The following is a 72,089-nucleotide window of genomic DNA, read 5'->3' on the forward strand; positions in this document are numbered from 1 at the left end:
CTTCTAAAGAACGATAGAGTTCTTGGACCTACATTACCTGACTGTTCGATTGTTATCTACAAAGGAGCTCCGTCCATACGCTATATGATTGCTCCAAGTGTTATCGACCCCCCCAAGACTATATTTTTTCCAGACTATGAATGCTTTCTACCTTTGCAGAAAACGTGAGGTCTATGGAATCAAGGGGCGGAGGTGTGAGAATTTTCAGTCTACCCAGACTAATAAAACCCATAATATAGGGTCCTTTATCACATGTACGTCCCAATTTGTTGTTTACATGATACAGTGCCCATGCTCTAAGCAATATATAGGTCGCACTAAAAGAGCTTTGCATGTGCGTCTCTCTGAGAATATAAGTAATATTAGGCGTGGATTTAGTAAACATAATCTATTGAAGCATTATGCCAAATATCATGACAAAAAATTGAAAGGGACTCTGTTTATGGCTTTGGAAAAATCACAACCTCATTGGAGGGGTACTAATAGGGTCAGAGCTATCTCTAGGCTTGAGACTAGATGGATATTTGAGATGCAGTCTTTTGTGCCCCATTGGCTCAATGTTGAATGAAACATTAATTCTTTTATTAATAAGTCTTCATTTTTTTATTTTATAATTTTTAGCCGTAATAATCGTTTTTGATTTTATATAATTATTTATAATTTTTAGCTGTAATAATTGTTTTTGATTTTATGTGTTCATGTAAGCGGTGGTCCACTATGCCTCCTTAGCGGTTTACCTTTTATCATTAGGGGGCGCTGTATTGGTTTTGTTAAACAAACCTCTCTGCGTTCTGCTTCTCCCTATTTTTTCCTGTCTTGCCCATTATTTGTATTAGCCACTATCTGTGTGTTTATTCGGTTTTCCAACACCTAAGATGGCGGTGACTAGCTTTGTTTATGGGGCGGCCAGCACTTAAGATGGTGGCGCCTATCTGTGGGGCGGCCATCACTTAAGATGGTGGCGCCTATTTGCTTATCCTAAGTGGTCAGCTTTTAACCACTTGGGATCCGCGCTATTGCCAAATGACGGCATTAGCGCGGATCTACTTTTCCGGGACTACGTCTATTGACGTCGTCCCGGGCACGAGCAGCCTGCGCGCGCGCGGCGCGCTCTGTGATCGGCGAGTCCATGAGACTCGCCTGATCACCGATCCGTGCAAGGGGTCGATCCCGACCCCTTATCACGTGATCAGCTGTCAGCCAATGACAGCTGATCATGTGATAGAACGGAGCCGGTAATCGGCTATTATTCCTCCTCGCGCTGACAGCGCGAGGAGAGAAAAAAAAAGCCGATCACGGCCAGCAATACAGCTGACCACCTGCCCCCTGCCAGTGCCCACCGCAGTGCCATCCTGAATAAAAGTAAGTGCCCCCCAGCAGTGCCCATAGTGCCCACAGTGCCACCCACAGTGCCATCCAGCAGTGCCACCAACAGTGCCCACAATCTGCCTCAAAGGTGCTGCACCCCAGTGCCGTCCATCAGTGCCGCCCATCAGTGCCCAGCAGTGCCACCTATCAGTGCCCATCCGTGCCACCCATCCGTGCCACTTATCCGTGCCACCCATCCATGCCATCTTATCTGTGCCCATCAGTGCCGCCTTATCTGTGCCCATCGGTGCCGCCTTATCTGTGCCTATTAGTGCCGCCTTAACTATGCCTATCAGTGCCCACCAATGCAGCCTATCAGTGCCCACCAATGCAGTCATCAGTGCCGCCTAATCAGCGCACTTCAATGAAGGAGAAAAATGACCCGTTTGCAAAATTTTATAACAAACTATTAAAACATGATTTATTTATTTTATTTTTTTGCATCTTTTTTTGTTTGTTTAGCAAAAAATAAAACTCCGAGCTGTAACTAAATACCACCAAAAGAAAGTTCTATTTGTGGGAAAAAAAATGATAAAAAATTCATTTGGGTACAGTGTTGTATGCCCGCGCAATTGTCATTCAAAGTGCATCAGCGCTGAAAGCTGGTCTGGGACTGAGGGGGGTTTAAGTGCCCAGTAAGCAAGTGGTTAAGATGATGCCGCGCGGATATATAAGCATCCAGCGAGCTGACGACGTCCCTTTGTGTCGTAACGCGTAGGGTAGGGCCAGTTACGCTGACGTAATCACACTGCACTTGAGATTGTTGCGCTACATGACTACAGCGGGAAGTGAGTGGAGACGCTGTGAGTTTCACCTTTGATACTATATGCTAATCTGAAATTTGTGTCTGTAAGTGCAATTTTATTTATTTTTATTAAAACCATTTGGAACGATTACACTATGGAGGCACTCTCTGTTCTTTTCTTATGAGCGGCATAGTTACTCTATCCATACTGAGCTTGTGAGCAGCTTTCAGGAGCCTAAGGTTTTGGGGACAACTGCAAAGTTTCCCTACACTTAAAGAGACCATTGTATTATGGTCATGTGGAGTTGGTAAGGGTTACCTTTACTCACCTTTGGTGTATCAAATCTTTTCTGGATTGAGTCACCGGTTGGGATTAAGGAGTTTGCTTCACATCTATCGGAGACCGGATTGTCTTTAGACACCTTTTTGCATGATCATTAATTTTTTCAGCACTATTATTGAACATTGTTCTATATAATGATTAAATTTATTAATTGCTTATTAATTCCATTAGAGCAAGTAATTTTTTCACTTAATTCATTTTTGGTGGTTGCCTGTTTTAGTTTTACCTATTAAGGGTCTTTTCACCACTACTGGAAAATTGGATGTATTTCATAGTTTCATAGTTAGTGAGGTTGAATAAAGACACCAGTCCATCCATTTCAACCTGAGTGAGTGTCTACAATTGTCCTATCCCTGTACTTTGCACACCCACATTGGTGCCTACCCTCAATGAACCCACAATCCAAGGTCCCCATTCATATACTAGGGCCAATTTTGGACAGAAGCCAATTAACCTACCTGCATGTCTTTTTATTGTAGGAGGAAACCGGAGTACCCGGGGGAAACCCACACAGGCACAGGGAGAACATGCAAACTCCAGACAGGTAGTGCCGTGGTTGGGATTCAAACCAGCGACCCTTCTTACTGCTAGGTGAGAGTGCTAACCACTACACCACTGTGCCGCCAATTTATTTATGATTTTTTTTATCACATTATATGATTCATTCTTGTCACTTTATAGGTATTTATATTATTAATTTAATTCATTTATTTACTTAAATAATCTAATGGTTATTTATTTGGTTTAACACTTATTAGCACTGCACTCTCTTTGTATTTTAGTATTTTGAGTTGTTCTATCTGGACTCTAGTGCCAGCTGCTTTTTCTTAACACAGTTTATGATTAATTATACTTAGTGCAGTGTGAATCCTTGTTGTGGTTCCCCTTTTCCCATTACTGATAAGGCAGTACTGATTGGATCTGATGATGAGGCACTTTTATGCAGCACTGATAGGCGGCACTGGCAGGCATCACTGAGTGCCATCCCTATTGGGCATTGATTGGCATACCTGGTGGTCCTGGGTGGGCAACCAATCAGCTCTCTTCTACTCGCGTCTGGCAGTGTGAGTGGAGGAAAAGCCAATAAACGGCTCTTCCTATATACACTGTGATCAGCTGTGATTGGACACAGCTGATCACAGGCTAAAGAGCCTACATCAGAGGCTTTTTACCAATATCAGAGATGCGGTATGTCAGACTGACACACCACCGATCGCCGCGATGCGGGCCCCTGCGGCTCTCGCACTGGTTTGTTATCCTGCTGGACGTTATATGACGCCCAATCAGGCTAACTGAATCACTTCCCGGTCGTCAATCTGCTATAGGCTGAGTGAGAAGAGGTAAAGTGGTTGTAAACCTTAAACATGAACAAATCGTATCACTCTATAATGTGTACTTGTACTGTGGGGGTAATTTACTAAACCTGGAGAGTGCAAAATTTGATGAAGCTCTGCATAGAAACTAACCAGCTTCCAGGTTTTAGCCCATGTTCACATCGGGCCATTTTGACATGTGATTTGATGTGTTAAATCGCATGTCAAAACAGAGCCTATTGCTGCCATTGGCACCATCCGAATCTGTGTGAGGCCGACTTTGCGGCGCTGCACAGATTCCCAAATCTAGTTCCTGCACTACTTTTGGTGACTTCGAGTTAGATTTGAATAGACATCTGTGCATGAACCCACACAAATTTCTGTCAAACCGCCCCCGAATTTGGACTGAAATACGGGTTTGAACCTGCACGATTTCAACCTGGCCCTCAGTGTGAACCTGGGTTTATTGTCAAAGCTTAACTGAACAAGCTGAAGTTAGAAGCTGATTAGCTACCATGTACAGCTGCAACAGATTCTGGGTGCTCCAGTTTTAGTAAATCTCCCCCTAAAGCCTCGTACACACGATCAGCAGGGAATTGTGTAATCACAGACTGTTTGCCTAAAATCCGTCCGTTAGTATGCTCCATCAGATAATTGTTGTCCAACTTTCCGCCAACAAACGTTGGATGGCAGGCTAGTAAATTTTCAGCGGACAACAGTTTGTTGTCAGATTTTCCTATTGTATGTACACAAGTCTGTCACCCAAAAAGTCCAAAGTACAAACACGCAAGCTCGGAATCAATGCTCACCAAAGATGACATTAGCAGAAGGTGCCCAAAGGGTGGAACTCAAGAGCCAAAATTCCATGTAGTACGTCACTACCTTCGTGTTTGTTGGCCCACAATTGTGTACCATTTGTATGCAAGACAAGCCCTTCAGAACAAAAGGCTGACGCTTTATCTGCTGAAAATCTGATCTGTGTACGAGGCTTAAGTGTCATGTCTGTCTGCCGCTTCATTCCCCTGATGTCTGCACGAGTCACTTCTGTCAAGTTTTCCTGATACCAAGAGAAAAATGGTGACAGGAGGGGGAATCTCCAGGAGATTAAAAGCCTCAGCTCTGTTCCTGAAAGCTGTGTGTGTGGGGGGAGGGATCTCTTACCTCCAAACAACTCTCCTCACTGACCTCGATAGAGTGGGGCTCCAGCTCTCCTTACCCTTTTTATTTCTGACCTCTCAGGTTGGGTTCACACTATGGGCATATGCAGCTTGCAGTAGGGGCCCGGCGCGTCCCCTTTCACCGTTTTAGGTCTGATTTCAGCCTGAATTCGGACCTGAAATGGACCAAAAGCCACATAGGACCCCTGTACAAAAGCACACTGGACCCGCAGTGGAGATATGTCATCTGGCTCCATAGAAAGCCGGACACATACTCCTACCATGGAAACTGGATGCAGGGAAACCCAGCCTCAAACAAGCTTTACAAATTCAGCACTTTGAAGAGATTTAGAGAGGAGAAGACTGCAGATAAACAGGTACAACATATGTAGGAGAATTTGTTTTATCTCTGCTTCTCACTTGAGGCTAGTCACTGCACTGGGTTTATGTAAGGGTTTACAACCACTTTAAAGAACAACTATTAGGCATATACCCTTGCAGAACAAAGCCCGACCTTTAGCTAAAAAGAAATAATGAATGGATAACTTAGTGCAGAGCAGCCAAAATGTAAACATAATTTTCATTAACTTACAAAAGTATAGTAAAATCATAAAGAGCATTATATAAAAGTGCTAGGATTTGTTTAACTCATTTAATATATCAGTCCATATACTGATTCCAGTTACTTCGTAGTCCCCATCTTGTTGTTTCAATGTCTGAAGTCGAGTTAACACACATTCTTTAAGGTCAGGAGGTCCACTTAAGAGGCATCTAAAATGTTCAATAAACTCATGGAAAGACAATTTAGGAGTGTTGCTAGCCCACATTCCCAAAGTAATGTCTTGCTCCATCCCATATCCCAGTTTAAATAGGTAATCTAGATAGGTCTGCCTAAACTTAAAAAACCTAGAACTCAATACGGCCAATATCTTTTGGTTCACATTACTACAGAATCCTGTCCATGCAGTATCATTTTTCAACAGCCAATCTAGAATTAATTCATGCAATTGGTCCTGGTGGTTAGCACTTGCAATGTCATTAGATAGCAGCTGTGTTATCAGGTGGTACACAAGGGGTTGGGGGAGCTTGCCTAAGATATCTGACACTGCAGATGATTTCTGGTCATCTTCCAATTTCTTCAGTCTTCTTTGGAGGCTGCTTCCAAGGATGTCTGCTTGTGTAACTAACACAGGGTCCTCCAAAGGCTTATGTGATCTTCCACAAGCAAAAGGGAGTGATAGGAAAAGTTCAGAAGCAATTTTCTGAGATAGTGTGTGATTTAAAGAAAGAGAATCAACCTTCTCGGAGTCAGAATCTTGTAGACGCTCAACCAAATGCTTGAAGATGACAGTACTAACTGCACTGTTATGAAGAAGCGCCATGCAAAAAATAGCCTTGCCCTTTGCAAGATCTCTAAAAGTTATGTCTTTGTAATTTTTAAAGTTAACACAGAGCTCTTCATTCTTTGCTGCAAGATGTTCTTCAATGACATTTCTAATAGGGTCGTTATCCTTAAAACGATGGTAAACTTGCTGAAAATAACTTCCCCACTGGAGTGCTCGTTGAACAATTAAGACATCCCAGTCTTTTACATCGACGGTAGAAGACAACGCAAGCATGTCAGCAAAATGATCCAAGTTATCCAGCATGCTCTTCAGCTTTCCCGCCATTGTGTTGCCTAAAGCAAAGAGATATCAGCAACATAAGGAATCAGGCATAGGATCATAAAAAAGAGAACTTGGGCTTCCCTCGTGCAAAGAAACAGGCTTACATAGCTGCCCCCCTCCTCTGCTGTACACATTCACTTTTTCTTTGCTCTACTGCTGCCCCATTTGGCTGCCGAAAGCAAAGAGAAATAGCCAATACTACTAAATATGGGAAACATGCAGTTCACTAAAAATTTCTCCCACATGACCAGATGGGGCTTGGTGGTTATTCACTCATGAACCCTGCAGGATCACATGGGGGTGTAGGGAGGACTGAGTTCTTAACTATGCATTAGCTCCAAGTGGCAAACTTGAGCTTACACAGGGCTTCCATTCTTTGCTCCCAACAGCCAGAGTGGCATAGGTGTTAAAGGAAGGTAATTATGTGAAACAGGGGAAGGCGGCAGTTAAATGAAGAGGCAGAGGGGAGAGAAGCACCAAGCAAACTCTTGGTGTAGTACAGTTTTAATCTTGAATAAATGAAATGTATAAAAAAATTACCACTCACAAAAGGTGTAAACAGAGCAAGTGTGAAAACCAAAGAAGGCTTAGTGCAGGAGCGTCCTGCCTGCGGAGGGGCAGCCAAAGGAGGTGTGGATTGCCTCCAAAACGCATCCTGATTGACTATTCCTCTCATGTTTGACAGACAGTGCTCCCAGCTATGACAGCTCGCTCTGCAGCATCCTCTTACATTGTCCTCTACTGGAGCTGCTGCAGCGGCATGGACTAACCACCCCTCCGCGGGCAGGACCCTCCTGCACCGAGCCTTCTGCGGTTTTCACACTTGCTCTGTTTACACCTTTGTGAGTACCACTTTTTTTCTTTCATGTATTCAATATTAAAACTGAACTACACGAAGGGTTTGCTTGGCGTTTCTCTCCCCTCTCCCTCTTCTTTTGCAGCGTTGGTTTCCCAGCCCTTTTGGACCCAAGCAGCCTTGCATCTCTCTAAAGCCCCATACACACCATCAGTTTTTCTGCTGAGTTTTTCCTTCAGATTTACCAAAACCATATAATATGGAGGTCAAACCTTAGGAGTTTCAATTTGTATGCAATCAGGCAGGCCCTTACACTACATGGTTTTGGTAAACCTGAAGGAAAAACTCAGCAGAAAAACTGATAGTGTGTATGGGGCTTTAGAGTTAGTTGCCTGGACTTTTTATGAACAGTACATCATAATGGTTTATGGTCAATACGTTTCAACTATTGGCATTCCCACAGAGAAGGGTTGCACTGATAATTTTGTTTGTTCTTCAGCAGTTAAATGAAACTTTTAATTTTCAGTACAGGAGCAAAGCACAGGTTGAATTTAAAGCTGAACCCCAAAACAGATAAAAATGCCTAGATGGAAAAAAATAATCCTAATAAAGGACAAGTCCACCTTAACATTAAAGTGGTTGTAAACCCTTACAAACCACTTTGACCTACAGGTAAGCCTAGATTAAGGCTTACCTGTAGGTCCAAGAAATATCTCCTAAACCTACACGGCTTAGGAGATATTTACTAAAAGATAGGCACTGCTGTCTACGGCGCATGCGCACTATCGCTGTTCTCAGCATGCCGCTGCTAACGGGGATATGCCATTAGTGGCGGCTCCCGTGCGCATGTGAGTGGCCAGAGCGGTGACACCCGGAAGAAGATGGACGCTCCATACTACAGGGGACATCGCTGGCTCCTGTCTCAGGCAAGTGCATAGTAGCCCATTATGCTTTACCTTTGCAGGGAGGAAAGGAGAAGTAAACCCATTAGGGTTTACTTCCTCTTTAAATCTCTATATCTACAGACATCTGTAATCTAACAACCTATCTAGCCCTGTAAAGAAGAGATAAGTATACATATAAATTTTGAAGCTGATCTGAGCCGATCCCACGCTGAGCTGTCGGCTGCAGCTTTGCTGCAGAGGACACAGCTGACAACGAAATCCCCGCAGTTAGTGTATGGGTGACGTCACTTCCCATTCATTTCACAGCTGTTGTCAGCTGTGTCCTCTGCAGAGCTTCTGAGGCTGGAGACCAGACCGGAGCAGTTTAAAAAAAGAAGGGGTATGTACACTGATTTCTTCTTTAGAGAGCTAGATAGGTTAGTGTTAGATTGTGAGAAGAGAGGGAGGGGGGAGTATAGTGGCACTTGGAGAGAGACGGATGGGTGGGAAACAAAACTATAGGTAAAGGTGATTATGATAATAAAATCCAGTGGTTGGGGTAGCTTGGACCAGTGTTAATTTTGTCGACTAAAACACGACAAAATCTTAAACAACTGAAATGACTAAAATACAACTAAAACTGCATTTTAGTCAAAAGACTAAAATGGGACTAAAACTAAAATGCCATTTTAGTCCCAAGACTAAAACTAAATTGAAATTTGCTGCCAAAATAAACACTGGCTTGGACCCTGGAAAGTTAAGTTCAGTCTTGAATGGGTTAGGAACAAGTTAGGATCACAGACTGAAGGAGCACGCATGCTTAGAACGCGCTCCTGTTGGCCCTGTGCCCCACATCCAGTGACATCACAGCCAACGGGGAGACGACTGCCAGCTTGACTCGGAGCCTTGGAAACCCCTGCAGCTAGCGAGACAGCTGCAGCACCCCACACCGCCAGCTATCTGGATCAGGACTACACAGTGAGCCTCTCCTTGTGACTAGTCATTTTAACCCTTACCCTGTGAGTTAATTCTTATTTAAATTTTTTATCCTAATAAATTCATCATTAATCATTTTAATATAGTGCAATCAGATGAGCGTCGCTGTTCTCCACATTATAATGTTCGATTTTGGATGTCTGTAGATGTAGAGATTTTAGTGTTAGGGTGGACTTATCCTTTAAAGTAAACCATTACTAAAAAATAAATAAAAAAAAAATAAAAAAATAAAAGTGTTGAACTTGTGCCGGTTTCATGAATTCTGAATCAAGGAACCCGAAACAATGCATATTAGCCAGGATCATATTTGTGCATAGCCAACACAGGCCATGTCCTTGTGCATCAGGGCTGCCAATGCCAAGGTGCAGCCACCCAGGGGTTGACAAATTTGCTTGGAATCTAGGAGCCAGCTAAAAAAGTTAGGAGCCAGGTCCGTGACGGCGATCTGGACCTGTCCCTGGCCTGACATGGAGACGAGTGAGGGGAAGATAGCCCCCAGCCCCCCACCTGTCTCCAAGTCATTGCCCATAGCTCTTAGAGGGACATTTTATTTATTTTAGTTTTTTCAAATGACAATTTTTTTTTAAATTGCATTTTAGTGTAAATATGAGATGTGAGGTCTCTCTGACCCCAGATCTCATATATAAGAGCACCTATCATGCTTTTTTCTATTACAAGGGATTTTTACATTCCTTGTAATAGGAATAAAAGTGACACACATTTTTTTTTTTAAAAGAACAGTGAAAAAAATAAAAATAAAAGTTAAAATAAGAAAAAAATAAAATAATTTTAAACGCGCCCTGTCCCGCCAAGCTTGCGTGCAGAATCGAAAGCATATATAAAAACTGTGTTCAAACCACACACGTGAGGTATCGCTGCGATCGGTAGAGTGAGAGCAATAATTCTAGCCCTAGTTCTCCTCTGTAACTTAAAACGTGCAACCTGTAGAATTTTTTAAATGTCGCCTATGGAGATTTTAAAGGGTAAAAGTTTGTCGCCATTCCAATTTTGAAGCATGACATGTTGGGTATCGATTTACTCGGGGTAACATTATCTTTCACAATATAAAAAAAAACTTTACTGTTGTCTTATTTTTTTTTTATTAATTAAATTATTTTTCCCCAAAAAAGTGCGCTTGTAAGTCCGCTGTGCAAATACTGTGTGACAGACAGTATTGCAACGACCACCATTTTATTCTCTAGGGTGTTAGAATAAAAAATATGTATAATGTTTAGGGGTTCTAAGTAAAGGGAAGGAGAAAGGCTGGCAGGCAGGGGAAGCTCCATTAGCATTGCTGGTTGTCATTCCAACGGCCACAAGAGGGCGCCAGGTTCCAGAAGGAACCATAGGATCGCAGAAGGCCTCAAAGCCGCGGGCTCAATTACCAGCCGCCGGCGGCGTGGCCCGACGCGGTCACGCCGGGGGGGGGGGGTCCACGGAGACAGGATACCCCCAGCTGTGCTGCCCCAGGTCACTAATTCTAGTCGCAAATGCGACCTGGCGCCCGGGTTTTGTCGAGCCTTGTCTTATGTAGCCCTGATGTGTATCTTTACAGATGCTACTGACATCTCAAGTGACACTAATACAGTGATCAGTGATAATATACACTGTCACTGTAATAATGACACTGGGTAGGAAGGGGTTAACACCAAGGGCAATCAAAGGGTTAACTATGTTCTTAGTAGAGTGTGTTTACTATGTGGTGCTTTTAACCACTTGCCTACTGGGCACTTAAACCCCCCTCCTGCCCAGGCCAATTTCCCGCTTTCGGTGCTCTCTTTGAATGACAATTACTCAGTCATGTAATACTGTACCCAAATGATTTTTTTGTCCTTTTTTAATACAAATAGAGCTTTCCTTTGGTGGTATTTGATGACCTTTTTTTTTTTTTTTGCACTATAAATTAAAAAGTCTGAAATTAAAAAAAAAAAAAAAAAATAATTTTTTCTTTGTTTCTGTGATAAAATTGGCACAGAACACAGGTGATACTAATGACTGATGACACGTGACACTAATGACAGATGGCACTGATGACACGTGACACTAATGACAGATGGCACTGATACGTGGCACTGATGACACGTGATACTGATAACAGAAGGCAGGTGGCACTGGGGACAGGTGGGCATGTGTGTTGTGTGTGTTTCACTGTGTTAGTGTTCACTCATGTTTCACGGACGCTGCAGCTGCAGCATGAAAGCTCTCCCTTCTCACAAGCTGTCTCTGTGTGAGGAGGGAGAGCCGGCGATGAGAGATGATCTCATATGTTTACATATGAGATCACCTTTCTTTGGACACACCGCTCGAGTGCTAAATGGCCGCTGTGATTGCCCATTTAGCATGATCTGTGATTGGCTGTATCCAAGGGTCACGGCCAACACAGAACTTCCCCGATGCGTGCCCATGGCGGTGTGCAGAGGGGAAGTAAACAGGAGGAAGTCCAGTGACGCCCTCCCGGCAATTGGTGTCTGCGTTGTAGACATCTTTTGTCTATAGCGCGGGCACAACGTGGTTAACAAAAGAATGTGACTTTTTATTTCCGCCATATTCCCGCTTATTTACTGCCATATCCCCGCTAAGAGTTCGATCAGGTCCGCCTGAAAAACTGACAGGTGAACCTGATCAGACAGCCCTTGTGAAAGGGGCCAAGCAGGTAGGATTACAAATAATCTTTTTTTTTCCTTAATTAAAATTAATTTTTTTTTACTTTTAAAAAATAAATAAAAATAAAAGCCATTATATAAAAAAAAAATTAGCTATATATATATATATATATATATATATATATATATATATATATATATATATATATATATATATATATATATATATATATATATATATAGCTATTTACCAGCCACCACACTCACCGTTGGGCAAAAGGCGCCAGATGACGCCCGCAATCACTTCCTTCTCTTCACTTTGGGAAGGAAATGGGCGGGCAGTGAAAAACAGGCAGGGCTTTGAAGCTCCATTAGGATTAGCATTATTGGATGGGTTGTAATTTCAACATCCACCACAAGATGGCGCAAGACTACGGAAAGACTTTAGAAGGCCGCAAAGCTGCGGCCTCAATTACTGGCCGGCGCGGCCCAATGCAATCGCACGGTGGAGTTCGGGGTCCACACGAAGACAGGATACCTCAGCTGTGTTGCCCCAGGTGCCAGGACGCAAATTCTAGTCGCAAATGCGACCTGGCGCCCAGGGTTTGTCGAGCCCTGCAGCCACCCATACATTATTTACTGACAGAAACAGTCTTGTATATAGTAGAAGGTTCCACGCCAAGAGCTTGTCTGCCAGCATCAGTACACTGTGCACTAACAGGAGTCCCGAGTCTCAGTATACAAGCCATTCAAGCCTATTAGGACATTCGGCAGCCAGTGCTGAAAAGATTTTTATCAGACAGAATGTAAACAGACTGTGGCTCTGGAACTAAGGTGTGTAGGCAGTTATAGGGGTGGGGGTTGTTGGATTAGCATTGCTATATATCAAAGTACGGCTGTATTTTAAAGAAGAATCAAAAAAAAAATTACTTGGCTGTAAAAATAGTCACATAACATGCCAAAACTATGACTTGGTAAAATAACAACCACTTATTGGAAAATATTTATATATGAGGTTGTAGGGTAAAAGCTGTCTAAGGGCTAAAATACTCAAGTATTTGTTTTTTTCTTAAGACTTCAGTATTTTAAGCCTTTTGAAAGCTCTGCAATGCGGGTCTTGTTTGAACTAATCAAATAGAAAACTAGATTTGGGTTTATTATTGCTTTAAACAGCACATGTTTGGCAACTGGCTGCACAAGAAGCAGTGCAGTCACACTGGATTGGGAAGAGAGTCCTCGGGCCTTGTGTAAGCTCAAAGTAGGATTGACTTGGATGATACACAGAGATTCTTCTCCTTGCCCTGGCACCACATGGAGTAGTGATGGAGCAAAGAGAAGACAATAACAAGTTGCTGCAAGGAGAGTCATGTGAATCTATTGCCTTGGCCCAAATAGACAAAACAAGGGTCTCACTTTAAAGTGGATCTTCTCCCTACATGACAAGTTGCCTCCCATCCAGCCCTCTACTGCACAAATTGGGCTTTTTTATCTCGATTTACTCTTTTTTATCTCGATTTACTCTTTTTTAAAATATTAAAGCTCTGGCCACCCTCTTGTGCACATCATTTGCGTAGACCTGGTTGAACTCTGTGAAATTTGGAAAGCACTACAGTGTTCTCCACTATCTTCTGGGTCTTGTGCAGAGTGGCTTTCCTACTACACGGTGAACACTCAATACAGAATGCAAAGAGTTCTCTGATTGGATAAGGTGAAGAGATGGGGTGACGACATCAAAATTAAGAAAGTGCAAGGTGTTCCCTGAATAGCTCCCATGCCAATTAAGCCACTTCCTGTGTTCAGTAAGCAGCAAGGCAGCCATTCGATATGAAACCAAGAAGCTAGTGGAGATTATTGGAGTAGTAGTGCCTACTTCCAGCTTCCACGGGGATGCCACAGGTATGTTACCTGCATAGTTACAAAATCACCATAGCATGAATCCTTCTGTGAAGCTGATCTCAGGGAATGTGATAAAAATAACTCTTGCAGTGGGTGAGCAAGGCTAGGACAGGGGCGAGAGAAGGGGCAACCCTCTCTCCGCATTGCAGGAGTTAATTGACCATTTATTCTAGGGGGAGCTGAACTGGCAAGATTACTCAACTAACTTGTCGTTCCAACCGGATTCAGTGCTTTCCCACTCTCTGGTCAATGAGTGGAGCCTTTGTGTCATTGTGTACAACACGGAGCAATTACCCTAGATGGCACATCTTGGGGGCAAGCATGCAAACACTGCCTAACACAGCTTACAGAGCACTCTGTGGGGAACCAGTTGCACAGATCAAGGGAGCTTGCCAGAGCCAGAAGTAATGTAAGTATTATCATTGCAAGTGCTATTTTTGTCATATTACTGAAGTTCAGCTTAATGTTGCATTCACAATTTTGCATAGCTGGAACAAGCATTCCTGCTACATGTTTGACAAGTCATTGTGCATGTGAAAGGGTAGCCTATTCATTTGAATGCGATTCCACTATGCACGTTTGTCGCCCAAAAAGAAGCAAAAGCAACAAGCTTCATGCGATTGTGAAAGGCGCGGTTTGCCACAATTGCAGCACAATCCTGTAGCATGAGATCGCAGCAGCAGAGGTCCATTGCGTTTTGGGTGCCATTGAAGGATAATGGCACCCAAAAATGCACACTGTGTTGTGCTGTGATTGCCAAGCGCACCCACCCTTTGCTCTTTACCTTTATTTTTAGTCTTTCTACAAAATCACCTGACAGCAAACCTCAACGTGACATTTCATTAACTGCTTCCTGCCCAGCATACATATATAAATGTCCTGGATAGGCAGCTGTTGCTCCAGGATACTGCAGCCGGGATTCTGATATAATTATTTCGGCAGCCCGATCACTTTTACAGGGCTTGGAAGTGTACCTCTGTTCCAGCCAGCATTCACAGGCTCTCCCATTCCACCAGGGAGCCTGGGACCACTGCAAGCAGTCAGGTCATCCATTTCTCCCTCAGCTCTGTGAAAAATGAAGCCAAAAGCTATGAGGATTTTGTCATTTCTGGTTTCGGTGCTATGCTGGTGTCAGTCGGGGAAGCAGCCAATCAAACAGAGCTCTGATCTGCTGCCTTGGAGGGCAAAGGAGGGATCAGAGGTCTAATAGGCCTCTGATCTCTCCATAAAGAGTACCTGTTACTGCCCAAACTATCACAGGGGATGCTGTTCTTCTCTTGTGAGCAAACGTTGAATGAATAAAAAATAAAATAAAAAGTGTAAAAAAAAAAATTAAATAAACATAAAATACTTTAAAATGATTTATTTTTATTTTTTTAAGTGCCCCCCATCCCCTCATGTGAATGCACAAATGCAAACACGCACATAGATCCCGCATTCATATGCAAACAGTGATTGCGCCACACATGTGGGGTTTTGCTGCATATGTTGGAGTGAGAGCATTAATTCTAGTGCCAGAGCTTATGTTTAAAGGAGAAGTACAGCCAAGACTCTTTTGGTCATAAGTCTCCTGTAGGTCAAAGGAGTGCCCTTAGTTCTGCAGTCCAGTGACCCAGATTCAGGCAACAGCAGGCTTTTCCCTGCTGTCAGCTGACATCACAGAATCCCTCCAGGCTCTGAAGGGATCCTGACAATAATGTTGGAATCCATCCAGGTGTCTGACTGGCAGCTGGCTCAGGCTCTCAACATGCCTCAGAGCCTGAGCCAGCTGCTCTTGCCCCCTTCCCAACCAAGTTCTCTAGTGAGCATTAGAGGAGCAGAGAACCCGCTTGCCCATCTGTGTGCCCGCCACCGGCATAGCAGGTGCCGTTGGGTAGAGGGAAGGGAGAAGAGCGGACACACCTCCACTCTCCTCCCCTTCTAGTTGAGTTCCCCGGCCATCAAGGCCAGGAAAGAATGTAATGCAATGTGATGTGCATTACATTACATTCAGTGGAGCACAGAGGAGACATGCATTAAAGAGAACCTGCCACCGAAAAAATTATCACAGAGGGGACATTTTGTCCCCTATGTGATGAAAAAAAAAGTAAGTAAAACATTTTTTTTTTTATTTGAAAAAATTTGAGATGCACTGAAATGTTAGCTGTCAAAACATATTGGCCGAAAATTGTGTTTTCAGCATTTTCCCGATACAGAAAAAGGTGCCGATAATGGCATCAAGATTTTACTGTGCTTATGTTTTTCATAGGTCATGTGACTCAAAAACGTAACACACGTGCAATACTGATGCATTCTTACTGCGTTTTCACCGACCAAAAATGCAGCAAGCAAGATTTTTAACACCACAACAGAAGTGCAATGGACCAGTGTGAAGACATACATAGAATTTGAAGGGATGCACTTTTCTTGAGCTTTTCTTGCGCTAAAGGTACCGATAAAGGCTAACAAATTCATATTTATTTAAATTCATTTTATTAATGAAAAAGTCGAATATAATACAATTATAGTGCATCCTGAATTTCCAGTTTTGCCACCAAAATTTCCATTCGGTGCGCCTCTATAAAAAAATGTAAGTTACACTCCAGCACATAAAATCCATAAGTGCGCCGCAGTTAACAGCGATATGCCGCGAGTGGCGGCTCCCATGCGCATGCGTGGGAGTGGTGTCGTAGCGGCTCTGACGAATAACCGCGCCGGAGCAGCAAGACCCACCAAGAAGATGGAGGCTCCGGACTACAGGGGACAGCGGTGACTTCGCTGGCTCCTGTGTGAGGCAAGTGACACATAATGGACTACTATGTGATGCATAGTTGTCCATTATGCTTTACCTTTGCAGGGAATCAAAGAGGAAGTAAACCCATCAGGGTTTACTTCCTGTTTAATGCAGCAGCACTACACCACAACCGTGCAATGCATACAGTTGCGGGGTAGTTGCAGTGCAGCCCCATTCACCCTGGGTACACCCCGAGCTGCTGCCTCTGCAGCTAAAGGGGGGAGAAGTTGGGGTGGTAAAAACAGCTCAACCATGTGGTTTTACCACCCTTCCAAACTGACATGTGAACAAGCCCTTCGTTCACATCTGTGTGGCTGCGTGTAGGGCAGCCCATTCACTGCAATGGGCTTCCATACCTTCCAAATTTTTGAGATGGGAATGAGGGACACCTATCAGCAAAAGTATGCAGGCATAGGACACATCCCTTGCCACGCCCCATTAAAGGAGAGATGTACAATAAAAAAAAAAAAAAAAGGATTGGTTAAACCCACAAGTGCTTTTTTTACCATTATTATTCCTTTATATTGGCTTTTGGAATTTACAAATGCAGCAATTTAGAAATCAGATGAAAGGTTTAGCGCTGGGGAACACTTTTTGATAGATAAAAAGTGCATTTTATATACATCAGACCAAAATGAGGGATACATCAGGAGGAATGAGGAACAGAGGGGTATTGCTCCAAATCAGGGACAGTTGGGAGGTATGGGCTTCCCTACCCACAAAAATGCAGGGAAAGAAGCCCCAACCTTTTTTTTAACCACTTCAATACCTTAGGGCGTCATATCACATCCTTGACTTTGCACCGGGATAGCTGAATGATGCCTGTAGCTACAGGCATCATTCAAATCTCATTCACCGATTGATTGTCCTTAAAAGTAACGGCAGGGGATGAACCCCCCTCCCGTCGCCATCAGTGCTTCTCTGGGCTCTCCCGTGCCATTGGGGGCCTGGAGAAAGAATTGTCTGGTGTCGGATGAGGACGATAGAGATTTCCGGTCTCTATGACCGTCGGAGGCCCGGGCGATGGCTATGACTTCATGCCTGGGTTCCCAGAAGTAAACAAAGCCGCGATTGTGGCTCTCAGCATGAGATCGGTGAATTTCCAGCCTGCAGGAAAGATGTGAGGTCTTATTGACTCCGCATCGCTCCATAAAGAGGACCTGTCACACACAATTTCTATTACAAGGGATGTTTACATTCTTTGTAATAGGAATAAAAGTGATCCAAAAAAAAAAAACAAGGAAAAAAAAAAAGTGTATAAATAAAAAAAATTAAGTAAAATAATAAAAAAAAAAAAAAAATTTTAAAAACGCCCCTATCCCTGGTAGCTCGCGTTCAGAAGCGAACACACGCACAAGTACCGCTCACATATGTAAACGTTGTTCAAACCACACGTCAGGTATCACCACGTCCGTTAGAGCAGGGCTCGACAAAACCCGGGCGCCAGGTCGCATTGGCGACTAGAAATAGCAACCTCGCGCCTGGGGCAGCACAGCTGGGGGTATCCTGTCTCTGTGGACCCCCCCAGCGTTATCGCGTTGGGCCGTTCCGCCGGCGGCCGAAAATTTAGGCCGCGGCTTTGAGGCCTTCTGCGGTCCTATGATTCCTTATGGAATCTGGCGCCCTCTTGTGGTCGCTGTTGGTATGACAAACCAGCAATGCTAATGACTGTTTTATATTACCTGCCTCTTCTTCCCTTTATTTAGAACCCCCTAAACATTATATATATTTTTTATTCTAACACCCTAGAGAATAAAATGGTGGTTGTTGCAATACTGTCTGTCACACCGTATTTGTGCAGCGGACTTACAAGCGCACTTTTGTTGGGAAAAATAATTTAGTTAATAAAAAAATAAGACAACAGTAAAGTTAGCCCAATTATTTTTTATATTGTGAAAGATAATGTTACGCCGAGTAAATTGATACCCAACATGTCACGCTTCAAAATTGCACCCGCTCATGGAATGGCGACAAACTTTTACCCTTTAAAATCTCCATAGGCGACGTTTAAAAAAATTCTACAGGTTGCACGTTTTGAGTTACAGAGGAGGTCTGGGGCTAGAATTATTGCTCTCGCTCTACCGATCACGGCGCTACCTCCTATGTGTGGTTCGAACACCGATTTTATATGCGGGCAGGACAGGGCGCGTTTAAAAATTATTATTTTTTCTGCTTATTTTAACTTTTTTTTTTTTCCACTGTTCTTTTAAAAAAAATGTTGTGTCACTTTTATTCTTATTACAAGGAATGTAAAAATCCCTTGTAATAGAAAAAGCATGACAGGTCCTCTTAAATATGAGATCTGGGGTCAGAGAGACCTCGGATCTCATATTTACACTAAAATGCAATTGAAAAAAAAATTGTCATTTGAAAAAAAAAAAAAATGTCCCTCTAAGAGCTATGGGCAATGACTTGGAGACGGGGGGGGGGGGGGGGGGGGAAGGGGGGCGGTGACGGCACTGCTATCTTCCCCTCACTCGTCTCCATGTCAGGCCAGGGACAGGTCCGGATCGCCGTCATGGACCTGGCTCCTAACTTTTTAAGCTGGCTCCTAGATTCCAAGCAAATTTGTCAACCCCTGCGTTAGAGCATGTGCAACAATTCCAGCACTAGACCTCCTCTGTAGCACTAAAATGGTAACCTGTAAAATTTTTCAAAGGCTCGCCTATGGAGATACTGACGTTTGGCGCCATTCCATGAGTGAAATTTTAAAGCGTGACATGTTAGGTATCTATTTACTTGGTGTAACATCATCTTTCACATTATACAAAAAATTGGGCTAACTTTACTGTTTTGTTAGTTTTTAATTCATGAAACCTTTTTCCAAAAAAAGGTGTTTGAAAAATTATTGCGCAAATACCGTGCGCGATAAAAAGTTGCAATGGCCACCATTTTATTCCCCAGGTGTCGGCTAAAAGAAATATATGTTTGGGGTTCTATGTAATTTTCTAGCAGATAAATGATGATTTTTACATGTAGGAGAGAAGTGCCAGAATAGGCCCGGTATGGAAGTGGTTAAAATTGCACTGCACCAAAAGCACCCCACGTTTTCCAATGTGTGGAGTACCATTAAGAAGGAACGGCACCCCTAAAGAGCAGGGCATTCGTCTGTGTGTCAGGGACGGTTTTGCATGTGTTCTGTGACACACAATAATGTGAACCAAGCCTTGGACTGGGCGCCTCAAGACTGAGAATACTTTTTAAGGACGCCCCCGACTGGCAAAAGTTTGATAAACAAGCCTTTACCCCCCACCTCCTATACTCACCTTCTCCAACTTTACCCCGCACACCAAGCCCAGCCAGCCATCTTTATTTGCCCTCAGCAAATATGCCCGGTGGGTGAGCGTCACCTCCCAATGACGTCACCACGCTCTGCGCCACAGGTAGCCCAGTTATCGGGACACTTGTCCTCACTCAAAATGGCCGCGAAAAACGTGCTAGTGCGGCCACGCAAGTCCGGCGTGATAGGTTGACGTCAACGGGCAGCGGAAGACGTCATATTTTACAACAAGAGGAGACGATGCCGAAGAGCTGTGTGGCCTCGGAGTGCCGGAGATCGGAGGGAGCGCGAGAAAGTTATTATAAGTAAGTAGAACCGGGAGCGCGGGGGGGGTCACTGTGCCCCGGGCAGCCTGGTTGCGGGCGGACGTGTTGTGTTTTTCGCGGTGGCTGAGGGGGAGGGGAATGCACTATAGAGGACAGGGATTGCCAGCTTACTCATTTCTATGTGGCCAGAGTCATAAAGAGCTGCACTTACACCGCAGGGAATACCTCGTCATACGGCTCAGGTTAAAGTGTATCCCGACCCAAAATGGAGGCAACACCTGTGTCCTGCTGGGGATATCCCTTCACTTCCGGTCCCAGAGACATAACAGGAAGTGAGGAGACCAATCCTTCCAGGGGGGAATCCCCTTCATGACTGGTCCCTGGATTCATAGTCGCCTTTAGATTTCTTCTAAGGCACGTTACACGTGTGTGTGTGTGTGTGTGTTTTTTGTTTTTTGTTTTTTGTTTTTTGTTTAACGCAACACATTTTCATCCTGGATCACCTGTGGAAAAATTCATATGGAACTAAAGGGAGGGGGGTGTGCTTTTCACACAGGCATGCTTACAAATATGGTATGTGCTTTTCAGGATTGCAGCTTACATTTTTAATGCAGTTTTACAGCCTGTTTACACCACAAAAGTCTCTCCAGATCTGTTCCGGATTCATTTTCTTGATGCATTCAGGAAAAAATGCAGCCTGTTAGGGCTCCTTCATATGGACATGTCCATGTACGGAGCCCGCTCTGCTCAGCGGGGGATCGCTCTGTCGCTTTTCCCCCCGCTGAGCAGGCAGATGACAGGTCTGTCTCTGCACACTGTGCGGGGGCGGACCTGTCAGAGTGCTGCTCTCCCCTATGGGGGATCGGATGAAGACGGACCAGAGTCCGTCACCCACTCCATAGACTGATGGAAAAATTGGGTTTTTCCTCCGTCGGATTGGAGCGGGTCGGCGGACACGTCACCACTAGGGATGAGCTTCAAGTTCGACTTAAACATTGCCTGCTCACCAAACAGAGAACAATTTGGGGTGTTCGCTGCAAATTTCGAAAAGCCGCGGAACACCCTGTAAAAGTCTATGGGAGAAATCTAAAGTGACAATTTTAAAGACTTAGATGCAAGATATTGTCATAAAAAGTGTTTGGGGACCTGGGATCTCTACTGCTGAGTAGGCGATTCTTTAATATAAACAAGTGGAGAGATGATCTGCTCACTCAGCTGTCAAAAGAGAGCATGGGGCAGTCAGCCAAATTTAGAACTTGAAACATTGTAACTAAGGCTTCCTCCTTAGATCAAAGGGATAGAACTTCTGTGTAAACAAATAATCTGGGCAGTCTGCCAAGCTTTCAACCACCTTTGAATGCAGGAAGTTTAACCACTTAAAGTCTAAATCTTTCTTTTTCTGACACTTCTTTCTTAAGTTAAAAATCACTATTTTTTTTCCTAGAAAATTTCTTGGAACCAGCAGAGACCCTAGGGAATAAAACGGCAATTGCTGCGATATTTTGTCACGCTGTATTTGCCCACTGGTCTTTCAAATGCAATTTTTTTTGGGGGGGGGGGGGGGGGAATGCACTTAAATCAGGGCTTGACAAATTTGCTTGGAATCTAGGAGCCAGCTTAAAAAGTTAGGAGCCAGGTCGGTAACGGCGATCTGGACCTGTCCCTGGCCTGACATGGAGACGAGTGAGGGGAAGATAGCGCCGCGCCCCCCCCGTCTCCAAGTCATTGCCCATAGCTCTTAGAGGGACATTTATTTATTTTTTTTAAATTGCATTTTAGTGTAAATATGAGATCTGAGGTCTCTCTGACCCCAGATCTCATATTTAAAGAGGAAGTAAACCCTGATGGGTTTACTTCCTCTTTTTTTTCCCTGCAAAGGTAAAGCATAATGGACTACTATGCATCGCATAGTAGCTCATTATGTGTCACTTACCTGACACAGGAGCCAGCGAAGTCGCCGCTGATCCCTGTAGTCCACCACATCCATCTTGCTGGTGGCGTCTCGCAGCTCCGACCAATGACAGCGGCGAAGCCGCGATGACGTCACTCCCGCGCATGCGCACGGGAGTCGACAAATTAGGCAAATCCATTCTTGGATTTGCCGCATTTAGTGCGCCTGCGCGCCGCTGTCTACGGCGCATGCTCCGTAGACAGCGGTGCCCATTTTCGGGCAAATATCTCCTAAACCATATAGGTTTAGGAGATATTGCTTGGACCTACAGGTAAGCCTTAATCTAGGCTTACCTGTAGGTCAAAGTGGTTTGAAGGGGTTTACTTCCTCTTTAAGAAGACCTGTCATGCTTTTTCTATTGCAAGGGATTTTTACATTCCTTGTAATAAGAATAAAAGTGACACAATTTTTTTTTTTTTTTTTTTTTTTTTAAAAGAACAGTGAAAAAATAAAAATAAAGTTTAAAATAAGAAAGAAAAATTTTTTTTTTTTTAAACGCGCCCTGTCCCGCCTGTATATGAAAGCAGTGTTCAAACCACACATAGGAGGTATCGCCGTGATCGGTAGAGTGAGAGCAATAATTCTAGCCCTGGACCTCCTCTGTAACTCAAAACATGCAATCTGTCGAATTTTTTTTTAAACATTGCCAATGTAGATTATAAGGGTAAAAGTTTGTCGCCATTCCATGAGCGGGTGCAATTTTGAAGCGTGACATGTTGGGTATCAATTTACTCGGCGTAAAATTATCTTTCACAATATAAAAAAATAATTGGGCTAACTTTACTGTTATTTTTTTATTAAATTATTTTTCCCCCAAAAAGTGCGCTTGTAAGTCCACTGCGCAAATACGGTGTGACAGACCGTATTGTAACAACCACCATTTTATTCTCTAGGGTGTTAGAATAATATATATATGTGTGTGTGTGTGTGTGTGTGTGTATGTGTGTATGTGTGTTTAGGGGGTTCTAAATAAAGGGAATGAGATAGGCAGGTAATAGAAAAACAGGCAGAGAGAGCTCCATTAACATTGCTGGTTGTCATGCCAACGGCCACCACAAGAGGGCGCCAGATTCCAGAAGGAATCATAGGACCGCAGAAGGCCTCAAAGCCGCGGCCTCAATTACCGGCCGCCGGCGGAACGGCCCGACGCGATCACACTGGGGGGGGTCCACGGAGACAGGATACCCCCAGCTGTGCTGCCCCAGGCGCCAGGTCGCTATTTCTAGTCGCAAATGTGACCTGGCGCCCGGGTTTTGTCGAGCCCTGACTTAAATAATAAAAAAACAAAAACAGTAATGTTAGCACGATTTTTATTTTTTTTTTGTTTTAAGATGAAAGATTGTTACACCGTGAGAATCGTAATCTATCTTCTAAGCAAAAGAAAATCATGATTCTCATTTTATCCAGAATCGTGCAGCTCTAGTATCTGGTGTGATCACCATTTGCCTCATGCAGTGCAGCATATCTCCTTCACATAGAGTTGGTCAGGCTGTGGATTGTGGAATGTTGGTCCATTCCTCTTCAATGGCTGTGCGAAGTTGCTGCATATTGGTAGGAACTGGAACATGCTGTTGTATACGCCAATCCAGAGCATCCCAAACATGCTCAATGGGTGACATGTCTGAGTATGTTGGCCATGCAAGAACTGGAAAGTTTTCAGCTTCCAGGAATTGTGTACATGGGGCCGTGCATTATAATTCTGCAACATGAGGTGATGGTTGTGGATGAATAACACAATAATGGGCTTCAGGATCTCGTCACGGTATCTCTGTGCATTCAAGATGCCATCAATAAAATGCACCTGTGTTCATTGTCCATAGCATACACCTGCCCATACCATAACCCCCACCGCTACCTTGGGCCCCTCCATCCACAACGTTGACATCCCGCACAAATGGGTGTTATTATTGAATAGACTGTAAATGTGCATCATGTAAACACACTGACTGTCTTTCTCCCCTTGTTGTAGGTTTCCTTTGCATGACAAAGTGCGCCTCAAGCAATGGCTAGCCAACATGAATGTGGAGAATTTCTTTCCATCCAAGAATCAGTATCTTTGCAGCAAACACTTCAAACCATCTTGTTTCCAAGTCAGATGGGGAGTTCGCTATCTAAAACATGATGCAGTTCCAACAATCTTCTCATCTGGTGGAGTTTCAGTATGTATTGTATTTCCATGTCTGGAGCAGTGATACTTAGAATGTACCCTTTGTTATTATCTGTGAAGATCTGCAAAGCTGAAGTTGCTCAGTTACATGATGCTGGATGTGATTTTACCACTTGATGATAAACCCCACCGGCAGAGTGGCTACTCGCCCCAATGCTATTTTAAAATGTAGCCGGGAATTGGCGACTCCTTGAGGGGGTTTTATTTTAGGTACTTGTATAGCGCCGTCGAAAGTGCTATCCACTACACCACTGTGGCTCAGAATTAAACTATTGGCTGTCAGTGACCATGAACCTCAAGCACTAAGCTGAAATTTGTCAGCTCTTGGGCTTATGCTGCTTCTACAATATTGCTCCTAGGAGCACCCTGTTAAAGTAAACAGTTCACATTCTCAATGTGAGTAGTGAGGGCACAGCATTTCTGTCAGTGCAGAGCCTTGAACAGCACCATTTCAGCCGTGTCCAGCCTCTTTAAAGCATCAGATCACTGCTATAGTGATTTGTTGCTGGCCAATCTAGTGGTGTATATATCTATCTATCTATCTATCTATCTCCCTCCCAAAATGAATCCCCAGGTCCCAACAGTGATAGGATGATCTGCCTTTTTGCATTCAAATGTATATATGCGTGAGCCTGCGTTTCCTGGTTGGGGGGGGGGGGGGGTGTCAGCCTGGCTGGGCTGTGATTCGCCACCGCACAGGCCGATCGTCAGGTGCCGGACAGTGATTTACTGCCGGTGATTGGTTCTGAGACTTGGAGAACACAGCTCTGTCAGTGGAAACGACAAAGAGATTTGTTTAATGACTGGGATCTAGTTGGTTTTTCATTCCCTGCTAAGCAGGGAATGTCTGTCTGGGAAGCAGACCAGCTGCTTCCTGCACCGTTCTGTCCCCTCTCCCTACAAGCGACTATACGAATTTCCCTTGTATCTTCCTCCCACAGGTGTGCTTTAAAATTATGCACACCCGTGTAGTGACGACAAACTACATACCGTTTTTAAAAAACCTTTTACAGGTTACAACTTTAGGCTGCTTTATGCCGCGTACACACGATCAAACTATCCAGCGGACTTGGTCTGGCGGCCCAGAGTCCACCGGACAATCTGCCCGTGTGTGGGCTCCGGCGGACTTTTATTTTTCCCCCTCAAAAGTAGGGACGTAGAAAGTAGTTTTGATTCAAATTGTGTGTGTGCTAGTCCAGACTTTTGAAATGAACGGACTTTCCCGCACACAGAGGAAAGTCCGTTCATTTTGAACGTGGCTCCAGGTAGCCAGGACTAGTGAAGGAAGTCAATGTCGCCGCCTTCGGCAGCGAGGTTGACCCGTCGCTAGCCCCGCCACCTGGTGTGGACTTAAAGGGGAAGCCCTACGCTGAAAAAAAAATGGCGTGGGGTCCCCCCAAGGTCCATATAAGACCCTTATCTGAGCACGCAGCCCGGCCGGTCAGGAAAGGGGGTGGGGACGAGCGAGCCCCCCACCCCAAAGCACCTTGTCCCCGTTTTGAGGACAAGGGCCTCTTCCCGACAACCCTGGCCGTTAGTTGTTGGGGGCTTATGGGAATCCAGATACTGCCCCCCCCCCCCCCCACCTATGTGAATGAGTATGGGTGTACAATGTAAAAAAGCAACACAAGGGTTTTAAATTTATTGCACAGCTCTGGTGGTCTTCTTCCGTCTTGGGGGTCTTCTCGCCGGACTCCTCCGTTATCTTCTGCTCTTTCAATAGCGGAGTAGGCCGGCTTTCTTCTTTGCCGCCGTCCGGGGGTCTTCTTTCTGACTTCGGGGGTTTTATCCCCCTCTTCGGTTCTTCTTGCCGGGCCTCCGCTCCTTCTTCCAGCTCTTTTACTGGCGGTGGTCCGGTCTTCTGTCGCCGCTGTCTTCGCCTCCTTCTCTTCTAGTCTTCTCTTCTTCCTTGAGATGTTGACTCAACGCTGTCTCTGGCCGTAATGACAGGGACGTGTTGCGCGGCGACTTGTATAGGGACAATGGGCGGGGTCAGCGGGTGATGACTGTGATGACATAATGGCGGGGACATCACCCGGTGACCCTGCCCATTGTCCCTATATAAGTCGCCGCTCAACATGTCCCTGTCATTACGGCCATAGACAGCGTCGAGTCAACATCTCAAGGAAGAAGATGAGAAGGTGGCGAAGACAGCGCTGACAGAAGACCGGGCCACCGCCAGTAAAAGTGCTGGAAGAAGGAGCGGAGGCCCGGCAAGAAGAACCGAAGAGGGGGACAAGAGCCCCAAAGTCGGAAGAAGACCCCCGGGCGACGAATAAGAAAGCCGGGCTCCTCAGCTAGTGAAAGAGCTAGTGAAAGAGCAGAAGATAGCGGAGTAGTCTGGCAAGAAGACAACCGGAGCTGTGCAATAAATTATTTTAAACCCTCGTGTGTGTTTGTGTGGTTTTTTTTTTTTTTTTTTTTTCCCCCACCAGGTGGGGGGACCGGTATCTGGAGGCCCCCTTATTCAAGGGGGCTCCCGGATTTCGATAAGCTGCCTGCCCGCAGACCCCGACAACCAACGCCCAGGGTTGTTGGGAAGAGGCCCTTGTCCTCAACATGGGGACAAGGTGCTTTGGGGTGGGGGGGCCGCCAAGACCATACCACGGGGGCCAGCGTCGCGTCAATCTCGCCGCCAATGGACTCCCTTCTCAAGTCCCAGCCACCTGGAGCCGCATTAAAAATGAACGGAATTTCCTCCGTGTGTGGGTAAGTCCGTTCATTTCAAAAGTACGGCGGTCTCCCGCCATAGTCCGGCGGACCTAGTCCACCGGAAAAGTCCGGTCGTGTGTAGGCAGGTCCGCTCGTTTGGAAAATCCGGCGGACTTAGTCTGGCGGACAAACCTGGCGGAATAGCACCTGTAAAGAGCCTCTCCACTCGCTCCAGTGTGAAACCCCCGAGTGCTTTCACAATTGCGCAAGGCCCTGGCAGGAAGCCAAATGTCCGGTAAGTGGTATCTTTGTGGCGCTGTAGGGGCGGTGTATACACTCCTACAGCGCACCTGCCCATTGAAATCAATAGGCAGCGCCGCTTTGTGGGTGCATTTAACACTTTTTTCGGCCTTAGCAGGGGTAAAAAGTGCCGCAAAAACAATGGTAAAGCACCGCTAAAAATAGCAGCGCTTTACTGCCAACACCCCAGTGTGAAAGGAGCCTTAAATTTACAGAGGAGGTCTACTGCTAGACTTGCTGCCCTCGATCTGACATTTGCAGTGATGCCTCACATCCTTGGTGCAATTGCTGTTTACATACATCATGAGACCAATGCTTGCGTGAGCACGGCAAAGCAGGGATACCTTTTTTTTTTTTTTAATGCACATCGATCGATGGGCTGGGGTAAGGGTGCTGCAGAAGTGGTGCGCTCGCAAATCCTGATTGGCAGCCCATCAGGAAGGACATTGGGCTCTACCGGCCTGTGTTTGACTTTTGTGGCTGCTGGGGACTACTTGTGCTAGCCACCACACCAGCTTGACCTGCACTTATGGGACTCACCATGTTACCAAGTATTACTGCAGTGCTGGTTTGCTACGACCAAGATGTACTAGGCCGCTGGTGTTCGCCAAAAGGTTGTGCAGCCCTAGTACTGGCTCTCTGCTGCATACAAGAACTATGCGGTTGTTGCACCTCAGCAATAGAAGAACGGGGTTGCGTATGCATGACCTTTAGCAGGGACCTCCACTTCGTCATCAGAGCTCTGTCAGGGTGCTGTTGCTCTCTACAGGTTCGTATAGTGGGCTTTAATTGGATTGTTATCCTGACAGCGAGGATTCCCCAGCGCGCTCATCTCTCATATTCAGTATCCTGTTGGCCTCTGCACTAGTGTACCTTTCGTTTTAACATTTTGGTCACTAAATTTACAGTTACAGCTAGTTTGACTCACAGGTAAAGCACCTGGTTGTCAGACTGCTTGAATCTCTACAAAAAAGATTTGCTAGCACTTAACAGTTAACGTCAGGTGTGACTTTGTTAACACTGCAGTTTTGTGTGCTATGTTTTGTAACGTGACAGTGATCTGGTGGGCTGGGCAGAGGGCTGAACACAGGTGTCTGGGCTGATCCTGCTAACGCTGTGTTTTTGGGGACGCTAGTGTAGATCTGATCAAAGATATTGATCCGTTCAGACCCTATACTGGCAATGGAGGTGTATGGTGTTAGATTTTAACAATTTGATTGCCAGTAGCACTGACACATAACTGAAGTCACCCGTGACGCTAATAGTTAACAGGGGACAAATCAGAGGGTTAAGTGTGCCTATGCATAGTGCTTGGTGTACTCACTGTAGATGTCTTCTCCCAGCATGCTGGAACCAAAAAGGGCTGCACAAGGAGAGATGACATAATTTCCTCTGCTTCTGTTTTCACAGGCGGAGGCTTTTCATTCGCCAGAACCGATAAGCAGGTCCAGGCCAAAATCCTTGGCCTGGACCTGTAGACTGATTGGGTCTGAAACAAATCCGATCTCTGTGGGAGCGCGCGCCCTACATGAGGGCACGAGCAACGTACAGATGTGCTGGTTTGCGCAGTTGAGCCGCCTTGCTGCAGTATATCTGCGGAAGGCGGTTGACAAGTGTTTAAAAAATAAACTCTAAATAGAATCCACGTTAACTCCCAAAAAGCACTGAATCCGAGCCAGAGCTGGTGCTTTGAGCCTGGGTTCACTTCATTGCAAATTGTCCCCGCATCCAATTCGCAAGAGCGGGAGATCTTGACCGGGTCTTTGTATGGAGGCGGTTCACATATCCTGGCTGCGGCTCTGGTGCGAATTTGCACAGGAGCCCTGTGTCTTTTGGTTCAAATTCAGCCAAAAATTTGAACTGAAATCTGCCCTCAAACGGTGAACCGAGACGCATTTTGCAGAAAAATCTGCCCTTCTCATACCCCCCCAGATTTGCTGACCTGTTGCGTGGCTATCTCCCGCTCTGAGGCCCGGTATAGCTGCTTCAGGGGTCTGTGGTTTGGAAAACCCCCTTAGCATTCATGTGTTTGTCCCACTGACAGGATGGGCTATGTGGGTTCTGATTGGTTGGTGCCAGCAACGTGGTGGTGCCGACAGGAGGGAAATTTCGGAGCATTCCAGCTTGAGCGTACATTTTGGAGATTCAGCTGTGGGGATTTCTAGACCCCTGACGTGGTTATACCATGGTTTAGAACAGGAGCTCGCCGCAATCCAGGTCAGCGGGGGGGGGGGGGGTCCTGTGTAAGTTCACCTTTACACATTTTTCTGTAAAAGTGAACTTGCCCTTTCATTTCTCAGTAATGCTGTTTTATTTTGATAGCATTCTGGTGAATTGGTCATACGTTCCCTCAAGTAGACTTATCAGGGATCTAAACAGTCATCAGTTCTCCATATATTCTGATAATCCTGTGTACAGCAAAGATTCTGACATTGGGTCATGTGATCTTCGTCTGAGAGATTGCGGCAACTGGGAACGTAGGGGTTTGTAGACACTTTTTAGTATGTAGTAAAATAGAACTAAAGGCAAAATGCCCCCACCCCCAAAATCTATGTCGCGTTGTGGTGATTTCTCTTCACTTCCTGTTCCATAGCCAGAATAGGAACTAAGAGGAAATCCTTGCAAATTAAAGTGGTTGTAAACCCTTACAAACCACTTTGACCTACAGGTAAGCCTAGATTAAGGCTTACCTGTAGGTCCAAGAAATATCTCCTAAACCTATACGGAGATATTTACCTGAAGACAGCCACCGCTGTCTATGGCACATGCGCCGTAGACAGCGGCGCGTAGGCGCACTGGGGAAGCCGCGAGTGTCGGCTCCCGTGTACATGTGCGGGAGTGACGTCATCGCTGCTCCGGCGAATCACAGCGCCGGAGCAGCGAGACCCACCAAGAAGATGGACGCTCGGAACTACAGGGGACAGTGGTGACTTCGCTGGCTCCTGTGTCAGGTAATTGACACATAATGGACTACTATGCAATCCATAGTAGTCCATTATGCTTTACCTTTGCAGGGAGACAAAGAGGAAGTAAACCCATCAGGGTTTACTTCCTCTTTAAGGGAAACCCTTGGGCCCCCTGCAGGCCACCAAGACCTAGTGTCCCTATTGGAAGAGTTTCCCTCTATATTACTTTTCTGGGAACATCCCACAATTTGGGATTTTTCTTTTACTTTCAATGCTGGGTAAACGGGTCAAATGGAGAAGAGGAATTTCACTGTGGGAAAAAATATTAAAAGCCAGCAGCTACAAATACTGCAGCTGCTGACTTTTAATAGATGGACACTCGCCTGTCCCAGGGTCCAGCGATATCGATCTCTCGGCTGCTGCTGCCACCATTCTAGGTGAGGGAATCAGGAAGTGAAGCGTTGCGGCTTCACTTCCCAGTTCCCTACTGCACATGCGCGAGTCGCGCAGCACAATAGGAATTGTCCGCGCTGTCTCTGGGACCCGTGTGTGTCCCAGCAGACAGCGCACAGGGACAGGAAGAGGCATAGACTCCCCGTGGGAGTCTATGCCCGGAAGTGGGTGTAAATACCTGTCTTTGACAGGTATCCGCACCCCCTCCCCCCTGAAAGGTAACAATTGTGACACCGGAGGGGGGGGGGGGGTTCCGATGAGCGGAAGTTCCACTTTAGGGTGGAACCCCCGCTTTAATGAGGGCACAGACGGCAATAAAAACCTAATAGGCGTTCTAATACCTCTCCACTCTATCCAAAACGTAAAACGTTTTTTTTTGCCTTTTTAGCTATACTTTAAATAGGAAGCACCTTTATTGTAAATGCCTGAACATCAGCCTTCACTTTAGTCTTTCATGGTTCTACAAGCTTCTCTTCTGTACTAAAACTGCTTAGGCCCCTATCACACTTATGTAACTTGTCCTATGACTTGGGACTGCAATTTCCAATGAGTACCGTTCATATCTGTGTGACTTCAAAGTAGTCCCTGCACTACTTTGGTCTAACTGTGATGCGACTTGCCGTCCATAGACCTCAAAATTACACAGGCATTGCTTGAAGTCGCGTTGCAAAGTTGTGACTTTCATTTTGCACAAGAGTCAAAGGAGCCTTACTCTGATTGATTTAACCATGTTCATTAGAATCTGCTGTAAGTCCGAGCCTGCCATTTCCTGGCTGGAGATTTCCAGCATCTACCCCCTTTTCCTCTTCAGCCTTACTGCTCCATCCTTTTCAGTTATTGGGCTCTACATAATGTATTACGGCTCAGAATCAGGTGTGGATGGTCCCTAGAACAGTCTACGTGCAAATACACCTGCCTAGGAATACCCACTTTCCAAGACTGACATCCACTCATCAAGAATTTTGTATAACTGCTTGCATCTGAGCTGAGGGCTCTTGTGGAGTCCAGAGGCAGGGAGCTGTGAAATGTTCAGGAAGCTATGTACCTGGCCAGCCTTCCCACCAGCTATGATGTGCCTGCGTTGTACAGAGACCCAGGGATGACATCACTGGATCTAAAATGGGGTATGCTCTGGAACCAGAAAAATGTAATTGGCATATTGATGTGGGGGATGGGGAGAAACCAGGAAATGCATAATATAGAAAATTAAACTTCTGATTTAAGGGAATGGGAGCGATGCATGTGCACAATGCCATTAAACTATGTTCAATGCCATTTTTTTTTTTTTGTGTGTTTGTTTTATTCTCCCCCATCAGACCATAATACAAAGTATAAGTGGTGTTTGCCATATAATAGTGGTATACAAAGAAAAGGTTACCGCTCTGCATATAACAAGGTTATACAGTATACATGATAGTGGCGTACAAAAAGGTTACCACGTTGCTGGTATCAAGTCATACAAAACTGCTGTGCAAGGTCCGGTCTTTCTGAAATGTGTCTAATCATTTAAAACCACTTCATACTCGGAAGATTTGGCTGCTCCCAGGCTTTTTTTTTTTTTTTTTTTTTTTGCGATATATACGGTACTGTGTCACTTGAATTGACAATCGCGTGACGCTGTGCCCAACGAAATTGACGTCTTTTGGAGGTATTTTGATCACCCCTGCGTTTTTACTTTATTTTTCTTTTGTGGGCTATAAAAAGTGACAATTTTTTTGGGGGGGGGGGGGGGGGAGGGGGGGGACTTTTTTTACTTTGTTAGAATATCCCCAAATAAAAAAAAAAAAAAAAAAAAAAAAGTTTTAAGCCGATATGTATTCTGCTATATATTTTTTGTTAAAAAGCGCAATAAGCGTATATTGGATTGGTTTGCGCAAAAGTTATAGTGTCTACAAAATAGGGCATAGCTTTATGGTATTTTTATTTTAAAAAAAATGTATATATCGGGACTGCGATATTGTGGTAGGCAAATCTGACCTTTTTTTATTTTTTTGGGCCAGTGACATTTATACAGCGATCAGTGCTATAAAAATGCACTGGCATGGAAGGTGTTCCCTAGGTGTGTTCCAACTGTATGGGGGGGGGGGGGGGGAGAGATGGAACTGACTAGGAGAAGAGAGCCGTGTTCATACTCGGTATAAACACCCGATCTGTCTCCTCTTCCCTGAGGGAACTGGGATTTGTGCGTTCGTTCTGTAACGAGCAATTGCTGGTGCTCGGCGGTTATCGCGCCCACCGGGCACTCTCATCGGCTTGGGGGCACTCTTCTGGCGCACACCGTCTGAGTACAGTTACGACGGCTCGCACAGGGGAGCCAACCTGCTGCAGTATAACTGCAGCGGCTGGTCCAGAAGCGGTTAAGGTGATGGTTTAATTTTTATATTGTTTGTTTCACCTTTTTTCTCTAAATTGCATAACAATTGTTAATAGATATTTTAACATGTCCTTCTGTCTTTCAGAACAAGGCACATGCAGCAAAGACCAGGACACTGAACTCTGTGCCGAGTATAAGCAACGAGCTCTGCATGTCTTCCATTTCTCATTTGGGCAATAATGAGGCTCAGCCACTGGCGGAAACATTGACATTCACCCTAAATCCCAGCTTTGCTGGCCAGATGTCCATGAATGGAACCCAGGTGTTGGTCGCAGATCCTGATGCACTGGCTACTCCCACTACAGTGGTGGGTGCTGTGAATTTGGTACCACTGGTTCATTTTGTTGAGTCATTTGATGGGTTGTCATTGGCATTTGCTCCTCCTCAAGGGTTTACTTCTGTAGCTCTACCTATTGCTGTGACTGACCAGCAACAAACCCATGAAATGCCATTGATTGAACCTATTACAATCTTGTCGGAGGAGCACATTGCCTCTGCCACATTACAGCGAGAGTTTTATAACAGTCAAGTCTTGCAGTCAGTAGGAGTAGAAGATCCCACCTTTATTGAAGTGTCTAATAATGGGGCTCTAGTCGTTGAAAACCTCTCTATAGAGCCATTTTTTGAAGCCGGACTGCCGACACCAGAACCAGTAACAATGTCGTCGGAGGATGTCATTTCCTATCTGGAAACTATGCAGACAGCCACAGTTGGCCCTACACTTGCCGCAGGCCCTTTACCACCACTGCCACCATCTTCAGAAACCGTTTTATCTACATCTATCACCAGGCCCATACCTTCCACAGTACCCATTGTGTCAGAGCACCGTGAAGAAGTAATCACCTCTGATGTAACCAAGCAGATCTGCATAAACCCAACTCGGACGCCAGATGGACTCTCTGAAACATTGACAACTGGTGAGCTGGTGTCTGTGGTGGTGAATCTACAGAAGAAAGTCAGCGATCTTCAACAGCGACATCAGAAGCACTGCTCCAAGCTAGAGGTCATGGAAGGTGTGGTGGAACAGCTGAAGAATGAAAACCTAATTTCGGAAGAGCAACTGAATTTTCTGGAACTGGTAAGTAGTAAATGAATGCTTCATTTAGGATGGACTTGGCAAAACTCAATTCATTAGTAACGTTCATGTTCCAAATGCTGCTAGGAATAATCTGTTTAAAACCCAACTGAGCTGCCGCTTGAAGCACTTTCAAAAATTGGCACATGGCTCAAATGTTTATCTATAAATGGACATTAACCCATTCCCGCAGATGTGCGTACTCGGCTTTTGGGGATTATATTGGGATGATGCCTGTAGCTGCAGGCATCATCCCGATATCGTTGTTTAGAGCGTGCGATCAGCTTTCCAGGTATAACAACCACTGCAGCTAAAAGCCGCTCTGCTTTTATGCGGGAGACAAAAACAGACAAAGTAAATCTAGAAAATCCCCATAAATAAAAAGGCAGCACACTGGGATGGCGGTACCATATGGATGGACATGGGGAGAGAAATAACCAATAGTCCAAAGTGCTTATACTAACGTACATCAAGATTATCAATCAATTTAACCATGAAATAAAAGTAAAATAATCGCCAGAGCAATGACATAATGAAACAATTGGCAATATCACTGTGTGGCTGACGCATTGCAAGTCATAGGAAGAGCTTGAAACTAATGTATTCATTTTAGTCCTGGGTAGTGAGTAGCATTTCAATTTATGAATCCATTTAGCTTCTAAATGCACAAGAGTGCAGTCAATACTGCCACCTCTGATATGTGAGGGCATGTGCTCCAAAGCACTGAGCTTGATCATATTAGAACAAAAATAGTGTTCGGACCCAACATAACGATTAATAGCCGTTGTCATAATCCTTTTAGAAATAGGAATAGTATGATCTGATTCTTTTAAAGAGAGGTAGTTTTTGTTTTACCGATTTAGTAAAAACGCCCACGTGGGCATTTGGCAAGATGTATCACTCCAACTGTTTGAGAAAAAATTCTATAACGTATCTCCATTGGGAAGGAGCACAGTGGAACTGTCCAAGATATGCTGGCACGCATCACATTACCCCATATGCGTGCTCCACCAAAGTGTGAGTAAAAAATGCGCAGTTGCCAACCGTAAACCTTTTTAATGCCCCAGATAGTTAACGTTGGATATTCGGATGGAATACCTCAGATTGCACTTCAATTGGTCATATAATTGGTGTGGGTAATGGCTCCCAAGCGCAAAGGCACTCCAGGTATAATCCTCACTCCAGACAGATCATAAGCCCAAAGAAGGTGCTATGCAATATAGTGTGGTAGTTTTAATAAACTAAGACTTTACACTTCCCGCTACTTCAGGCAGCACCAACACACACAGCCTCAAGGGTAAAAAAAAAAGCACTGCATCGCTGTTCATGAGGAGCTGGCGTGCGTTCCATGGACCAGAGTTAATGTAGAGTTGCTTGTTTACAGAACTTGGAAGTGCAGGCTGAGACTTGGGCTATGTTCACACTAGTCTGCCTGGTAAAACTACTTGATTTACTGTGCAGGCTAGTTGAAAAACTGAGGTCACTGCGATTGGTGTGTATGAGCCCATATACACATGTTCACTGGAGCATAGATTCATCATATTGACGCATCCCTCATCTGATGGTTAAGTCTAACGTTTGCATCTGTTGTCCTATTTCTAGGGCTGGGAATAATTTTGGCATGTAGTAAATTTAATATTTTTTTATTTTTTTTTTACCAAAAAAAGAAATGGGTACCATTTTTGCTGGAAGGCATCCATGAGAAGCCATAATATTTATTAGCAAACTTCATGGCAAAAGCCTGGAGTACACAGCTAAACTTCAGCACTGCTGAATGGCAATATAGCGCTGGTTTGTTCTCTGGGGTTCCCACTGTTGGAGCTAAATGCAGGACAGACTTGGGTCAGCTATAGATGATTGGAATCATGGCTGGTTCATCAGTAACCAAATGAGATTCAAACCATATATGGGCTGGCTGAATATACCCAAATCAAATTCATCGGGGGGGGGGGGGGGGGGGGGGGGTTTACAACTGGGGTACAACCAGCCTGACGGATTTTACATGCGACTATTTTAGCCGCTAGCAATAATCGGTGTGTTCTGGAAGGGATGGCTTTCCCTGCCGAGATAACATAATAGTTCGGTGAGAGGGATTCCTCTGTCAACACTGCCATTTTTTTTTTTCTTTCCTGCAACCACCAGAGTTGATTGGAAGGGAGAGAGAATCCGTGTGTGTTTGTCCCCACCGGGAGAACAGTGATTACTGCTAGGGGCTATTAAAGCGGCTAGCAATAATCACATGTAGAATTCAACAGGCTGGTTGTACCCAAGTTGATCGCTTTAACTTGGGTACATTCAGCCTGCCTATACATGGTTCAAATCTTGGGTGGTCCTTGCTGAACTGGCTGAGATTCAAACCATGTATGGACAGCTTTCCAAATCTACTGCTGAAAGTGAAAAATAAGAGACCAAACATATTGACCTTATTAGAAATGCAGGCTTAGGGCGTGATGTCTGCCTTTGCTTGGGTATTAGACCCCTTTCACATGGACACAGTTTTCAGGTGTTTTAGCGCTAGAAATGGCATCTGAAAACTGCCTCCTAATTATTGCAATGGGTGCTTTCACACCCGGGTGGTGCGCTTGTTGGACGTTCGGGAAAGTCCTGCAAGCAGCATCTTTGGGGTGGGAGGACTGTATTCAGCTGCCCCAAAAAAATGCCCCTGCCCATTGAAATGAATGGGCAGTGCTTCGGAAGTGGTGTGAGTTTTTACCCCCCCCCCCCCCCCCCCTTTTATCCTAATGCTTTTTAAAAAAAAAAAAAAGTCCTTCTGCGTACAGCAGCCCCTCAAATAAATATTTTACCGGAGTCCCTCTGCCATCCGGGGCTCACCCTTCTGATTGTCTGAGACACAGCAGTGTGCCATTGGCTCCTGCTGCTGTCAATTAGTCAGTTAGCCAATCGAGAGGGGGCAGGGCCGAATTGCAGCTCCGTGTCTGAATGCATACACGTGGCTGCAGCTCGCTATCAGGGGCACTCAACAGGAGGGAAGTGCCAGGAGCAGCGAAGAGGGACCTGAGTAAAGGAGGATCTGGCTGTCCTGTGCAAATCACTGCACAGAGGAGGCAAGTTTTTTTTTTTTTTTTTTTAAATGTCTTTTATAAAGTCTTCTACCCTTTATTTATTATTTTTTCCACTTTAAACTATTGTAGGTGGTGGTAACTTTATTTTTGTATTTTTTTTTTTTTTTCCAGGCAGGTCTAAACTCCACATCTGCTGCAACAGAAGATGGCGACACAATTGCAATAGTTTGCCAAGAAGAGAGCCAACCCTTGATGTATACATTTCCCATCCAGGCGGATAACCGGACAGTATTTCAGATTACTGAACAGTAATCAGAAATGTCACCTGATTATTATTATTCCCTTTAGTTTTTGGCTTGACATATCAGTTTCAGGATAGCCCTGCTGTTCATATCCAGCAGAGCACTACAGTTGTAGAACAGGTTTTTGCATATTCATGCACCCTTTTTTTTATTTTTATTTTCCCAAGCATTTGTTCCAAACTGTAGTCCTAGCTGAGAATGTAACAACAACAGGTTAAGGTTTGAGTTGTTAAAACTGGAACAAAACTAAGCAGGGTTCAGCTTTGTTGTGTTAAACAAAACAAACAAAAAAAAAACCTCCCTGTAGTTTTATGAATCAACTTTGGTCTATATTTTGGCATATGGCAAGTCAGTGCAACTGTTTGGAGTGCTGTGGTTTCTGTGTCTTGTTTATAGATGCAGAATTATTGGAACATGGACCAAAAGTTTTATTTTGGATGAAGAGAAACAGGGTTTGATTGCCTGCTGGTTCTTTACTGGTCATTATGGCCTTTAATGGAAAGGTCTATCCTACTTCTGGTCCCTCCCTTCTCCCTGCAAATGTCACAATTACACATTACAATGTCACTAGGAAAGGAAAGATTTGCAGGAAAACAAAGCCCTCTAGCGGTGCACTTTCACTGCTGACTGGGCTTCCATCTTCACCTGGTCACCATAACCATTCCAGGTTCGCAGGCATCCGCTATTTGATTGGCCAAGCTGTGATGATGGTACTCCCTCACATATGCGTGGGAGTAATTGCCGCAGCACGGCTCTTTTGGATGGCACGCTGTCCATTGAGAGCGCAGTGTACATGTGCAAATGACCTCACAGGCGCTGCTAAAGTAAATCTCCTAAACAGTGCACGGTACTGTACCTACATGAAAGCCTTTATTACACAATTACCTGTAGGTATAAATGATAAAGCCTTTACTACCATGGCTATAACTTAAAACCATTCTTTTAACCTGCCTGCCTTATTGGTGCTGCATAGTACCAGTGACTCAACCTTGTACTGCAGCGATTCATCTGAATCGACTACAAATGTGTTTGCTGCTGTGAGCTGATCATCTTTGCTCCCCCCCCCCCTTTTTTTTTTTTTTTTTTTTTTTTAAATGGGCATTTCCGGTCTAAATCTTAATACACACTAAAATTATTTTTATTTTTAATTTTTTTTCGTTCAACCCAGTGGGCTGACCATAAAAAAAAAACTAACAGCTCAGGTCTGAGCCTCTGTACTAACAATCTGATGTTGGTACAGTGATATCCCCTGCTGTGCTTGTGTTCAGACATGGGGGTTGTCCCCCACACCAGAACACTTCGGTCAGCGCTCTTAGCCATTGGCTGAGAGTGCTGATCAGGAGCCGGTTTTGACCCTTTAACAGAAGCCACTTCTGTCAGACACACAGGCTGACTGTGTACTAGGCTTAAAGTGGCCTTAATCATTGTGGGTATTTTTCTGCATTAGTGTAGTCAATTCTATAGCGTTCATGATCTGTGTATCATTAGTTTTTGTAATGCAACTCCTGCACAGAATTGTGAGCTCATTTGGTAGTGTTGTGAAATTTAAAGGTTTAGTTTTCCTTTCTGAAAAAAAGAATCACCTATTTTGCAAGAAAAATTTGTGTCCCCTTCCCCGTTGGTGTGTCCACACCCTCCCGCAGTGGAGTGCGGATACAATATCAGGCTCCTGCAGATACTGTTGGGGAGCTGGAGGAAGTGTCACTGAACTACGAGAACTACAAACCATCTGGTGTGGTGACAAATGCGACTTGTAGTTTCTTCATTCACAGATTCCTATGAATTAATAATACAGCTGTGCAGGCAAAGCCCTGCACAGCTGCATTGACTTTAAAGCCTCATGCACACTGGACACTGCAGCTATTTTTGGCTTCAGACATTTTTCCTACAGTCAATCTCCCCATCATGTTATCCTATGTGTCCATGCACATATAGGCCTTTATCAGCAGTTTTTGGCTTAAACAAACAAAAAAAACTAGTGGGTTCTGAGAGGGTTTTTTTCAGCTGTAAAAAAAAACGCTTTAACGTGGCTCACCAGTGTTTTTAAAACCTGCGTGTGTGTGTGTTTTTCTTTTTTTTTTCTTTTTTTTTTTGTTTAGACATTTTTGATCCATTGAAGAAAAATAAAATAAATAAAAAACGTTACTGCAAAGCTACTGGTGTTTTTTTTTTTTTTTTTTTTTAATAAGTTATTTTGTTATTTTAACATCCAGTGTGCATGAGGCCTTAAATGTGGCTATAGCAGAGAGGAACCCCTGTCACTCTAAATACAGGTGTAACTTGTTTAAAAGTTGACCATGTCCTTTAGTCTGACACTCAGAGGCTTGGCAGCTGTACACATTTCTGCCACTGGAAAATGGACCACAGGTCCAGATACGTTCTCTTTTGACTTCATGTTTTACTTTTGATTATTGTTCAGATTAGGTAATTCTCGTCCCTGATGCTAGACGGTTTAAACGCACCACATCGTTGCTTTCAGACAGCACAATACCGTGGGATATGTAGTCCTCAAATATCAGATATTGCATATAAACTGAGCAGAGAAGGCACAGACCATGCAGGGAATGCAGAAAGTGGGGCAAAGGGATGAGCAGCAGATGGGCAACACTTACGACATGAGATTTTTTTTTTTTTTTAATGGGCTTATTTGATTTTCAAAAAGATCTATTTGCATTACTATTACAGTGCTGATGATCTAAAATGAAAATGTGCGTTGACCAGAGAACTCCTTTAAAGCAATTTAGACTTTCTATTTTGGTCTGGAGCGCCTTATGTTTGGATTATGCTTTCAGTGACTTTCAGGATACCAATTGGATGGTAGCCCTGTGTGCATGCAAGCTGCCTAATCGGAGCCAATGAGCTTTCCGAATGATTGCTGTCCCTTCTCTGCCCTATGCTAATGAGTACGAATTGTGTGTGTGTGTGTCTGTTTTCTTATGAAACACAGATACGTTTGTTTTGTTTTTTTTTTTGTTTTTTTTTTACTTGTACTGTCTAATTTGATGGTAATGTTTGACTTGGTTGCAGCACTAATCAGGAATCGGATCCTGTATGGGTAAGAATGAGTAAAGCTGACCTTTCCCCTTACTGTCTTTTCTTCAGTAGATGACAGTTTTGCAACACATTAACAATGTTCTGTCACAAATCTGCAAATGAGAGGAAGGGACATCACAAATGTACTTCTGAATTAACACATTGGCTGTTGTCTCTTCCACAGATATATTGGCATAGCTTTCTTGGGACCATCTACCCAAAACTGATCATCATGGGTAATTGAAGGTGCAGCCTTCCTGACATTTCCTGGCCTTTTCCACATTTAAAAGGCCCTGTAATAGGGTCATTAATTTCATCAATCTTAACATAAGATTGTGAACATTTAAAGTCTGCGTTTCGTTTTTCTGTAAGGGTCGGTCCATACCAAATGCTCTGGGAAATTCACATGCAGTTCTGTGCGATTTCAATTTGAATGGGCTAAAATCGCACTGCACCAAAGTGCATGCAATACTTTTAGAAGTGTACAGCAACTCAATTGCATACTATTGTACCACGTGATCCAGTGTGTGGACAAACGCACTGCTTTTGTGACGTGTTTGGGGTGTCATTAACTTATTCATACCTGCCGCAAATCTTAGATGCATTTTGAATGCTGTAGGATTCTCACAGGAGAACAGTGTTTGTTTTTATGCAGGCATGGTGTGACCTGGCCCTAAAAGCTTTCTCATCTAGACTGCAGACTGTGATTGACATTTTATAGTTTCTCTCTTGGCTGCTTCCCTGCCAGCTACATAAATGCTATGTAGGTGAGGGGTGGAGGAGTATCATCCCAGAAGAGAAAAGGGCTCAGATAAGCCAGGAGGAAGGGGGGCTGTGATAGGGAAAGTAAGCATTTTAAAATACCATTTGCTTTTCCAGGGTCACCGTACCTATCACTGACACAAGCATAAAAAAAAAAAAATCCTTCAACGCTTAACCCATAAAATATACCCATAGCCTTACACTTATGTGGACTGGAAAAATACTAAACTAGAATAACAAACAGGGAAAAGGTCTCTTCAGAAGAGTCAGGAATGGCAGCCTTCATACTTTCTCAGTACAATTAAACCCCAACACTTGAACCTGAATTATGCTATAACTTTACCCCCCCCCCCCCCCCCCTGCCCAACTCCATAGCATTAGCTTAACTGCTAAAAATCTACTCCTTGACACCAAAACTTAGTCCTTCACTAAGATTTCAGAAACAACCATCTCTTCTGCCTGTATAATGCTGCTGTGCGTAAGGAGATGGGCTGACAGATCCCACCACTAGGTGTCCTTGATGTACATAAAGAAAAATGTTTTGGCCCACCCCATGATGTTTCCTATATTTATCAGGGACTCTGTGGTAAGAAATCTGCTCTTGTGTTTTATGGCATTTTTAGAGGGGTTCCCATCATCCTGGCAAGATTTTTAATTTGCTTGTTTTAGACCTCTTTTCAGAGCTGGTGACAGTAGCGATATAATGCCTCCTGGATGTATTTTATTTGCAGTGGTGCCGCCTTCCAATATTGACAAAATGTGCTGTGATAGTGTGTACAGGCATGGCGTCAGCAATGGTAACTTGCTGGTGGCCTGTCGGGCAGTAAAAATGCAGGTCCAACACCAGTTTTCACCTTTTCCTCTGCTGCTGTGAATGACAGTTGGTCTTTTCCTCTGCTGCTGTGAAGGACAGTTGGTATTTAAGGAACACTATGGCAGGGGACATCTGTAAGCTAGAAATGGCTCTAATTTTGGGTCCATTCCTTCTGACATACCTTGATTTGAAAAATTAAAGTAGCTGGAGGAAAATTGGGGGCTGCATCAAGTCGGATGCAGTCATTTTTAGCCACAGCACCTGCAGCTGTCTCAATGCCCTATCGCTAAATATAATAGGTGGCGGGGAGATTCCTTCATCCATGATGATTAGCATAGAGGGGGCTGAATGAGATCAATCTATGCTTGTATGGCTAGCTGTGATCCCTACGTAATCGAATGATGCAGCAAGTAACTCATGCCGTTATACTTCACCTATAATGGATATATCAGTTGGCCTTACCCTTTTTAAAGTTATTAAACTCTCACAACAGTAAAATCAGTCTGTATATGCATGCTTGTTATACTCCCCTGTGGATCCTAAGGGGTTAATCCTCTGCATTTCGTAAAAAGGATGTTTGATCTGGTGGTCTCTGATACACCCCCCCCCCCTTTCCACAGTCCCCAATCCATCTCCTGATAGTACAGAGCCTGGGGGGCACTCTGCACATGTCCAGTTTGGTGTGCATTGCTAGAGGGTTTTTTGGGGAGAGTGCATGTGATTGGCATAGGGCCAATCGGCACTATCCAGGTCAGGGGTCATGCAGCCTTATAGGACAGTCAGAGTGAACTCTTCCTACAAGCTTTAACCAGTGCTTGGCCAGACACTGATGGTCACAAGGCTGATAAATACCTTTTCTCATCAGCAGTTTATAGTTACTAAATTGGCATTTCCATGTTCTGTTGGAGACTGATGTGGTGAATGCAGGGTCCTGGGTTTAGCAACACTAAGTTTCCAGCCTCTGCCAAAAATGTAAGTAATGGTTTTGGGTGAATGGAGTCTTTCAAAAATGGCTCATTACTCTTACCACTAGTTGGCAAGGAGTGTGATTTTTGTTTAGAATTAAATGGAATGTAACCTGAGGATTCATAATTTTTTTTTTTTTTTTTTTTTTTTATAGATATAATTATTTTTTTCTTCATGATTTGCTATTCGTTTATGTGCAATACTACTTTGAGCTTGATTGTGAAAACTTGAATCCCTTGTTTTAAAATAAAAATTTTTTCCCTTTTAATGTCTTGGTAGTTATTGTTGACCATTGAAATCTTATAAAGAGAATACTTTGACAAAGCAAAACCCATTTCAGTGGCAAAATTACCAGGGTTGCAATGGTTGCACTTGTGAACATGCCCTAGCTTCCTACCACTGTAGAAGGGCCTGCTGCGTATTCCACTGTGAGGGGGGGCTGCTGCTGTTAGTCAATGATGGAAGCCAGCAGAGCACTCTGCCATACCAGGAGAAAGTCAGCTGATGGGCAGTAGCGTGAAGAGCTGTGTGTGGAGACCCCATGTTCTGAGAGGAATGACTAACACTGAAAGCCAGTGCCACTAACCCACCCCCTAATCGTATTACTACCTCTAGCCTCTGACTCTATTCCCCCCCATCTGGTATGGATCTTGAAGGAGACCCAGATGTCATATTACTATATATATATATATATATATATATATATATATATATATATATATATATATATATATATATATATATATATATATACATACACACATTCACACATTTTTTTTATTTTTTTTGCTGGCAATTTTTACATGATGCATGTAAAAACGCAACATACTCTGGGGAGAAAAATTGTACCCAGATTTCTTCTGAATTCTAAGAATGGAGCCGAAATGTAATTGCTATGCTGCATGCAATGTTAAGTGTACAAATAAGACAAAAAAAAAGTTGCAGGGAGTATTGGTTACCCCCCCCCCCCCCATACTTGAGTTCTGTCTTGCAACAATCGCTCCCCCCCCGTAGCTGAAGCCACTGTGGCGCAATCCTGCATTTTCAGCATTAGGCCTTGTGCACACTGGACATTTTTAATGTGCTCTTCTAAACACCCCTGCATGTCGGGTTATGTGTCCATGCACACATAGGTATTTAGAGACAGGGGCATTTCAAGGCAGAAAGAAAACACCCACTGCCAGTGCATCCAGAAGCAGCAGCTTGTTTTGTGAACAAGCCTAGTATATCCCTGTGAGATGTATCAACGATCTGTACCCTGCATATGACTGGCATGTGGCAATAAAGGACTTATTTTCAAGCATCTGATGTGCAACCAATTCCTTCCTGTAGCGTGAGCTGAGTTTAGCACCTGATTATTGTCTGATGCGATGCGTGTTTCTTTCCTGGACAGTGTTTTCTGCCAAACTGCTGCTGCTCGGAGGAAAAGCATCTAGCAGAGATGGTAAAATGTCGTCATGTGTGCATGAGACCTGATGTTCATTTTATCAATACTGGCTCCAAGAAATAAGTTTGTTTAGAAGGTACATTTACTTGATTTTCATAAGGACTCATGCACATGTATGACTGCACAATACAATGCTCAGATCACCTTATTTCTTTGATAGGTACAGCCAGGTGTGTCCATTCAGCCATGGACAACAAACGCTGTCTGCATTTATTTGCATGTAGTCTCACATGGAATGTCTGCCTGTGTTTAGGGAAGGCTGTGTGCCCCCTGGACACTGTATTCAGGGCCACACATTCAGCCCTTGCATCCTATGTAAATACCTGTGCATGAGTGTTTTTTGTTTTTTTTTGTCCATGTTCTCTAAGTACAGTAGTTCCATCATCAGACTCAGTAAGTGTCAAACAGGTTGCAGTACTGAAATTATGGGAATGCAGGAAACTGTTTTGCTTATTACAGAACTGACAGGGTTACTTTAACTCAATACTGGACACTTTAACCACTGAGCCCCCAGGCCAATTCTGACATTTCTCTCCTACATGTAAAATTTCTATTTTTTTTTTTGCTAGAAAATTACATAGAACCCTCAAACATTATATGTTTTTTTTTTTATTTATTTTTATTTTTTTTAGCAAAGACCCTAGAGCAGTGATGGCAAACCTTGGCACCCCAGATGTTTTGGAACTTCCTTTTTCCATGATGCTCAACTACACTGCAGAGTGCATGGGCATCATGGGAAATGTAGTTCCAAAACATCTGGAGTGCCAAGGTTCGCCATCACTGCCCTAGAGAATACAATGGCGGTCATTGCAACTTTTTATCTGGCACGGTATTTGCGCAGCAATTTTTCGAACACGTTTTTTTTTTCAGAAAAAAAGTTTCATGCTTAAAAAAAAAAAAAAAACAGTACCGTATATACTCGAGTATAAGCCGAGATTTTCAGCCTCTTTTTTGAGGCTGAAAGTGCCCCCCTCGGCTTATACTCGAGTCATCGCTGTCTGCCCGCTCGATCAGCGTGTCGAGCAGACAGACAGCGGCCATTCTATAATTCAAAAGCCGCGCCTCCGGCTCCGCCTTCGCCTGTGATAGGCGGAACACTGAATTTCCCAGCAGCCTGTGTTCCGCCTATCACGGACATCGTCTCATCCTCGTACTACGGACGAGGATGAGACTATGTCCGTGATAGGCGGAACACAGGCTGCTGGGAAATTCAGTGTTCCGCCTATCACAGGCGAAGGCGGAGGCGCGGCTTTTGAATTTTACAATGGCCGACGAAGAGGGCACGGGACGGAGGCAAGGCACGGCACGACACGGGACGGAGGCAAGGCACGGCACGACACGGGACGGAGGCAAGGCACGGCACGACACGGGACGGAGGCAAGGCACGGCACGACACGGGACGGAGGCAAGGCACGGCACGACACGGGACGGAGGCAAGGCACGGCACGACACGGGACGGAGGCAAGGCACGGCACGGCACGACACGGGACGGAGGCAAGGCACGGCACGACACGGGACGGAGGCAAGGCACGGCACGACACGGGACGGAGGCAAGGCACGGCACGACACGGGACGGAGGCAAGGCACGACACGGGACGGAGGCAAGGCACGACACGGGACGGAGGCAAGGCACGACACGGGACGGAGGCTCGGGACACAGGTAGGCTGCACACACGGACACACACACGGACACACACACGGACACACACACGGACACACACACACACACGGACACACACACACAGGGATGGATGGATACACACACACAGGGATGGATGGATGGATGGAGACACACACACACAGGGATGGATGGAGACACACACACAGGGATGGATGGATGGACACACACACACACAGGGAGGGATGGATGGATGGACACACACACACACAGGGATGGATGGACGGACACACAGGGATGGACGGACACACACACAGGGATGGACAGGCATGTCTCACCCTCGGCTTATACACGAGTCAATAAGTTTGCCAGTTTTTTTGGGGGTAAATTGGGGGCCTCGGCTTATATTCGGGTCGGCCTATACTCGAGTATATACGGTAAATTTAGCCGTTGTGAGAGCAGGATACGCAGAGTAAATAGATACCCAACATGTCACGCTTCAAAATTGCATGCGCTCGTGGAATGGCGCCAAACTTTGGTATTTAAAAATCCCCATAGGCGACACTTTAAATTTTTTTTTAATGGTTACATGTTTTGGGTTACAGTGGAGGTCTAGAATTATTGCTCTCGCTCTAACGTTCGTGGCGATACCTCACATGTGTGGTTAGAACACCGTTTTCATATGTAGGTGGGACTTACGTATGCGTTCGCTTCTGTGTGCGAGCTCACGGGGACAGGGGCGGTTTACATTTATTTAATAAAAAAAAAAAATTTATTTTATTCCTATTACAAGGAATGTAAACCTTCCTTTCTAATAGGAATATGGCATGATTGGACATATTTACAGTGAGATATGGGGTCAATAAGAGGCTGGGAAGAATAAAATAAAAAAAAATCCTGACTTCCCTGCCAAATTGGCGCCGTTAATTTGAATACCGAGGCCTCCGAACGATCATAGAGACTCCGGGGACGATCTGGTAATCTGGAAATCTCTATGGTAACTGGCGGATCCTGTGACCGACTTACTGATGGAAGCGGTGAGTCGGTACGGGGGGGGGGGGGGGGGGGGGGGGGTCTCCCGCTGCCCATAAGAACAATCAAGCGGAGGAACAGCCGCTATGATCATTCTTATGGTGCAGGGAATCGCTGGCTGAAAACGCCGATATCTGAATGATGTCTGAGGCCTCAGGCATCATTCAGATATAACCACCGAAAGCCCATGATGTCAATAAACGTAGTATGGGTGCCAAGTGGTTAACCTCCCTTCCTGCCCAGGACAATTTTCAGATTTCAGCGCTGTCACACTTTGGCAATTACTCAGTCATGCAACGCTGTACTCCAAATTTTGTCATTTTTGTTGTGACAGCTAGAGCTTTTTTTTTTTAATCAATCATTCACCACTGGGGTGGTTTTTATTTTTTCATATTAGGCCAAGTAATAAATTTTTAGTCTCATCTGACCAGAACACCTTTTTCCCCCCATATAGTCTCAGACTCTGCAACGTATGTTTTTTTTTTTTTAAGTGGTTGTAAACCCTTACAAACCACTTCAGGCTACCGATAAGCCTATAATGAAGCTTACCTGTAGCTACCCCAGATATCTCCTAAACCTGCATGGTTTAGGAGACATCCCCCTGTATCTACCAATGTCATCATCGGTGCACTGAAGCAACAGCATGTATGTGCTGTTGCTTCAGTGAGAGTGATGTCATTGTGGCTCTGGCCAATCACAATGCCAGGGCCTGTGATACCAGGAAGAACTATGTCACTGGCTGGTGCGCCATATGGGCACTGCAGCGGGGGCTTCATTCTCAGGTGAGTATTACCTGAGCTAGTAGGCCACCCACTCCCCCCCCCCCCCCCCTTTCTATGTGGGTTTACAACTACTTTAAGGTGGTGTATTTGGCCTCAACACCAAAACGATATGTCTGGCAGAAACCCAATAAAGTTTACCATCCAAATAACACCATTCTGCCAGTATAGCATGGAGGTGGAGATATCCTGTTATGGGAGTTTTTCCTCTGGAGCAGGGACTGCAGCACTTTCCAACACCATAAAGGCATATGTGGGCCAAAAAATACTGACATGGGGTGGGTTGATCCTTTTTCCAACTCAGTGATTCTCTTTTAATTTTTTAGAAAATAGTGTTACATCAGGAGTAAATACAGCTCTCTAAAACAAAAACTGTCTGCCTTCATTTCAGGCTAAAAAGCAACAAAATGTGATCCTTTTAACCTCTTGCCGTCCACAGCGCAGACCTGAATTTCCAAGGGGCCGTCGTGATTCTTGGCCAGCTTGACAATGCAATGAGGATGCAAAGCTGCAGCTGCACCAGTATCCCTCCTCACCTCCCTTTTATACCTGAGAAATATAAAATGCTGTGCTTATGGAACACAATGCCCCCAGGAATCAACCTTCGGGGTAAGTATTCAGATAGTGAATCAAAAATAATATGTGAATAAACACTGAAAGTGACAGGTGTGTGAATATTACCAAATATACTCATAGATATATGGCACTACCAAATATTGAAAATACATGCCTTAATGAAACACAAAGTAAAAAATATTGATGAATCTATGGTAAATAAAGCAAACATCTATAAACTCCTTTGTATAATGATGTAAAGTCTATTGAAAAAGATGGTGGAAGGTGTCTCTTTTAATGATGCTAAATGTGATAATATAACCTCTATTGAGGAAAATTATATATGTTTCTTCCAATAATGGTAAGTATGGAAAAGGCAGACTTCGTGCAGCAATCCAAGGTGTGTAGCTGGGACAAGAGAGAGAATGAATACTCTTACCCCAACAGGTGCACACACACACACACACACACACACACACACACACACACACGCGCGCCATACAGCGGTGCGGCAAACTAGCATTAGACCGTTGTTTCAAACCGACTCTCCAACGAGGATCCTTGCAGTACAAAGGTATGCGCTTGCGTCTGTATGGAAAGGGATTAGGATGGATATTTCACACCAGGAAATCCAACTGATAGAAGTTCATACTCCTCAAAATAACCTCAAACTGCCATCAAATCCGCAGCACCAATCATGAGAAAAAGAGGAAAAAAAGAAGGGCCTCCACGTAGTGCAGGTAAATCCAGGGTAAAAAAAAAATGTATTCAATAAAACAAAAAGTAAAAAAATGTACAGAACATCTATCCCGCTGCGTACATAAAAGTAATCACAATATATTAAGAATATATGAAAAAATGGCATGGTATAAAAGCACATCAGACTATGAACCCAACATGTTTTGAACAAGAGTTGTTCTAAAATAAATATTTTAATCTTATTTTTTGGTTAGACGTTGCCTTTAAAGTCCTACAAAGAGCAATTGCGGTTTTCCAGATATAACTAATAAGGATGGTGGCAACCACACCCAGAGTCACACAAAATTAATAAAAAATTCACATTTCTGTCTGTGTTCAGACATGAACTGACACTTCCTATGAAGAAACTACATATACCGCAATACTTGGGTTTCAGTCTAGTGCTGGTGCAGATGAGAGCTAAATAGTAATGAGATCTGACACAGACACCGACGGGCAGAGCAATTAACAGAAATCACCATGCAGTTTCATATCATTAGCTCTCCCAGATTTGTGATGCAACACAGAGGAGGTAGTGATTAATGCAGTGGATGCTGCAGGAACCGGTACAAAAAGTTGCTTGTCCCTCTGGGGGGTGGGCTAGTTGCAACAATAGAAGGACATAGGGAAATTGATGAGCTATGACACTACAAACTACAGCCACAGAATGTGTTTCCCTTTATCGCAGACCTGTGCTTGCTCATGCAGGGCAAAGCAATAGATCAGCATACATACCTCTGTTCTCAGACCCAATTTCACCTTTTGAAAAAAAATAATAAATTAACATATTTACAGAAAAACAAACATATATTTGATGTATTTATTTTATGCAAATTAACCTGCAGAGCATTGAAAATGCAATTGGTGCAACATAGATTCGATGCCAGGCTGTTCTTTTCTGTTCCTGGCAGCTGGGGACAGTATGTGAAGCAGCAGAGAGGGACACTAATGCTGTGTTTCTGGCAGACTAGGTCTGACGGTCTTCCCGAAAGACTTTTCAGCAGAGTGCCAATGGACTTTCCAAACGAAAAAGGACTTGGCCACACACAATCACAATAAATTCAGATGGATTGAACGTGATGATGTATGACCGGACTAGAATAAGGAAGTTCATAGCCAATAGCTGCCCTAGCGTCGGTTTTCATCCATCGGACTAGCATACAGACGATTAAATTTTTCCACTGGAATCGAGTCCGTCGGAAAGATTTTAAACATGTTCTAAATCTAAAGTCCGTCTGATTTTTCGACAGCAAAGGTCCGATGAAGCCCACACGTGGTCAAATTGTCCCACCGATTAGTTCCGTCGGACCTTTGCTGAAGAAAAGTCCGGCCGTGTGTCCATGGCATAAGGCTGGTTTCACAGGGGTGGACTCCATAATGCACATCCACCTGCTCAGCAGGGGATCTCTGCACTGAACAGGTGGATGACAGGTCCATGTCTGCTCCGCAATGCAGAGTGGACATGTACACAGTCCTGCCGTTCTCTAAAGGGCTGTCTCATGGAAACGGATTGCCTTTTCGTTTCCATCCGAATGTCATCTGATCTAGTCTGCTGGACAGATGGGGACTGGATCAGATCAGATACAGGCAGGTGTCAGAGGTCTCTGACATCCACCGCTCCATAGAGAGCAATAGATGGTGCGATCAAGTCTGCCTGAAAAACTGACACATGGGCCCAATTGGACAGACTGTGTGAAACCAGCTTTAACCACTTCAGCCTCGGAAGGATTTGCCCCCTTAATGACCAGGCCATTTTTTTGCAATACAGCACTGCGTTGCTTTAACTGACAAAGTCGTGCGACGGTGTACCCAAATAAAATTGATGTCCTCTTTTTTCCCCCTATTAGAGCTTTCTTTTGATGTTATTTGATCACCTCTGTGGTTTTTATTTTTGCGCTATAAACAAAAAAAGACTGACTGTTTTGAAAAAAATATATATATTTTGTTTACTTTCTGCTATAATATATATCCCCAAAAATATATAAAAAAATTATTCTGCTACAAATTGTTGGTAAAAAAATAAATCGCAATAAGCGTGTATTGATTGGTTTGCACAAACGTTATTACATCTACAAATTATAGAAAATATTTATGGACTTTTATTTTTTTTAAATGTTTTTACTGATAATGGCAGCGATCTGTGATTTTTTTTTTTTTTTTTAGCGGGACTCAACATTACTGGTCCCCAAAGTGACACTTTGGGGACCAGTGACATTATTACAGTGCCTTGTGAAAGTATTCGGCCCCCTTGAACTTTTCAACCTTTTGCCACATTTCAGGCTTCAAACATAAAGATATAAAATTTTAATTTTTTGTGAAGAATCACCAACAAGTGGGACACAATTGTGAAGTGGAACGAAATCTATTGGATAATTTAAACTTTTTTAGAAAATAAAAAACTGAAAAGTGGTGCGTGCAAAATTATTCGGCCCCTTTACTTTCAGTGCAGCAAACTCACTCCAGAAGTTCAGCGAGGATCTCTGAATGATCCAATGTTGTCCTAAATGACTGATGGTGATAAATAGAATCCACCTGTGTGTAATCAAGTCTCTGTATAAATGCACCTGCTCTGTGATAGTCTCAGGGTTCTGTTGAAAGTGCAGAGAGCATCATGAAGACCAAGGAACACACCAGGCAGGTCCGTAATACTGTTGTGGAGAAGTTTAAAGCCGGATTTGGATACAAAAAGATTTTCCAAGCTGTAAACATCCCAAGGAGCACTGTGCAAGCGATCATTTTGAAATGGAAGGAGTATCAGACCACTGCAAATCTACCAAGACCTGGCCGTCCCTCTAAACTTTCAGCTCAGACAAGGAGAAGACTGATCAGAGATGCAGCCAAGAGGCCCATGATCACTCTGGATGAACTGCAGAGAACTACAGCTGAGGTGGGAGAGTCTGTCCATAGGACAACAATCAGTTGTACACTGCACAAATCTGGCCTTTATGGAAGAGTGGCAAGAAGAAAGCCATTTCTCAAAGATATCCATAAAAAGTCTTGTCTAAAGTTTGCCACAAGCCACCTGGGAGACACACCAGACATGTGGAAGAAGGTGCTCTGGTCAGATGAAACCAAAATCAAACTTTTTGCCCACAATGCAAAACGATATGTTTGGCGTAAAAGCAACACAGCTCAACACACCATCCCCACTGTCAAACATGGTGGTGGCAGCATCATGGTTTGGGCCTGCTTTTCTTCAGCAGGGACAGGGAAGATGGTTAAAATTGAGGGGGAGATGGATGCAGCCAAATACAGGACCATTCTGGATGAAAACCTGTTGGAGTCTGCAAAAGACCCGAAACTGGGACGGAGATTTATCTTCCAACAAGACAATGATCCCAAACATACAGCAAAATCTACAAAGGAATGGTTCACAAATAAACGTATCCAGGTGTTAAAATGGCCAAGTCAAAGTCCAGACCTGAATCCAATCGAGAATCTGTGGAAAGAGCTGAAAACTGTTGTTCACAAACGCTCTTCATCCAACCTCACTGAGCTCGAGCTGTTTTGCAAGGAAGAATGGGCAAGAATTTCAGTCTCGACGTGCAAAACTGATAGAGACATACCCCAAGCGACTTGCAGCTGTAATCGCAGCAAAAGGTGGCTCTACAAAGTATTAACGCAAGGGGGCCAAATAATTTTGCACACCCCACTTTTCATTTTTTTATTAGTTAAAAAAGTTTCAAAAATCCAATAGATTTCGTTCCACTTCACAATTGTGTCCCACTTGTTGGTGATTCTTCACAAAAAATAAAATTTTTATATCTTTATGTTTGAAGCCTGAAATGTGGCAAAAGGTTGAAAATTTCAAGGGGGCCGAATACTTTCGCAAGGCACTGTACATTGATCAGTGATAAAAAAAAAATGCACTGATCAATGTATAAATGACACTGGCAGGGAAGGGGTTAACACTAGGGGGCGATCAAGGGGTTAAAGTGGAGGGCCACCCTAAAAAAAAAAAAAAAAAAAGAGCATTAATATTATTTTTAAAAATGTAAAAAAAAAAAATGTTTACCTGGTCAGAAATCCCTGTTGCTAGGCAGTCTTCCTAATCTGCCTTCTTCCTGCTCCTTGGTGATCTTCGGTCTTCTGGGTAATGGGGCGCGCTGTGTTCTGGGAACTGTGTGTTTCCCTTAGTGCGAATGGCGGCGCTGGGACCTGAGAGCCGAGGGACATGTCGGCCTCGGCAGCCAACATCGCAGGCGCCCTGGAAAGGTAAAAACCTAAAAAATACAGCGCTGTTCCTATGTAAACTTAATGTGAAGTAATGAAACAAAAAAAAAAATAAATAAATAAATTGTGAATTATAAACGCAGCAGCAGCTTTAACCGTGAGATACCCACAATTCAAATAATTATTCCCAAATAAGCTGCGCTATACTGATCCGATAAATGCTATGTGAAGCAAATGAGTGAATAAATAAAGCATGAAATCAAAAAATATTAACAAAGTGCAGACAGGGAAATGCATATACTAATATTCAAATATTAGTCCATCATCCCATCAACAAAAAAACGTTTTGCTTGTAATCTCCAACGTGTTTTAAACACACCACACCGATATAGGAAAAGTGTCATCAGAGTTTGCAGGAAAAAAGAGGACTTCCACCACCAACACTACTGCCGCTTACCAGCTACACTGATCCCATCTCAGAGACCAGATATCGCCAAATCAAAAACGCTTCCTCTGAGTCAGGACTGCATGGAGGGTGTATCCTCTTTAAGCGCTTGGTTCAAATGGTTAGAAGAATCCTACGGCCACACCGCTTATTCCAATGGTTAGAAAAATCCTACGGCCACACCGCTCATTGCCCAGCACATATAATAACGAAAGGAATCGCCATAGTGTGATATAGTCACGAAATTTAATATAATAAAAAAGATTGCACTTACATCAAGTAGAAAAAACTTTGCTTTGTAAAACAAACAAATTCGCCGGCCGGCTTAGTAACGCTGCCCGTCGCTTCCGGGTCCAGCGTAGATCGCGGTGACGTCAGTACGTCGCTCCGCCCTGGAAAGGTAAGTCTCATTAAAATTCAGCAGCTACTTTAAAAAAAAAAAAGATGTAAAAAAACATTTTTTACAGCTGAAACACCGCTTTAACTGTGTTCCCTGGGTGTGTTCTAACTGTGTGGGGGCTGGGCTCACTGGAAAGCTAGAGATCACTGTTCCCGATCACTGGGAACAGCAGATCTCCATGATGACTCCTGTAAGAACAGTGATCTACCTTATTTATAGAGGCAGAGCCCCATTCTGCCTCTATGTACCGCGATCATGGGTCGCCGGCGGACATAGAGACAGCTCCCGCGGCGTGCAGCAGGCACGCCGCCCACAGTGTCACATGCACGGACCACCGTACGGGTACGCCAGTTTGCGCAATAGAGTCGACCTGCTGCCGTATATATATATATATATATACAGTGGCTGGTCGGCAAGTGGTTAAAGTAATACTAAATCCACAACAGTAAAATCAGTCTATATGCAGTAAAGCACGCTTGTCATACTCACTGTGGAACCTCTGCATTGTATAAAAAGGTTGTTTGATCCTGTCTTCTCTGATCCTCTCCTTTTCCACTGACTCCAAAATGAATCTGTGTAAGACAGAGTTACCAGAGTCAGGCTGCACATGCTCAGTTTAATGTGCATTGCTAGAGTTTTTTATTTTATTTATTTTTTTGGGAGAGTGCATGTGGTCAGCACAGGAGCAATCAGCTCTGCCCAGACTCCAGGCAGAGGGTCAGGGGTCCTGCATCCTGATAGGACAGCCAGTGCAGTGTGAAAACTCCTACAAGCGTTATGCACTGACAGAATTCACAAAACCGCTATATACTGCTGATAAGAAAATGTATTTAGCAGTTTATGTTTACTAAAATAATTGCATTTCCATGTTCTATATAATGTGGGAGACCAGATATAGTGAAAGCAGGGTCCTGGGTTTAGTACCACTTCAAGCTGAAAGGGGTTGTAAAGCCTCGTGTTTTTTCATCTTAATGCATCCTATGCATTAAAGTGAAAAAACTTCTGACACTGACCAGCCCCCCCGTTTTAATCACCTGAGACCGTTCGTTCCCTCGCAGAGATACGCTCTTCTTCTCTGCCTGGGGTTCACGGATCTTGATTGGATAAATTGATAGCAGCACAGCCATTGGCTCCCACTGCTGTCAATCAAATCCAATGAAGCGGACATCGGTGGGGTGGGGACGAGTCCGGCATTCTGTATCTATGGATCATCAAATGCTGGACCCGGGAGATGCCTTCAAGGTAACCCCCAGGGAGAGCGCTTCTGCCAGGGGGTTTACTGATGCGAGGAGGAGCCGTGAGCGCCGCAGGGGGACCCCAGAAAACAATGATCAGGGCCACACTGCAAAACGAACTGCACAGTGAAGGTAAATATGATGTTTGTTATTTAAAAAAAAAAAAATGATTTAAAATCACTTTAATTCCTGGGAATTAGACAAAATCTACCCTTGCGGTGGGGTTCCCTGCAATGCAATAGTTAAATGCTTCTTTAGTCTAGGGGTGCAGCAATAAGCTGTATTGGTTACTCCCCCCTCAGTTATGGGTAGCTCAAGTGCTATTCTCTTCTGCCCAAAGCTCCAGGCTGTGGATAGTCCTTTGTCCCCATCACATTCAGTACAGGGCTAGTAACCCTGCATTTTACTTGAAGAAGGTAAGCAAAGTGCCTTAGTAAGTGGCAACAGTGCTGGAAAAATGGACCCTACTAGAGGCAGGAATAAGGAAAGTATTACATCTTATCCCTACACCCCTAGGCTGAACAGACATTTACACTCGGCATTTGGGGGGCACACTGCAAGAGCAGATTTTGTCTATCTCCTATAGATCATCTTTAGGCAATGCCCTCTGAAGAGTGATCTACACTGGATTGTGCTTCAGAGGGTATTTGAGGGGCAGTGAGGAGGCATTATATTGGCTAATCACTGTCTTTTTCTAACCCCTTAAACCCTAATGTGCCACAACTGCGTGCCTTGCACTTGTTTGTGGGGCGGTTGCCGGGCAGCCCCATTCAGCTGAATGGATTGCAACCAATGATGCATGGCCTGTGTAAACCCCCATCTGCTGCCTTTGCAGCCTAAGGGTGGGGCAGTAAGAATGCACAGTTGAGACCCCTAATCACAAGTGAAAATGATGTCTTAAAGCAAATCTGTTTCTTTGCTTTAGCAACTAATCAAAATAATCATGTTGTAAAGCACTGCACAAACTGTTGGCGCTGTGGAAATCCTGTATTATTATAATAATAATGCAACAAGAAGATAGGGGAAATAAAAGTCTTAAAAACTAAATGTCCCTTTGGAGAAGAAATACACCGTTACTCACAAGGTCTGTACTGGAGGGGGATCTACAGGCAAAGCTTCTTAGGAGCTCAGCATATACTGTTATTCTCTCCATCAACAAGCCCCTGTGACAAAAGCAACCGCAGTGGTCGTGTGACCCACCTCCAACAAATGGTAGGAGATCAATTTCTTCCCAAAAGAGAACATGTCTGATGTTTGTCAGTATCTTTTTTGTTTCATTTCCTTTCAAATCCTTTCAAAGGGGAAGGTCTCTTTAAGAATCAGCAGGTGTTGGGTGATTACCACCAGACAGACATGGGGCCATGTCCACTGCTTCATTGGAGGTGTATTGAAGGGAATCTTCCAGCTCCTGCAGGTAAAGAGCAGATACATTAGATAATATGGGCTGTCTAGGATCCTGAAATAAAATATGGATGATATTACATTCTTTAAAATGCATGATTCCTGTTTTTAGCCAATGGCAGTATATTTGTAGATGTACGGAGGGGGGAGATTTCTCAACTCTGTTCCAGAGCAGGGCAATGCTAAAGAGGAACAACAAGACAGTTTTTGCGCACGCAATTTTTACCATGATTTTGCCGCAGTTTGTGTTTTGACTTTTTTATGCTTTTCTCTCTTTTTTTTATTTTTTTGCCCAATTTGTTGATAGACACATAAAGTTCCCACTGGCATTAAAAGCAGGCATTTGGGAGGTGTTAAAAACACCCCTCAAACGCCTATGCACAAGATACAATAGACCGGGGGTAGGCAAACTTTTGAGCACAGTGTGCTGAAAAATGTTTTCAAAGAAATTGATCATGCAGATTTTATAACAAAATTTTTTTAACTTCACACTCTCAAGCATGAAAATTATTTTTATAAAGTAAATGCTGTAAACTACTTGAGTAGTGAGAAATTAAAATCCTGCACTCTCATGCCTCAGATCAGCCCCAATTCCTGTACCTCCAGTCCTCAGATCAGCCCCAATTCCTGCACCTTCACACCTCCATATCCCTGCCCCCCTGCAAATATGTGCCCCCACTGCTCATCTGCCCCCTCACTGTCCTACCATGCACATCAGCTCCACCACTGTATCTCCCTGCATATCTGCTCCACCGCTGTGCCCCCATGCTCTTCTGTCTCACAGCTGAACCACCTTCTCACCTGTCCTAACACTGAACTCATCTGCCCCACCGCTGTTCCCCCTATTCATCTGTCTCACCTCTGTTCCCCCTATTCATCTGTCTCACCTCTGTTCCCCCTATTCATCTGTCTCACCTCTGTACCCCCTGCTCTTCTGCCCCACCGCTGTAACCCCCTACTCATCTGTCCCACTAATGTACCTCCTTTCTCCTCTGCCCTGCCACTTGAGTACCCTGAACAACTGTCCCACCTCTTTACCCACCTGCTCTTCTGCCCCACCAGTGTAACCCCTTGCTCATCTGTACCAACATTATAATCCCCTTATCATCTGGCCCATCACTGAACCCCACCTGCTCCTCTGTCCTACCACTGTAACCCCTTCTCATCTGGCACAACGCTGAAGCCCCCCTGCTCATCTGCCCCATCACTGTAACCCACTTGCTCATCTGCCCCACCACCGTACCCTCCTACTCATCTGCTCCACTGCTGTACCCTCTTCTCATCTATGATATGCGCAGATGAGACATCTATCTCTCCTGGCACACTCCTCCCCGCTGATCCACCTTTTGCATCCAGCCCACGTGCATGCATATGATGTCACATACAAGCATCTGGAATGGATGTGCAATGATGAGCTCAGGTCAGGGGCATTTTCTGAAAGCAGTGGGTCTGTATGCAAGATTGAGCCCCCACAGCTGAGAAAAAGTGCAGTGCCGAGTGCCCCAGCAAAATTGGGTGTGATTTTCATTGAATACTGGCCGTGGCTTAAAGGGAGACGAGTGCAGGGGTTCAGTAGTAAGTGAGTTCAGTGGTCAGGTGTAGGTGATGCAGAGGTTGGTAGTAGATGATGCAGAGATGAGGGGTCAGTAGTAAGTAAGATATATATATATTATATAATATATGAGCAGCGCCGCTCTAAGCGTAATAAATAAGGTAAAAACCTTTAATATACTTTAAAAAAAACACACTCGCATTGTAGCAGTGCTAAACGGACATTTGGATCAGAAGTTTTTTTCCTCTCAACTGTGCTAGATGCTCCCTCTGTATCTCTAGCTGGGCAGCAGTGATGATGAAAGCAATCCCCAGCCGCTGCAGTGGCATTCGCAGCCCAGAGGCTGATGGTTCACACACAGGCATGTCAGCAGGAGTTCATCAGACGCTGGAGGAAGTGGTGGGCGTGGCTTGAGCGCTCGCATTTAGAGCACACAAGCTTATAAAAGAAAAATCACTGAAAGTAATACTTAGTACGTAATAGTAGTTCTAAATCGAGAAAAACAGGCACCAAACCAGGAAGAAAAAGCAAACTTAATATATTGTCTCCCAATATGGCAATTTTCCACTGATGTACCCTGTAAGATGGCATCCCTCCATTGACATCCTATTTAAGGGGGCACCCCTCCACTGACATCCCACGTAAGGAGCCATCCCTCCACTGACCTCCTATTTGAGGTGGCACCTCTTCAATGACATCCTATTTAAGGGGGTACCCATCCTCTGGCATCCCATGTAAGAGGCCACCTCTCCACTGACATCCCATGTAAGGGGCCACCTCTCCACTGACATCCCATGTAAGAGGCCACCTCTCCACTGACATCCCATGTAAGGGGCCACCTCTCCACTGACATCCCATGTAAGAGGCCACCTCTCCACTGACATCCCATGTGAGGGGGGCATCTCTTCAATAACAATGAATGCAAGGGGTTAACGCACCACTAACCACCAATGTAAGAGGCACTACAAATTCCACTGTTTATATTTGCTTTCAGGCCAATATTTATAATATTTTTTTTCATGATCATTACTAGAAATAAATGTGGTGTATAAAGGGTGGAGTAGGCAAGGGCTTTAAAAAAAAAAATGGTCTGCTCTGAGTGCCAAATACTCAAGGTATGCCACATTTATTCTTTCATTTAAAACTTTCCACAGCGTACTGATCATGCTAATGTACCATGAAATGTAGATATTATTTTTTAGCAAGTGTTTCCTGAGACCTGAGGGTCTTCTTGGATGACATTAATGAAAGGTCGTCTTAGAGGGTTGAATAAAGTATGTATCTTTTATATATTGTACAGTGGAAAGTAAATTACCGTGTTATTATGCCTTTAATTTGTGCTGCTAGAACTGTCCCAAATGGCAGGGGAAATGGTATATTTTTAACTTCCACAATCAAACTTACTCAAATGACCTGATTTAAACCTAATTGACTGTGTTGTTAAACAGTAATTGAAACATTTCCGGAAAATCTTCTAAAATTGCTTATTGGAACAAATGAAATAGTTCTAAACACTAAGTTACCTTTTAATTAACACTGACTGTGTGCTTGTAGAGAGAAATGCATTTAAAGTAGATTGAGCATCAGATGTAGTTTTAATTATATGATTCATGCTTGTGTGCTAAGTACTGTGGAAGCATAAGCCCCCTTTCACACATGGACTGTTCATTTCATCAGCTCAGTCACGTTTCTTTCAAATGAAAAAAGGACAAAGTTTACATAAGTTTTTCATTCGATTTTACATCAGTTTTTAGTTTTTACATCCACTACCAATGCAAAAATGGGCCATCTGTCCGTTTTACATTTGTTTTTCGTCCGTTCCGTTTTTTAACAAAACAAAAATAGGGCTTTCATCTGTTTCAAAAAACGGATGTTGACAGATGTGGATGTAAATGGATGATCATCCGTTTTTCCATAGAGATGTATTGATGTCCACTCATCTGTCAACAGGTCCGCGTTTGTGAAAGGGGCCTAAGAGCCGCCATACACATTAGAAATCTTATTTTTGTCAATCTTCTTTAGATCTACCAACAACAATGCAATACTGGGACCTGCCTAATTGTGTACAAATTGATTGGATAGAATAGATGGATTCTCAACATACATACTTTTGGTGCATGTAGAGTTGACTGTACAAAGATTGTATAGGCCAGATTGTAGTGTGTATGGTGACCCTAACACTTATGGTTAATTCTTTCCTCTTAGGCTGACAACACACTATACAAACTGATTGCACAATCTCCTTTAGATTTACCATCAACTATGCATTGAAGATCTGGCTCACTTGATACTATTTGAGTGGAATGCTTAGGCCAGCTATACACAGTTTTAATTTTGGCTGGTTCAGCAGGAACCAGCCAAGATTTAAACTGTTAATGGGTAGGTTGAATGTACCAAGTTGATCGATCAACTTGGGTACAGCCAGCCTGCCAGGCTCTCTTGTAATTATCGGTAGCGGCTGCTACAGCCACTAGTAGAGCACAAATACCTAGTGCAGCGATATGCAATTAGCGGACCTCCAGCTGTTGCAGAACTACAAGTCCCATGAGGCATAGCGAGACTCTGAGAGCCACAAGCATGACACCCAGAGGCAGAGGCATGATGGGACTTGTAGTTTAGCAACAGCTGGAGGTCCGCTAATTGCATATCCCTGACCTAGTGCATTACCCAAGATTTATTATGTGGAACATGAACATAAGAAAATGGGTACTCACAAAAATAGAAAAAAAGAAGGCATTAAAAGCATGAAGCACAATTTAGTGCATTAATCGCATGATGGAATGAGTGCTACAGTGGTGCTGGTAAGCTGATGCGTTTTCGAGGGCACGCCCTGTGGTTCAGCTCCGCGTCAGTTTACCAGTAGCACTCACTGTAGTGCTCGTTCCATCACACGATTCCCAAACTATATTGTGCTTCATGCTTTTAATGCCCTCTTTACTTCTTTTCTAAATACTAATTTGCTTACGTTCTTGTTCCCCATAATACATTTTGGGTAATGCACTAGGTGTTTGTTCTCTTCTGTGTTTTTTTTTTTTTTGTATACTGATGCTGCATGTTAAAATATGCATTTTACCACTGTTCAAAAAACACAATGCTTGCTGTGCCATCCATTTTAAAAGGAATCTTAATACACTTGTACAGTAGCTGCCAAATCTCCTGTAGTGTAGCACCTTGATGCCTATATTGATAACAATTTTGCAGGTGCATTTCTTTGGCCATTAATGTCTTGGTGCTTTAACGTGGAGTGGCCACATTTTTGCGTACCAGAAGGTAAATACAGCTGTGCCGAGAGCACTTGCCTTACGCACTCCCGACACAGTTACCGGTGGCTAACGGAAAGATCCAAATCACTGCTTGCGATTGGGCGCTTTCCGGTCATGTGTTTGCTATGACAGCCAAACATGGTAGTCACGTGATCATAAACCCTGCCTCCCTGTATCTGAAAACCCTAATGGGGTACAAGGCACTGGTGCCAAGAGGTTAATGTAGGCTGCAAACTCATTTAAAATGAATGATCTGCATTAACACTGCACACCTTAATGCAGAGAAATGTCTTTCAGTTTAAATCAACTAAATACATTCTAAGTGCACCAAAACATAAGATGTTCAAAGTCGTTTGTTTTATTTAGGAAGCAGGCCCAGTGTCAGTAGAAAAGCCTGCCAGCAGACTTCAGAGATGGAGCCTTGCTTTCTGTATGGCTGCAGTGGTCTCCCTGCAAAGGTCCAAAACACACCTTACCGAGTCCCACCTATAGCTCTCCAATCAGTAGGGAGCATGTGCTTTGTGTCAGACCTCTGCAGAGACTACTGCTTAACCACTTCCTGCCTGGCCTATTGCAAAATGAGGGCCGAGCAGTGGTTCAGTTATCCTGACTGGGCGTGGTGGCGTTCATCGCGGAAATCGGTGGAGCTCCACCGATCTTGGTAAAGAGCCTCTGGCTTGATCATGGCTGATCAAGATGTCAACAGGAAAAGCCATTGATCAGCTTTTCCTCACTTGCATCTGACAGAGCCGATCGGCTCCCCTTGGATGCCCACACTAGACCACCAGGGAAGGGGGCAACATGTGGATTACCATGTTTGTACCCTATGGCCATCCACATGTGCAAATTATGCCCAATCTGTGCCCACAAATGGGCACTGACTGGCACCATTATATAACATGATGCCCATCAGTGCCACCAATCAGTGTCATCAGTACCCATCCGTGCCGCATACCAGTACTTATCATCAGTGCCCCCTCATTGGTGCCCATCAGTGCCACCTTATCAGTGCCCGTCATTGAAGAAGAAAATGTACTTATTAACAAGGAAAAACTTTTTTATTTTATTTTTTTTTGGTCTTTTTTTTTTTTTATTTGTTGCAAAAAAATAAAAACCGCAGAAGTGATGAAATACCATCAAAAGACAGCTCTATTTGTAGGAACAAAATGATAAAAAAAAAATTAGTTTGGGTACAGTGTTGTACAACCACGCAATTGTCATTCAAATTGCGACAGCACTGAAAGCTGAAAATTGGCTTGGGCAGGAAGGTGTCTAAGTGCCTGGTATTGAAGTGGTTAAACACGGATGCAAGGGTTCTTCTCTGCAGCATGCTGCCAGGGGACAGACTTTTCTATTCTGGGTCTGCTTCCCAAAGAAAGCAAAATATTTTTTATGCCTTTTGTTTTGATGTGCCTGGAATTTATTTAGCTGATTTAAATGTTAAATTCAGTTTGGAGACCCCTGATAAAGATAAAAAAAAAAAAAAAAAAATATATATATATATATATATATATATATATATATATATATATATATATATATATATATATATATATATATATATATATATATATATATATATATATATATATATATATATATATATATATATAATTAATGTAAAAATATTATAAAACAGACTGGTGATTTAATGAATTTGTATTCTCTTTCTTTTCTAACTTTTAATAACGATTTCATTATTGGTGCTGGAAGGACCCCCAACAGTGGTGGTCCTTCCATAAGGGGCACACGGGCAACAGTGTACCCAAACATTTCCACCATTGCCCTCGCCTCAGGAATTTAGCATTTTTTTTCTGTATGTGACGGCCTTTATTACTAAAAGTATACTCAGTGGATCTTTTATTTCCTTAAACACCTGTAGTCTTTATAGGCTTTAGGCAGTCCCACTTGTCCTACACTGCTGCATGTTGGTTGATGTTTGTTTCTTCTGTTTGTGGAGCTTTGCTCCTCATTACAAAAAAAAGGCAGCAAACCCCTTGTTGGTAGAACCAATGCGTAAAATGTTTGTATTTTAGGATATGAATACCGCTCTGCCAGGTGGTACGTTCAGGGAAAGCCATTCCAGCCTGTATTAGTTCTATTGTGAGGGGAAGGTGTCACCTGTAGCAAGCCATCAGATTCTTCCTCTCTCAGGGCCCAAAGAGGAGTGAAGGTCAGATTAGTTGCTTTAGGCACCATAAACCAAAACTTCTCCATCAGTTTATGTACAAATGAAAGGAGACCATTGAAAATGTGAGTGCTTCGGGGGGAGGTGTCATCATAACCTGTTGTTAAAAACTGTTCAGATCTGTCTATATCAGGGGTCTCCAAACTTTCGAAACAAAGGGCTAGTTTACTGACCTTCAAACTTTACGGGGGCCAGACTGTGGCCAATGGGAGTAGAAAATTCCATAGGCTTGGTGGTCAGCGGGAGTAAAAAAAATTGCATCATTGGTGTCAGGGGGGAGGAAGGGTGCCCCGTTGGTGTCAGGGAGGAGGAAGGGTGCCCCGTTGGTGTCAGGGGGGAGGAAGGGTGCCCCATAATTGGTGTCAGTAGCAGGAACGGTGCCCCATAATTGATGACGGTAGGAAAAACGGTGTCCCGTTATTGGTGTCAGTAGGTAGAATGGTGTCCCATTATTGGTGTCAGTAGGAAGAACGGTGTCCCATTATTGGTGTCGGTAGGAAGAATAGTGTCCCATCTTTGGTGTCACTGGGAAAAATGGTGCCCCAAGGGCCAGATAAAGGCAAGCAAAGGGCCATATTCAGCCAGCGGGCCATAGTTTGGAGACCCCTAGTCTATAATAATATAAAACAGACTGGTGATATAATGAATTTGTATTCTGTCTTTCTTCTCTCACTTGTAATAATGAATTCTAGTTAAGTTAGAAAAAAATTGAGTACTGTCCGTGATACTTTTTTTAAATTTGCGCTAACATACAATTTTTCAGGACAAGCTTTTCGGGGTATGTCTCCTTCTTCAAGGTCCAAGCAGTACTGATTCACAATTTTTTAAGCAGAATGTTAAAAAAAAAAAAAACACATCCCTGGGGGAGAGAGAGAGAGAGAAAAATAGATAAACACATCCAAATCAATAGTTATAAAGATAGCAGCAGAGTTAGTGAGATAAGACAGAGAGAGAGCAATGGGGGGGGGGGGGGGGGTGCTAGTCACAGAGGGGGGTCGTAAAACTTTAGTATAATAGGTGAGGAAACCAATATCTAAATTCAGGCCATTATTTTTTGTGTCACTAAAGCCTCATACACACGATAGGACTTTGTACAAACTTTCCCTTGGATTTTTGTACAAAGGGCGTCGGCCCTGAACTTGTGTTGCATACACACAGCAGGACTTTTTCAGCCAACTTTCACCAAATCATGTGATTTTTCTGCTCTTTACCGCCACCTTTGGTCAACTTCTGTATTGTTGTCTGATCTTTTGCATTGGTTCTGAGCATGCCTGTTTGTACTTTGTACAAAAGTCCTATGGTTTTCTGTACACACGATCAGACTTTGCTCCATCGGACTTTTGTTGCCAGAAAGTTTGTCCGTTTGCACAGCCAACAAAAGTCCGATGAAAACCCAAAAAGTTTGTCTGATGGAGCGTACACGGTCGGATGTTGCTCCAAAACAGCTAATTTGCATGTTTGTTGTCAAAAAGTCTGATTGTGTGTATGGGCCTTAAGAATTATCATTCTTAGTTCAAACATTTTTCCTTTCCTGGATAGTTCTGAAATTCCCTTTTAAGAACTAAAACATTGTGGTCTTCTATAGTGTGGTCCGGTTGTGAGAAGTGATGTCCCACAGGTGTGCATAAACTGTCTTCTTTATGTTCCTTGATGGTATGTCTGTGCAAATTCATCCTCGCTTGCAACTTCTGTCCTGTTTCACCAACATAAGATCCTTTGCTGCACCTTTTGCATTGGATGAGGTACACAACATTACTGGAGGTACATTTGTAAGATCCCATGATATTGAGGGTCCCATTTGTGTGTGTGAGACGCTTTTAGATGGATTGACCTGGTTGCATAGTTAAAGTTTTACGACCCCCTCTGTGACTAGCATCCCCCCTCCATTCTATAGCTCTCCCTCTGTCTTATCTCAATAACACTGCTGCTATCTTTATTAACATTGATTTGTATGTGTTTGTTTTTCTATTTTTTTTCCCTCTCTCCTTTCTCTGAGATGTGTGTTTTTTTTCTGCTTAAAAATTTGTGAATCAATACTGCTTGTACCTTGAAGAAGGGGACATACCCAGAAAGCTTGTCCTGAAAAATTGTGCAAATAAAAGTATCACGGACAGTTCTCAATTTTCTCTGTCACAATTGCACTAATACAGCTACAATCACATCAAGTTTACATTTAAGTTGTAATGTGAAATGGTGACCACTGGGTTGCAGTATTGGACAATAAAAGGATCTGTACAATCTAGAAATTGTATTTTTAGAATGATTGTAAAAAAGAGGAAGGTTAGCCCTACATTAAAGGGTTAGTACACCATTATCAAATACCTGCCTATAAGATAAGGGGCATCTGTAGATAAAAAAAAAACAAAAAAACTCTGCAGCTCTGACGAAAGTTAAATATTGGCATTTATGTACCTCAAGAAGCCTAACTGGAATACACCCAGGATGGTGCTGGGCCTAGTCATTATGGCTCTCCTCCACCATCGCAGGAGTGAGCTCTCAAATGTTAAGATCAGAGCTAGTACATCGGGGGAGAGAAAAAGCATGTGTCGCGCACCCCCTATATGCGTCGTGCACCAGTCTATATACACTCCTCTGCTTCCTCCAGCACTCACTTTCTTGCAGTACTCCACTGGCACACTGATAGTGGATCGGACACAGCAGATGGGACACATGATTTGGAGAAAAAGCCTGTTATAGGCAGGAACTCAAGGTCCCTTAGTTGTGTAGCAAAAAAGTCAATGTCCAGCATACATTCCCAGCACCACCATCACTAGCCCTCCTGGCTAACTTCTCCACAATCCCCCCCCCCCCCCCCCCCCCAGACTTACACTCTCTCTCCACAGTCCTCCCAGACTGAACACTCCATCTTCATAATTAACCACTTGCTGACCGTCTCACGCCGTTATACGTCGGCAGAATGTCTCTCCTGCACACACTGACGTACCTGTACGTCAGTCCGTAAAATCAGGATAGCAGGTGCCGCAGGAGCGTGCCCATGGACTCTATGTCCGCCGGTGGTCTGTGATCGTGGCGAGGATCGGCAAACAAGGCATTTCCCTGTTCTGCCTAATGACATAACAGGGATCTACTGCTCCCAGTGATCAGGGAACAGTGATCTGTCATGTTTCAGTAATCCCATCCCTCCATACAGTTAGAACACGCTGAGGGAACACACTTAACCCCTTGATCGCCCCCCCAGTGTTAACCCCTTCCTTGCCAGTGTAATTTTTACATTGATCAGTGCATTTTTATAGCACTGATCAGTGTAATAATGTCACTGGTCCCACTAAAAATTGCAGATCACCAACATTACCAGTAAAAACAATAAACAAAAAAGTCCCTAAATCGATCCCGTAGTTTGTAGACGCGGTAACTTTTGTGCAAACCAACTAATATATGCCGCAAACCAATTAATATATAATAATATAATATTGCGATTTTCCCAAGTTCGTCTTTCAGGACAGCCACCTTAGAGAGACCCTGGCTCCTCCCCTCTCAGGAAACACCGCCTTCAATTTCAAGATTTAAGCCTCGTCCTCCCTCTGTTCCACAGTTATGGTGTTTCCTCCGGCGGGGAGACACCGCTAAGGAACCTTAGCTAAATCAGTTGGCGAAACTGAGGCTACGTATCTGAAATGGAGCTCTGACTCCGTTCGGCAGTCCGATCATCTGTCGTACTGACCGTCTTACATGTACTCTAATCTTCGCTTGGTGAAAGCAGGAAGTTTTAGAGGTTCATCCGTTCGTTCGCCCAGGCGGGTGTTACGACGGGTTCGGCAGTCTGGGCGGCCAGAGAGCTGTTTTTTTTGACTGACCGTCTTTTACATGTACTCTAATCTTCGCTTGGGGAAAGCAGGAAGTTTTAGAGGTTCTCCTGTTCGCTCACCCAGGAGGGTGCTGCAACAGGGTAGGCAGTCCGGTCGGCTGGGGAGCTGGACCCTCGTACTGACCTTTTTTTACACGCACCCTAAACTTCGCTTGGGGAAAGCAGGAAGTTTGGGGCGGTCCATCCCTTTGTTCGCCCAGGGGGGCGCTGCAACGGGACGTTCAAGGTCCCCCTGTGTTAGCAGTCGGCTTGGAGCTGGAGGCCGGACCGGATGACGGGCGACGTCAGTTCCGGTGGGGGCGGACTTCTTCGTTGTATCCGCGTCTTCCGGTTCCGGACGCGGCACGTGAAAGGGGACCAAGCGTTCGGCTGGTGCAGCCTCTCTTTTTCTAAAGTTGTACAGGCAGCTGTAGGAGGCACGTTCGCACCACTCTTCCTCAACAGGAGAATGTCTGAAGCAGAGGCTCCAAGAGCTCCTGGAGATAACAGCACCAGCCACTCAAAGGTAAGGGGAACCCTGGGGAGGTGTTCCCTTACATTATAACCAGTAGCTCCACTGGTGTTTTTTCCCCCTTGGTGGTCGGGGGGAAGGGCAGTGCATCTGGGATCCTGGTGGTGGTTGATCCTGGGGGGGGGGGGCACTCCCGGTGGTCCTCTATGTAGCGCTGGTGTTTCTTTTTCTTTTTTAATCTTATGCTGCTCTCTCTTTTATTTCTGTCTTTCAGAAAGCCACAAGCAAGTCCCCCCATGGTTCTAGGAAGAAGTGTCCTTCATGTAGAGCCTCTATGGGGGATTCCTGGTCCAAGGCACTTTGCAGAGAGTGTATTGAGGGATTGGTTAGGGAGCAGGCAGCAGAACAGGGGGCAGATCTGGCGGCTTCTGTGAAGGAACTCTCTAATACTTTCCAGTCCTTCAAAACACTTTTTTCTAGTTTACAGTGGCCTCAGCCCCAGAGCACTCCTACACCAGCGCAGCAGAGTGTACCATCTAGCCCTGTGGATGTTCCTCCTGCAGGTGGAGAGAATCCAGGGGGTCCCAGAGAGGAAGCTGAGGAAGAGGTTGACAGTGTCGGCTCAGACTCCCAAGGGGAATCTGACGATGAGGGGTTGGATGGGGAATCCAGTAGAACCTCACGGTATAAGCTTTCCCTGGAGGAAGTGGATGAGCTCTTAGGAGCTATTCATACCACTTTAGGCATACAAGAGGAAAAGAAGGCATTGTCACTCCATGATCAGATGTACAAGGGCATGGGGGAACAGAAAAAGCGGGTGTTCCCGGTGCATGACATCTTGATCGATGCCATCAAGAAGGAATGGCAGGATCCTGAGAGGAAACCTTTCTTTTCTGGGGCATTAAAACGAAGGTTTCCTTTTTCGGAAGAGGAGGCTCTCGTCTGGAATAAATCTCCCAGATTAGATGCTGCTTTTTCCCAGGTGTCCAGACACACTGATCTGGCCTTCGAGGACATGGGGGTACTTTCAAACCCTATGGATCGAAGGATGGATTCACTCCTAAAGAAAGCCTGGGACTCATCACAGGGGAATCTTAAACCGGCCATGGCAGCCACAGTGGTGGCTCGTAATATGGAGTATTGGCTTACCCAAATTAACGCGCACATTGAAGCAGGGACGGCAAAGGAGACCATTCTATCCTCCTTTCCCATGCTGCTTAAGGGGATATAGTACATTGCGGATGCTTCAGCTGAATCCGTGCGAATGTCTGCAAGGTCCTCGGCTCTGACCAACTCAGCTAGGAGGGCTTTATGGCTGAAGACCTGGCAGGGGGACAATGTGTCCAAAGCAAAGCTTTGTGGGATCCCCTTTACAGGAGACTTGCTGTTTGGGCCAGGTCTTGAAGCAGTGCTTGATCGCACGGCGCATAAGAAAAAGGCCTTTCCCGTTAAGAGGAAATTTGGGGAGCAGTCAAAGAAAAAGGCTCATCCTCAGAAGAAGTTTGAAGCCCCTAGAACTAATCGGCAGAAGAAAAGTTGGGGGCTCAAGGGCAAAGGGCGCGGGGGAGCAATTTTTCGCCCTCCTGAACAGCCCAAAAAGTCTCAGTGACAGGGTCACAGTGGGAGGAAGGTTGGGGGCCTTCCTCCCACAGTGGGAGATGATCACCTCCAATCAGTTCGTGTTGGGGATCATCAGAAGAGGTTACCGTTTGGAGTTTTCAGAACTCCCCCCTCTGAGACTCCTTGTCACCGAGCTGCCAAAATGTGCAGAAAAATCGTCTGCCCTTCTTTCCTCTCTGCAGGAGTTAGAGGAACAAGAAGTGGTAGTACAGGTCCCAGCAGGAGAGACAGGCAGGGGCTTCTATTCCGACGTGTTTGTGGTTCGCAAGCCTTCGGGAAAGTTCAGGCTTATCCTGAACCTGAAGCCTCTGAATGTCTCAGTCACCTACAAAAGGTTTCGGATGGATTCAGTTTACTCGGTGAAAGCACTTCTTCCACCAAACTGTTTCATGGCATCGATAGATTTAAAAGATGCATACCTGCATATTCCCATCGCAGAGACCCACCAGCATTTCCTCAGACTGGCAGTAAGAACCTCGGTAGGGGTGCTACACCTACAGTTCAAAGCACTTCCCTTCGGGCTATCCTCTTCACCCCGGATCTTCACCAAAGTAATGGCAGAAGTTCTGGCTTATCTGCGTCTCAGGGGAATCTCGGTGATCGCGTATCTCGACGATCTTCTCCTGTTTGCCCCTTCTCCGACACAGTTGACTCGAGATTTACAGATAACAAGAGACCTGTTAGTAAACTTGGGTTGGCTTCTGAACCTGGAGAAGTCCAACTTAGATCCTTCCCAGAGGGTCACCTTCCTGGGGTATGTGTTGGACTCAACAGTACAGAAAGTCTTCCTCCCTTCAGAAAAAATTCAAAAGGTAGACAAGGCACTGTTGTTTCTCCAGGGCAGCCACCAGATCTCAGTAAGGAGGGTCATGTCGGCATTGGGTTTGCTGACGTCCACGCTCCCGGCGGTCCAGTGGGCAGGATTACATTACCGTCCCCTGCAATTATTTATACTGAAGGTTTGGGATCGCAGCCAGGGGTCCCTGGATTCTTTGGTGTCGGTTCCGGACCAGGTAAAGAGGTCCCTCTGGTGGTGGAGAAAGGGAGCAAATTTGTCCCAGGGCCTAGAGTGGGTTTTACCAATATCCAGGGTGGTCACAACCGATGCAAGCAGCTCAGGTTGGGGTGCACACCTAGACTCCCGCCTGATACAGGGTACCTGGGAGAGGAGGGAGGCGAAGAGATCCTCGAATTGGAGGGAGCTGAGGGCAGTAGATCTGGCTCTCAGGACCTTTCAGAGAGAACTCCGGGGGCATCACGTAAAAGTCAGGTCGGACAATTCCTCAGTGGTAGCCTACATCAACAGACGGGGGCACCAGGAGCGAATCCTTATGGGTCCTAACAAAAGCCATCCTCAGGTGGGCCGAAGCAAATGTCCTGTCCCTGTCAGCAGTCCACTTGAAGGGGGAGCAAAATCAGGTGGCAGATTTCCTCAGCAGGAGAACATTGAGAGAAGGCAACTGGGTTCTCAAACAGGAGGTTTTCGAAATGATCACCCAGAGGTGGGGGATTCCTTCGATAGACCTCTTTGCCTCGAGGGAAAACGCGAAAGTAGCCAGCTTCTTTTCTATAAACAAGGGGGACAGGGGGTTGGCGGTGGACGCACTAGCACAGAATTGGGGTTTCTCCAGGTGCTATGCTTTCCCCCCTCCCGTACTGATTCCGGCAGTGTTAAGGAAGTTTCAGGTGGAGAACACTACCCTTATTCTAATCGCACCTCACTGGCCCAGGAGGCTGTGGTTCTCCATTCTGAAGGGCCTGTCTGTAGAACCCCCCTGGATTCTCCCAGTCCAGGAGGATCTCCTTTCTCAGGGTCCAATCTGCTGTCCTCAGGTAGAACGGTGGAACCTTGCAGCTTGGCTTCTGAGGAAGAATTGTTGAAGGGCAAGGGCTTCTCAGATCGCTTAGTAGCCACTCTCCTAAACTGCAGGAAAAAGGAAACCCGGACCATTTACTTAAAGGTATGGAGGCGGTTTCAATAGCTGGTGCTCAGAGAGCTCCTTCAATGTGCACAGCTCTGTAGCCGTTCTAGAGTTCCTACAGGCTGGGGCAGATAAAGGTTTAGCCCTTGGAACTCTGAAGGGTCAGGTATCCGCTTTAAGCGTGTTTCTAGAAAGGCAGCTAGCTTCAGACCCTTGGATAATGAGATTCTTCAAAGCCCTAAGTAGGCAGAGACCTGTTTCAAATTCCCCCTTCCCAGTTTGGGATCTTTCTTTAGTTTTACAATTTCTCACAGGAGAACCTTTTGAGCCATTGGAATGTTGCTCATTAAAACTGATCACTTTCAAAACGGTGTTTTTGGTGGCGATCACTACAGCAAGGAGAGTGAGTGAACTCGAAGCCCTTTCTGTTAGGGCACCTTTTTTTCAGGTTTTTCCGGACCGTTTGGTTTTTAAGACGGATCCGGCCTTTTTGCCTAAGGTAGCCTCTAGTTTTCATAGAGCCCAGGAGATTGTACTACCTACTTTCTGTTCAAATCCAGTAAGAGAACAGGAACACAT

The 72,089-nt window shown here is 44.4% G+C and overlaps 2 protein-coding genes across 4 annotated transcripts; one reads left to right on the forward strand and one right to left on the reverse strand.

Annotated features, from left to right (window-relative positions):
- Positions 1 to 5,479: 5,479 nt before the first annotated feature.
- FANCF (FA complementation group F) lies at positions 5,480 to 20,396 on the reverse strand. Of its 2 annotated transcripts, none has more exons than XM_077455838.1 (2): positions 20,299 to 20,396; positions 5,480 to 6,604 (listed from the first exon to the last, which is right to left on the reverse strand). In XM_077455838.1, the coding sequence occupies exons 1-2, from the start codon at positions 20,318 to 20,320 to the stop codon at positions 5,559 to 5,561; spliced, it is 1,068 nt and encodes a 355-aa protein (XP_077311964.1). In that variant the 5' UTR covers positions 20,321 to 20,396; the 3' UTR covers positions 5,480 to 5,558. The 2 variants fall into 2 exon arrangements, with proteins under 2 accessions (XP_077311964.1, XP_077311970.1); XM_077455844.1 differs by lacking the exon at positions 20,299 to 20,396 and adding an exon at positions 19,808 to 19,963.
- Positions 19,995 to 48,520, forward strand: LOC143932264 (THAP domain-containing protein 5-like). Of its 2 annotated transcripts, none has more exons than XM_077455829.1 (4): positions 19,995 to 20,126; positions 24,008 to 24,197; positions 32,976 to 33,968; positions 48,181 to 48,520. In XM_077455829.1, the coding sequence occupies exons 1-4, from the start codon at positions 20,062 to 20,064 to the stop codon at positions 48,226 to 48,228; spliced, it is 1,296 nt and encodes a 431-aa protein (XP_077311955.1). In that variant the 5' UTR covers positions 19,995 to 20,061; the 3' UTR covers positions 48,229 to 48,520. The 2 variants fall into 2 exon arrangements, with proteins under 2 accessions (XP_077311955.1, XP_077311946.1); XM_077455820.1 differs by lacking the exon at positions 48,181 to 48,520 and adding an exon at positions 37,160 to 43,133.
- Positions 48,521 to 72,089: the final 23,569 nt, after the last annotated feature.

Source organism: Lithobates pipiens, unplaced genomic scaffold (assembly GCF_037356315.1).
Source record: "Lithobates pipiens isolate NorthernLeopardFrog02 unplaced genomic scaffold, aLitPip1_a1.2 Scaffold_1, whole genome shotgun sequence".
In the NCBI taxonomy this organism is placed as follows: Eukaryota; Metazoa; Chordata; class Amphibia; order Anura; family Ranidae; genus Lithobates; species Lithobates pipiens.

Coding starts and splice junctions, on each gene's coding strand:
- LOC143932264 (XM_077455820.1), top strand. CDS start 20,062: ATGCCGAAGAGCTGTGTGGCCTCGGAGTGCCGGAGATCGGAGGGAGCG. Junction 20,127..24,007: donor GCGCGAGAAAGTTATTATAA/GTAAGTAGAACC, acceptor CCCTTGTTGTAG/GTTTCCTTTGCATGACAAAG. Junction 33,969..37,159: donor AACTGAATTTTCTGGAACTG/GTAAGTAGTAAA, acceptor TTTTTTTTCCAG/GCAGGTCTAAACTCCACATC.
- FANCF (XM_077455838.1), bottom strand. CDS start 20,320: ATGACGAGGTATTCCCTGCGGT. Junction 6,605..20,298: donor GACGAGGTATTCCCTGCGGT/GTAAGTGCAGCT, acceptor TCTTTGCTTTAG/GCAACACAATGGCGGGAAAG.